At 49.8% G+C, this 69,006-nt stretch overlaps 3 protein-coding genes and 1 long non-coding RNA gene across 10 annotated transcripts; 2 read left to right on the top strand and 2 right to left on the bottom strand.

Moving 5' to 3' along the window:
• Nucleotides 1-1,578: 1,578 nt before the first annotated feature.
• HPX (hemopexin) lies at nucleotides 1,579-10,443 on the top strand. Its single transcript, XM_007172843.3, has 10 exons — nucleotides 1,579-1,693; nucleotides 1,842-1,906; nucleotides 2,005-2,076; nucleotides 2,255-2,376; nucleotides 3,992-4,142; nucleotides 4,842-5,054; nucleotides 5,318-5,425; nucleotides 9,588-9,718; nucleotides 9,799-9,961; nucleotides 10,098-10,443. Exons 1-10 carry the CDS (start codon nucleotides 1,611-1,613, stop codon nucleotides 10,373-10,375), a joined length of 1,386 nt encoding a protein of 461 aa, XP_007172905.2. The 5' UTR covers nucleotides 1,579-1,610; the 3' UTR covers nucleotides 10,376-10,443.
• Nucleotides 10,444-13,955: 3,512 nt separating this feature from the next.
• Nucleotides 13,956-18,389, bottom strand: LOC103020468 (uncharacterized). Its single transcript, XR_450206.2, has 3 exons — nucleotides 18,268-18,389; nucleotides 14,467-14,616; nucleotides 13,956-14,241 (listed from the first exon to the last, which is right to left on the bottom strand). It is a non-coding gene; the product is annotated as an uncharacterized LOC103020468 (long non-coding RNA).
• A 77-nt stretch (nucleotides 18,390-18,466) lies between these two features.
• APBB1 (amyloid beta precursor protein binding family B member 1) lies at nucleotides 18,467-41,574 on the top strand. Of its 6 annotated transcripts, none has more exons than XM_057552748.1 (14): nucleotides 18,467-18,583; nucleotides 25,967-26,698; nucleotides 32,379-32,554; nucleotides 32,651-32,707; nucleotides 32,791-32,876; nucleotides 32,991-33,054; nucleotides 33,504-33,653; nucleotides 34,029-34,156; nucleotides 34,556-34,670; nucleotides 34,819-34,903; nucleotides 35,179-35,262; nucleotides 40,486-40,601; nucleotides 40,745-40,921; nucleotides 41,006-41,574. In XM_057552748.1, the coding sequence occupies exons 2-14, from the start codon at nucleotides 25,981-25,983 to the stop codon at nucleotides 41,171-41,173; spliced, it is 2,124 nt and encodes a 707-aa protein (XP_057408731.1). In that variant the 5' UTR covers nucleotides 18,467-18,583; nucleotides 25,967-25,980; the 3' UTR covers nucleotides 41,174-41,574. The 6 variants fall into 6 exon arrangements, with proteins under 6 accessions (XP_057408731.1, XP_057408730.1, XP_057408733.1 ...); XM_057552747.1 differs by having other exon boundaries at nucleotides 18,499-18,633; XM_057552746.1 differs by lacking the exon at nucleotides 18,467-18,583 and adding an exon at nucleotides 18,882-19,038.
• Nucleotides 41,575-41,706: 132 nt separating this feature from the next.
• Nucleotides 41,707-46,344, bottom strand: SMPD1 (sphingomyelin phosphodiesterase 1). 2 transcript variants are annotated; one of them, XM_007172852.3, is made up of 6 exons: nucleotides 45,842-46,338; nucleotides 44,135-44,907; nucleotides 43,398-43,569; nucleotides 43,014-43,090; nucleotides 42,663-42,808; nucleotides 41,707-42,475 (listed from the first exon to the last, which is right to left on the bottom strand). In XM_007172852.3, the coding sequence occupies exons 1-6, from the start codon at nucleotides 46,139-46,141 to the stop codon at nucleotides 42,066-42,068; spliced, it is 1,878 nt and encodes a 625-aa protein (XP_007172914.3). In that variant the 5' UTR covers nucleotides 46,142-46,338; the 3' UTR covers nucleotides 41,707-42,065. The 2 variants fall into 2 exon arrangements, with proteins under 2 accessions (XP_007172914.3, XP_007172915.2); XM_007172853.3 differs by having other exon boundaries at nucleotides 42,306-42,495; nucleotides 45,842-46,344.
• Between the last annotated feature and the right edge of the window lie 22,662 nt (nucleotides 46,345-69,006).

Raw genomic sequence — 69,006 nt, forward strand, 5'->3', positions numbered from 1 at the left:
TGCGGTGGGCGTGCTTCTCATTGTGGTGGCTTCTCTTGTTGCGGAGCACGGGCTCTAGGCATGTGGGCTTCAGTAGTTGTGGCACGAGGGCTCAGTAGTTGTGGCTCGCAGGCTCTGGAGTGCAGGCTCAGTAGTTGTGGCTCGCAGGCTCTAGAGCGCAGGCTCAGTAGTTGTGGTGCATGGGCTTAGTTACTCCACGGCATGTGGGATCTTCCCAGAGCAGAGATTGAACCCGTGTCTCCTGCATTGGCAAGCAGATTCTTAACCACTGCGCCACCAGGGACGTCCCATGTAAACAAAACTTTTATATGCACTGGGAAACCAAAACATTTGTGTGACTCACTTTATTGCAATATTCACTTTATTGCAAGGGTCTGGAACAAACTTGTGATATCTCTGAGGTATGCCTGTACATGCCAGGTACTAGGTGGAGAAGATGTAATGGTACAGGGCCTGCCCTGGTGGTCCAGTGGTTAAGACTCTGCCCTTCTGATGCAAGTGGCAGAGGTTCGATCCCTGGTTGGGGAACTAAGATCCCACATGCTGCGTGGTGTGGCAAAAAACCAAAAACATTTTAAAAAAATGTAATGGTACATAAAACAGGCAAATCAAAACAAGCAAAGAAACAAAGCACAAGCATGCAGAAGCAGAAGCAAAAGCGTAAGCAGACAGACAAAATAATTTCAAGTTTTGTTAAGTAACAAAGGAAACAAGTGAGAGTCTGAAATAGCTAGATGGGGTGGTCAAGAAAGGCTTCATTGAGAGGATAACATTTAAGCAAGAATCAGCTGTAAATATTGTGAAACCCCAGTACAGTTCTATTTATTCTGTGATAGGTAAACAAAACACTTTCCCCTTAAGGTGGAAACTATGGAGAAAGTCTAATTACTAGTAGGTCTCTCTGGAAGAGAGACACCTCTTCCTGCACCATTACTGTCAGCCCTTCTCTCCCAGGTGATTTTTGCAAAGCTCTTTGTCAATGGGGGTGGGGGCTAGGGTGGAACTTGGACTTTTGGCAACAGTGAAATATTATTGACCCATCAAGGGCAAAGCTAAAGAGGCTTGGGAATGCCCCCAAAAGGCCCCTGATGGAGCTTGGAAGAAGCTGTTCTCTGAGTAGTTCTAAGTGTGTTTGCATATGTGTGTGGTTACTAAGTATATGTAAGTGTCAGTGTCGTTAGGGGTCTCAGAGCTGGGCGTGGCACAGTACACAAAAATGTTACTTTCCTCTTCTCACCTCCTGCATTGCTGAGGTAAATCCAACCACAGAAAGGTGGTCCTCAATCAATCTACCCCCTTCCCCGACCTTACGGGCACTCAGACCCATCACCAAGGTGAAGAGAGTCACAGTTGAACATCAGTGGGCTGGGCTAGTAACTGCTCAAAAGTCACTGAAGGGGGATGGGCCCTCCTGCTGGGAAGAGTTAGTCTTGGACTCAGATTTCTGTCCAGACCCTGACCTTATTTGCACTGATGTAATCACCCAATATTGGCATAGCCCTGAGAGATCTCATTCCCAGCAGGCTTGGAGGTGGGGTGGTGCTGCTGCCATGCCTATATAGGGGTTCAGCCAGGTGCCCAGAGCTGTCCTGTGGCCTCTGCAGCTCATCATGGCTCGGGCACTGGGAACACCAGTTGTACTGTGGTTGTTGGGCTTGTGCTGGTCTCTGGCTAACGCCCATCCTCTTTCTCTGTGAGTGAAGCCGGGGCTGGAGGAGGGCCGGGCTCCAGATTAGAGTGGGCTAGGGCCAGTTTTTAGGTCTGGGGCAAGTCTGGGGTCAGGAGCTAAAGGAGAGGGATTGGACCCTGTGGAGCCAGACGTCTCCGTGTCTTCTCTCTAGGGCTAATGCCCCTAGGCATGAAGCTGAAGGTGGGAATGCAACCAAGTTGGACCCAGATGTGATGGGTGAGACCCTGACTTCCTGAGTCTATCTGTCTAGCTGTGTCTCTGCACTGTATCATCTGACTGGTCTTTTATTTGCTATCTCCCCACCTCCTTCCCAGAACGCTGCTCGGATGGCTGGGGCTTTGATGCTACCACCCTGGATGAGCATGGGACTATGCTGTTTTTTAAAGGTATGAGGGGCTGGGATTGGGGCATTTGGGACCTCAGACTTGGTCCCCTTCACCGAGGGTGTATCCATCTGCGGGAGATCGTAGGAATTATCTGAGAGTATCACCCATAGCTTCTTTGTAACTAGCTCGGTAGGCCAAAAATTTGTTCCGGGTCCCTCAGTGAGTGTGCGTTTTGCAGGGGAGTTCGTGTGGAAGGGTCACAATTGGACTCAGGAGTTAATCTCAGAGAGGTGGAAGGATGTCCGCGGCCCCGTGGATGCTGCATTCCGCCATGGTCATGACAGAGTCTTTCTGATCAAGGTACGGCTGGACCAAGGTCAGGGCCAGGCCAGGAAGTGCTGGAATCAGCACTAGAGACCCTTCCCCAAGTGGCCCTGGCATGGAGCCCTTACCAATACGCTCCAGGTTTCCTCCCCCTGTGCCTTCCTTTTCTGAGAAAGCTCAGGCTAGGGGAGTTTGTGTGCATGCGGGCCTAGGAGGCACAACATCCAGTGGCTCTTCTTCAGTCCTAATCTGCGTCCACACCTCTCTGCTACTCCTCAATCTGTCGACCATCCTTTCCTTCCGGGAAATTTCTTCCCTTGCTTCCATGACCCTGCATCAAGTCTTCTTCCTATGGTTGCCAGGTTGTTCACGACACAATGGTACCTGGCCGAGGGGCAAGTGGAGGATGAAATCCAGCCTACTGTGCTCGTCAAGTCCCATGCCTTGGCCCAGCCTGTGTCTGCTCCTTCTGGCACCTTCTCTTGACTCGCACAAAGATGCTGTGTGGTCGGAGCGGCCCTCACTGCCGGCTTTGTTTTCCCTCCTGCCTCTTTTCCTGCTCTTCTCAGGCTTCTCATCCTGGGCCACTCTTTGAATGTTTCTTGGCGATCCTTCCCAGCCCTTGCATACACCCTGCCTGGGTGATCTCAACCACTGCCACGGCTCTGAGTTCTCTCCACGTTGTGGACCCCAGATCTGGATCTCTCCCCGGAGCTCCAGACATCTCTTTCCGATTTCCAGGCTGACATCTTCAACTTAGGTGTTCCGTAGGCACCTCAGATTCAGCATCCTCCAAACGGAGCTCAATATCTTCTGCACAGATCCACCCTCCGCCTGAGTTCCCTGTTTCAGCAAATGGCACCACCACGTGCTGATTCCTGCAAGCCAGGTGCACATGGGTCTTGAGACCTGGACTTCGGTTATCTTTGCAGGTTTATCTCCTCCTCCACCACATTCACTGTGTGCCAGCCACATGAGCATGCTGTGTACACGCTACTCCCTCTGCTGATAACGCCCAGTCCACACTTGTCTACCTGGAATATTCCTGCTCAGTTTTTAACTCTTGGCCCAAATGCCTCCTCCTCTGTGCAGCCTTCCAGGAATTCTCTAGGTTGACTTAGGTATTCCCCCTGTATTCCCAGTGCACTTCACATGCCTCCACCTTGGGGCTCACGTGGCTAGGACTGTAGGATCCTTTCTGCTTTTGTACAGTGAATTCCTTGAAGGCAGAGACAGAGTCTTGTCACCCCTTTATCCCCAGTGTCTCTCACAATACCTGGCATATGGTAAGTCATTCAGCAACTGTTTCTTGAGGGAATAAATGAACAAATGAATGTAGGAATGGATGGATGATTGCACGATGACTATTTGTGGATGTGTTTGCCAAAACCAGTGGTATTGCAGATAATTGTGCCATGGGAGTATCTGGTTGTACATAGACAGTTGTGTGTGGTATAGTAACAGTGATGGGATTTGCACAAACTGAAGTTGTGCAAGGGGACAGCACATTGTTGTCCACAGATGGATTGAGAGTGTGTGGGACTGCAGAAGGATATTATGTAAGTGCAATAGATCAAAGATGTTGTGTGGGATGGCAGAGTGGCAGTAGTATCTGGCGTGCATGCTAAAAATAACATGTTTTTGCATGCAGGGGGACAAAGTCTGGGAATACCCTCCTGAGAAGGAGAGCAAATATCCAAAGTTGCTCCAAGAGGAGTTTCCTGGAATCCCATCCCCAGTGGATGCAGCTGTGGAATGTCACCATGAAGAATGCCTACATGAGGGTGTCCTCTTCTTCCAAGGTCAGTCCAGGCTGGAATAAGGGAGCCTGGGGTAGTGGTAGATTGGTGGTGATAGAGGTAGTGGTAGGGATGGTGGTGGTGGTGGAACCACTATATGGTTTCCTGAGGAAGGGAAGGAGTAGAGAAGCCAATTATGGTCTAGAGGTCGAGTAGGGGAAGGAGGGGAAGTCATCCTGGAGAAGGTAACTGGGTGTAATTCTGCTAAAAGTCCCTCATTGTCCCCCATGACCCTTAGGACAAATCTATGTTCCTTAGTTTTACATACAAGGTTCTCCATGACCAAGTCCCTATTGACCCTCCAGCCTTGAGTCTCATCAAACCCTTACCTTGAATATGAAGCCCCAGAAACTCTATGCTGTTCCCTATACACCCAAGTTGCTTCATGCTTTAGACTTTTGTTTCTGGAGTTACATCTCCCCCTCTTGTCTGCCTTGTAACTCCTCCTTCAGATTTTAGTTTAAGTATCACCTTCTCTGGTGACTCGTCCCACCACCTGACTCGTCCCACCGCCCTTGCTGAGCTGATCATGTGTATTTTGCTGCTCCATTTTATTGTATGATTACTTTCCTCAACTGTTTCCCTGCTGGGCTGTGAGCTCCACGTGATGGGGACCATATCTGGTCCATCCTGGGGCCAGTACAAGCACAAGGGAAGGCACAGCCTGGCCTCACTGAATGCTTGTTGGTTGATTGGACAAAGGCAACCACATGAGGTTCTGGGACTTCACTACAAAAACCGTAAAGAAACGTTCCTGGCAGGCTGTTGGCAACTGCTCTTCTGCCATGCGATGGCTCAGCCACTACTACTGCTTCTGGGGTAACCAATTCCTGCGCTTCAACCCTGTCACGGGAGATATGTATCCTAACTACCCTCTGGATGTCCGAGACTACTTTATGCCCTGCCCTGGCAGAGGTGAGAAAGCCCAAGCCCTGGGACCTCCTGGAATTTGTCCACCTTCCCTGGGTTCGTGGACCCCATATAACCCAGCTCCTACCTTCACCCTGTGGAATGACACCTTGGCCCTTGCCCTAGCTCCACTTCCATTCTGGCTCTTCCCAGCTGTCCTCATATGGGGAAAACCTGCACCCCCAATAACCCCAGCCACCTCTTCCACCTCGGAACTCATTCTGACCTCTTGCCTTCCTGTGTTCCCCCTCACCTATTTCTCCCCCAAGGCCATGCACACAGGAAAGTGACCCACCATAGGGATAAACGCTGTAGCCCAGATCTAGTCTTGTCTGCACTGCTGTCTGACAAACATGGTGCCACCTATGCCTTCAGTGGTAAGAGATGCCCTCCAACTCCCCCATCTCTGCCCTCCATACCTCCCGTCTCTTTCGTGTGTGTCTCTCATCTCTGGCACATTTCCTCCATTTTCATCACTGTGCCCCATATTTTGTCCCATCGGCCCCCATCCTTACACCCTATCATGCCCCTTTTCACACCTCATTTCGTCCGATGCATATGGTTCAACCTGTCTCTCATTGCTGAGGCCTCTAACTTCACCTGTCTGCCTCCCAGTACCATCCATTCCCAGATCTGTGCCTTCTCTGGACCTCTGGGCCCCTGTAACTCCTCATATTCTCTTTGCTTTTGCATGTCTTGCAGGGTCCTCTGGCCCTCCCCACCTTGAGCTTATCATCAGGAGCTCCATCTTGTTCCGGGTGCCTGGTTCCTATGTCCAGGCCTCTGGGCACAGCATTACCTGGGGATGAGACGCTCCCATTGTTGGGAACCAGCCAAGAGGTGTTCAGTCCCTTAGACCTTCAGGCAATAGTCTCACCAGCCTGAAGAGATTTCTCCTCTGAGTGACCAGGAGAAACCCCTCTCCCCAGACCTGTGCCATTAAAAAGCCATCTGATGATACCTAAGGATGTTCTAGGGCTCGTCAGACAGGTAGTGATAAGTCTTGATCTATACTTGAGGACAGCTCCAAGAGAAGGAGTGACCTACCACATTACACTCAGCCTAAGATATATGTATGATCAGACACAAATGTAAAATAGTGGTGAGAATACAGAAGAGTGAAAATCCTTTCTTGCTCCTAATCCCTGAATAAATCTGATCAGATATGACTACGAAGTTGTAATGAAAAATACACAGCCGCAAGGAGAGCATATCCCCACAGCAGGAATGCATGCTGTAATGAGAACATGCATCCGTGATGAAACACACACCTGTAGTGAAAAGGTAGACCTATGCTGAGAATATATGCCAGAGTAAGAACACATAAATATCAGGAGAACATGCAGCTATGGTGAGAGCAAGGCACCATGGGGAGGACACATACACAAAGTGAAATAGCAATGGTTATAGAGATAGAGAGATAAATAGAGATAGAGAGATATGGAGATAGAGACACTAAGAAAGTAGGGCCACAGGGACCACACAGAGATGTAGAGAGAACACCCAGCCATGGAGAGATCATGGAACCTCAAGACCATGTGTCCATAAATAGAATGCAGCTGAATTCCTAAATCAAGAGTATTAGAGATGTTCTATAGCTGTTGAGAGAATATTGTTATGTTAAAAATACCCAGCTGAGGTGGGAACTCACTATCTTGGTGAAAACACCAGTGTGACCCAGCCACTCAGCACAGGGCTGGTCCTCTCCTCTCCCTTATTGATAAATCTCTTGGCTCTACCTCATAGCTGCTAATCCATTCTTTCTGTTTTGTCACTACTTCGGCTTGCACAGGGACCATCATGCCCTCTCTACTTTCTCTCTAGTCAGGATCTTTTAGCCTCAGATCTGACTGATAACTGCCTCGGCTCTCTTTATCCTACTTGGATTTCCAGAGAGAGAATGGGACTGGCTCAGCCCATATTTTTATTCCAGACCACATTAAAGTGGCTGGTGGTCAGCCTCTGCATCAGCTTCTAATGGATTGGGGGCTCAGCACTTACTTCCTCTGCACAAAATGCAGCACAGCTCTGATTCTCAAAATAGGGGCCACGAGCAGGAGGAGAAGGTGGATATGTAGTTACTGTGACTTGCCCAGTTTATACCCATAAAGAGAACTTGTGGCTGCATTGGGAATACCAGCTATTTTTCGAGCACCAAAAAATATCGAGCACCTGATAGGCACTGGGCATTTTTCTAGGCACTGAGATACAGTCGTGAACATGGCAGATGAGACACTTGCCCTCAGAGAGCCTGCTAGCGGGAGAGAGGACAGTAAAAAAGAGAAAATGAAAGAGAATACTTTCAGGCAGTGTTAATAGCTGTGATGTGTTCTGGGAACATCAGAATGCTTCTTATTCTCAAATACCATTTGAAGCTAGAATAAATGAATTTATGAGTCGTTGATGTTTTAAAATATAAAATAAAAAATGTGAAGTGTCCCCAAAAAGCTGTGAAGAAAATAAGACAGGATAATGGGATAGAGGTGAAGAGAATTAGGGGCCCCTTCTCTGAAGAGATGATTTTTGAGCTGAGATTTCAGTGATCAAAAGGAATTAGCCACATAAAGCACTGGAGGAGAAGCATTTTAGGGAGGGTAGAGAGCAAATACGTTGAGGGGTCAAGAAAGGAGGCCAGTGTGGCTGATAGGTTGAGAAGGAGCAGGTAAGTGGCTTGAAAAGAGGGAGGCAGGGGCCAGATTACATGGGCCTGGTAAGGATTTTCAACTGTAAAAGGAAGCCAGGAAGGGTTCTTGATCAGGGCTGTGATATGTTCTGGTTTATTTTTTTAAGCATCTGTCTTTTTTTCTTTTTTAATTAATTAATTATTTATTTGATTTATTTATGGCTGCGTTGGGTGTTCATTGCTGCGCGCTGGCTTTCTCTAGTTGCGGCAAGTGGGGGCTACTCTTCGTTGTGGTGCGCGGGCTTCTCATTGCAGTGGCTTCTCTGTTGCAGAGCACGGGCTCTAGGCATGTGGGCTTCAGTAGTTGCGGCACGCTGGCTTCAGTAGTTGTGGCTCGTGGGCTCTAGAGCGCAGGCTCAGTAGTTGTGGCGCACGGGCTTAGTTGCTCCGTGGCATGTGGGATCTTCCCGGACCAGGGCTCGAACCCGTGTCCCCTGAATTGGCAGGCGGATTCTTAACCACTGTGCCTCCAGGGAAGCCCATGGCTTATTTTTTTTAAAAGATCATCCTGGCTTCTTGTGGAATATAAGTCACAGAGGTACAATTGTGTAAGCAGGGAATCCAGCGAGGAGTTCTTGCAGCTGTCTGGATTGGAGGTGATGACAGCTTGGACTGGGATAACAGCAGCAGAGGTGGTGAGGAGTCATCATGATGTATTCTGGAAGTCGGGCCCATGGCACTTAACCAATTCCTTGGATATTGATCAGAGTGGGGAAGGGAAAAGAGAGGTTTCAAGAATGACTTGGCTTTTGGGGACTGGGAAACTAGGTGACTGGTGGTTCCTTTTTCTAAAATTGGGAAAGACTAGGGAAGGAGGTGTGTGTGTGTGTGTGTGTGTGTGTGTGTGTGTGTGTGTGTGTGTTTGGTGGGGGCAGAAATAAGTTTGGACACATTAGGGTTTTGGTGTCTAATGGTCCCAAATGGACAGGTCAGGTAGGCAACTGAGTTTGAGCCTGACACTCGAAGAAGCAGTCCATCAGATCCAAAGAGAACAGATCAAAAGTCATCCGTATATAGATGGTGTTTAAAGCCCTGGACTAGGTGTAATCACCAAGAGAGTGAGTGTAGATAGAGCAGAGGTCCAAACTGGGGAATTCCAATAATAGATATCAGGCTGAAGAGGAGTCAAAAAGATAAGAAGAACACTGGAAGAGTCTGGAATCACAGAGCCAAGATCCAAAAAAGATATTTAAAGAAGGGAGCTGTGAGCAGTCAAATGCCACTGAGAGGTAGAGTAAGATGAAGACATTAGATTTGGCAAGTTGGAGGATACTGGTGACCTTGAAAAGAGAAATCTCAATGGAAGAGGGAAACAGGAATGTAAGTGAAATGGGCTGAGGAAGAAAAGGTAAATGAGAGTTTAGACAATTCCTTTAATAAGTTATTATGAAAAGGGGAGAGGAAAATTAGGGCGCTGGTCTGGCTACTCCCTCCGTCTCCTACCATCTCAAGGGATTAGAGAACACAGCCAGCGTGAGAACGCCCAGTGGAAGCTTGCTGCGGTGCTTCCCTTTTAACTTCTGGCCACTGTCTCATTGTAGCATCTCTGCACACAGACATCTGAGATGCATAAGGAGACCCCACTGAACCCCATGACGCTGGCCTTGCCTAGCAACTTGGCCACTGTTCTGCAAGCTCGCCCTTCCGTCAGGCCCCTACTGACTCCAATTCCAATTAGGTCATAATGCCCAACTTTGCCAACCAAGTCTTGCTCAACTCCTCACATGGCCTCTTCCCTCTTGGCCTCTGGATGCATTCTTTCCTCCCTCTCGAGACTCACCCCTGCCTCTGTCACTTGCCTCTTCACTGCCTGGCCTTTTACCACCAGTACTAGAGGTACCTCTGCTACCCCACAGGATCCCACTACTGGCGTCTGGACACCAGCCGGGACGGGTGGCATAGCTGGCCCATCGAGCATCTGTGGCCCCATGGTCCTTCAACAGTGGATACTGCCTTTTCCTGGGATGATAAGCTCTATCTGATCCAGGTGTGTGTTGGGAGAGACGCTTGGGGTGGAGACAGGGAAAATACCCAGCTCTGTGCTGATTAATGTCCTTTGTCCTCCAGGGCACCGAGGTATATATCTTCCTGACAAAGGGAGGCTATACCCTAGTAGATGGTTATCCAAAGCGGCTGGAGAAGGAATTCGGGAGCCCTCATGGGATCAACCTTGATACTGTGGATGCAGCCTTTACCTGTCCTGGGTCTTCTCTGCTCCACGTCATGGCAGGTGAGGGGCGTCGGGTGCTGAGGCGTGGCTTGTTCTGCTACTTCTCCCTGGCACAGAACCCCGTCAGGGCGTGAGAAGAGCCAGGTCAGGATCCCCATGACGTGGAAGCCATGTTATGTCCGGTGTTTCTTCCCAGGACGGCAGCTGTGGTGGCTGGACCTGAAGTTAGGAGCTCAAGCCACGTGGACAGAGCTTCCTTGGCCCCATGAAAAGGTTGACGCGGCCCTGTGTACGGAAAAGTCTCTGGGCCCCAACTCGTGTTCCGCCAATGGTCTCGGCTTGTACCTCGTCCAAGGCCCCAATTTGTACTGCTACAGAGACGTGGAGAAATTGAATGTGACCGAGGCCCTTCCCCAGCCCCAGAAAGTAAACAGCCTCCTGGGCTGCCCTCACTTGACAGCACTGCTGATGTGAGTCTGGCCCAGCTCCTTCTCCTGGTTTTCCTTACAATAAAGCCAGAGTGCTTCCTCGCTTGAATCAAAGGGCCCTGGTTGTGGAACAATCTCACTTCTTTCTTTGAGTTGAGAAGCTCGTAACCTCTCTTTTGAGGCTCTTAAAGAGGCTGCGAGAGACAAGGGAGGGGAGGGCTCAGGGACAGACCTCATTTCTGCACAGGTGATTCCTGAACCCCGGTCATAAACTGACTTCTTCCAGACTACTGACACAGAGAGGGAAACAGAGGAACAAAAGTAGAGAAAGGAACCCCTGTGTCTACCCAGCACGTAAGAGGCAGAGCAGGGACTCTGCCCCCGCCTGCTAATAACTGACCACAGCTTGGCCCCAGGACATTGGGAAAATAGGGCTGGAGGCAGCTATGTTTGTGCAAAGTGGATTGGCTCGGTGCTGCCACGGAGGGCCGCGGGGGCCCTCAAATTGTAGGTCCAGGGGGTTCAGGGAGCATCACTCCAGAAGACAAGTCTTTGGTTGCTATGAGTTAGGCATAACAAGTGGAATGAAAACAGTGTTTTCACTCACCTGAGGCAAGCTGGGGAAAGGGGAGAAGGCCTGATTCGGGGAGCGGGCACCATGAAACACATTTGCAGAACGTCACACAGCCCTTGGGGGGTCCTGCTGGCTAAGTCCCCTGGGTATCTGCACCATCTAGGCCAGCGAATGTTGTCTGGGTGGAGGTTGCAGTGGTTTGTTCTTTTCAGGTCATAAGCTGACCAAGGCTTTAGGCTCCAAACTTACTGACAGCCATTTGACTGGGGATTGGCCTGGACTATAGGCAACTGGGTCTCAGGTGAGACCCTTTTCCTCCTCTATGTTTCCAACCCACCTGACCTTGAAAGTTTGTTTGTTTTAGGCTCAAAAAAAAATAGCCTCAGACTCTAGCAGGGGGCCCTCATTCTGAGCTTCCATATCTTAGCCTCAGTGACTTCTTCCATAAAATGGTTATAATACTAGACACTTCCCAGTGACAATGAGTATGGACTCAACCCATCTCTTGGATTCACTCTGGAAGGGGCCCGAAAGGATACCCACACTCTGGCCCATGGCCTCTCCTGGTTTAGGGTCACCCCCCTGACCTGGTGGCCCCTTGCTCTGTGGGGCTTTCATGGGTAGAAGAGTAGATGGACAAGCTTTGCACTGCGAAGTCAGGCCATAGAGTGGCTCCCAATAGGCACCAGGCCCCTGCGGCTCAGTTGAACTGTCTCAGGTTCCTTCCCCAGCCTCAACGGCTAGGAAGGGAAGCAGGGGATGAACCTGGGACCCTTAGATCAGGGTCCACCCAGCACTTGAGGTTGGCTGGGGCTGGGAACTAGGGTAGGGGCCAGGCACCAGGGCTGTGGGGTCCACTTCCAAGGAGTGCCTTGAGCTTTCTCTTCCAACCCGGAAGATGTCTGGATGGTTCTCCTCATGGGATTGGCTACTCCTCCTTCAGTCTGAGGGGTGAGGACAAGGCCAGAGTCTCAGTTCTGGGCCTTATTCAGTCCATGTGTCACCTATGGGGCCATCACTGCATCATGTCAGGGAGGCTAGGGGTGTCTAAACAGTTATCCAGCACTCTGCTGGATACTCAAGGTTAACTTCCTCCTCTCTATTGAGAAAGGAGAATTTAAGTCTCCTCTTTCTTCTCTTCTCCCACCTGCACTGTTGCAGGGAAGCCTCTAGCTTGTGTCCAAGGACTCCCAGAAAAGGTCCAACTCATGCTTCTTCCATCCATGCATTTAGTACCTCCTATGTTCTGGGCAGTGTGTCAGGCAATGGATCAAAAGATGAATCGGACAGTCCCTGCCCCCAAGGCCTGCTACTTTACACAGTCAGGAGGGGGATGCAGACAAGGCATCAGATAAATGCAGTAGAGTGAGACAGACATTAAGATGGAAGACGATATATGCAAATGAAAGTGGAGCCAGCAATACCTGGATGGAGAGGGGGTTAGGAAAGGCTTCATCTATGACATTACACTTGAGCTGAATTTTAAAAGATGAATAGAAGGTACGTGATCCTTTAGTAAATATATATTCCCTGTTACGCACTACCATGCGCAGTGCATTACAGACAGAGGAGGCAACACAAGCAAAGAGCCAGGAGTGGAGACCGCAACTACTCAGCAGGGCTGAATACAGGGGATGAGTGACAGGCTGGTGGGAGATGAGGCTGGAGAAGGAGCCAGGGGCTTCTCATCTCATGTGGACTTGCGTGTCAGGCTCGGAAGCTTGGATTTTGTCTATCTTTAGGGCAATGGAGACCTACCGAGGGATTTTAGACAGAGGAGTGAGGTGATGAGATCTACATTTTAGAAAGATTACTCTGACTGTTGCAGAGTGGGTACTGGGTGAGACAAGACCGCTGTGGATTTGAGAAGGCCACTGAGGAGGTTGGTGCTGTGGTCCAGGTGGTAAATCATGGAGGCTTGGACACTGGTGCCAAGGAGATGAAGAGAAGTAGGCAGATTAAAAATCATTTAGCACACAGTCTATACGACTTGCTGACAGATTGGATGGGAGGGTGAGGGAGAGTGAAGAATCTCACCTCCAAGCTGCTCCATGGCCCCTTTTCCCTGTTCATCATTGTGCCTCTTCTTCCTGTACTTTCCATGGTGCCCTCTCTAATGCACTCTTCACGGTCAATAAGCTTCTCTATATTCTTTACACACTCCACAGTTAATATGCTTCTCTATCTCTTTACCTGCAGCTTTAATTGAGACCAGGCTCTGCCCCAGGGCTCTCTTCCTTTCCCTGTAGCTATCCCAGTGGATGGGAAGCATCTCAGCATTGGCATGACTCCCACACACGTCTACGCCATTTCTCTTCTTTCTATGCAGATTAAATTCCTCTTCCTTTGGCGTCAAGCAAGCGAGCTGTAGTATTCTTATGGTCTTCATCTACCAACCTCCTGACTATGTCTTTACTTGCTGAAGTCCCCACTTCAATCACCCAAACTCAGACCCTAGTCCTCATTCACAATTGCTCCACCTGTGAAGAAATTCCTTACATTCCAACATCAGCCTTGTGACCGCAGCCTCTTACCCTCATCCTTCTGCCTCCCTCACAACTTCATTCTCACTCTCCTGCTCTTTGACTTTATAGAGATTTTGATCCCTTTATTATCTCCCCATCTTCCATGCCCTGAAGGCTATTCTTTTTCCTACCCAAATTGAACATCAAGGTTGATCATCTGAACAACTTTCTTAACAATGCCTTTATTTCTCTGTCCCCTTTAACTTCTATTTAATCTAACTATGAAAAAGAAAAGAACAACAAAAGCGAACTTTAGGTCAGAGAAAGAGTTGAGAACTTTAGAGTCAGACATGTCTGAACTGCAGTCCCAGCTAGGCCACTTACTAACTGTAGATTTGAGAAACTCAGCCTCTCTGAGCCTTGTGTGTGGTGTGTGTGTGTGTACACGCACTTGTATATGCAAAGTAGGAAAATGTGTATTGTATCACTGTTCCGTAAGGATACAGAGGCACTCTAGATATTCCAAGTAGAGAAGGATTTAATGCAAATAATTTGTTACAAAGTTGTGGGGGAGATATGTAGAAGCATAAGAGGGAAAGAAGCATTACCCAGAGACCAGGAAACCACCACTAATCTTGGCTTAGAGGAGCAAAAGGGAGAAAAGGCATTGCCCAAAGATCAAGGAGGTAGAACCCACACATCTGCACTGGCTGCTGATGCAGCTGGAGTTTGTATTGTTGATGCTGCTGGAACAGCCTCCACGTTTGCTAGGTTGGAACCACTGCTGCTGCGGTCGCCAGAGACACTGCCAAAAGCAGAGCGACTTTTACCTTCCTCCCACCTTCCTCAAGCGAGGGTTCCCATTGGCAGAACCTAACCGGAACGAAGCGACAAAGGAATCTGAGAAATGTGGTTTTCAGATTTCCAGTTTTGTTGGTACAGGGGAGATTACAGAAGACTGGATGTGGGGCTGAGTACCAACAGGCAATATTGGCCTCATGTATTTGTCATAACTCTTGGTTGCAAGTAATAAAACCCAACTCAAACTGGTGTAAGCAAAAAAAAAAAAAAAAACCAACAACAAAAAAAACAACTTACGTGGCTTCAGGAAAGGGTAAATATAGGCGTTAAATTGATGTTATCAGGCATCTGTCTCTCTCCAGCCTTTAGCTCTGCTTTCTTTGAGTTGGCTTCATTCTCAAGCAGGCTCACCCCTCCTGGTGGCAAGATAGGCCCAGCTCCTCTTGCCTAAAAGTTGCAGGAAAATTCCCGGAACTGAGTTTCACTGGCTCAGATTTAGTCATGTGCCTATATCTGAATTGATCACTTTGACTTGATCCTGGGTTAGGACCCCAACACTGAAGTGGGTTGTGGAGTGGAAGGAGTCCCATCTAAACTACATAGACTAAGAGTGGGGAGGAGATGGGTCTTCAAAGAAAATTGATGTGTTGCTACCAATTAGAGGGGGAAAAGATGCTGCATTGATAAAAACAAAGGCAACAACAACATGTTCGTGACAGGATAATATTTATCTTGTAAGGTTTTCCTTGTTCTCCATCCAACCCTTCTTCCCTTCCTCAGCTAAAGACTTTGAATATATTGATATCACTAGGCATGAAATACCTTAACTTCTTGCCTGTTCCCACCTTATTAATTACCTTACCTACCCCCTACCCTCACCCCTATCCCTTCAGCCTCTAAAGTGCGGGCGTCCAATTCTACATGAGCCCTTGATCCCACCTCCTCTCATCACCTCCAGGATCTCAATCCATCTTTCATCTTTTTTCTTTACTTTCAAATTTATCTTCTCTCTTGGTATCTTTTTGTAGTTTATACCCATGGCCAAGTCTCCATCATCTTAAAAAAAAAGACAAAACCAAAGTCTTTAACTTTATATCACTTTTCAGCTACTGTCTATCCTTTCTCCCAACTTTCTCAAAAGGGGGATCTGCACTTACTTATCTTACTTCCTCATTTTCATTTGGTCAATTCATTGCATTGTGGCTTCTGCCTCCATTTTCTGCTGATTTAGATCATATCATGGGGATACATGACCTCCATGTTGCCAAACTCAAAGGATACATTTTTGCCTTGACCTTGTTGGAAATCTTTGTTGCATTTGATGCTGTGGACCATGTCTTCCTCCTTGAGTCTTTCCTCCCTTGGATTTCCTCTATGACATTACTCTCTCCTGATCGTCTCTTACTCTCTGTTTCTTCTCATCTTTCCTCTTCGCCTTCTTTTCCTCTGCTGGCTTGCCAAATGCTGGCATTCCCAGAGTTCAATCCTCCCTCCTTTTCTTTTCTCATCCTATATGCTCTGCCTGGGAATGTATTAGAACAATCCTGTTGAAGAAGGGTGTTGAGGAAATCCTTGCCAGGACTAGCAACTGATTTATGAATTCCATTGCAATATAATATGTAGGAAGATTCTACTCCTTATGGACTTCCCAAATGATAACAACCACCCTGAAGAAAGAGGGTTTATTGGATCAACTACAATAAAAATTACAATATCAAAGCAATATTTACGTGTAGTGGTAGAAAAGGCTGTCTTTGCTCCAAAAGTGCCTTTGCTGCTAATTGAGTTGTAAGCTCTATTCTTCCCTACAGGTGATTTGGGTGCCAACTGCCTGGTAAAGCAGTTGTCCACCAGGCTGATCTATCAAACCAAATAGCATAAAGCCAGTACTCTTGGTAAATGACTCTGGATGGATCTGCTTTTAATTCAAGTTTTTCCTGATAGGTCCAAGGTAATAATTTTAAAAGTTTGCTGCCTCAGAGGGACCCACATTGGTCAAAACCACACATAGCATCTGAGGTGGCTCATAGGCTATTGGTTGCTCTAGAAAGCATCAGAAGGGGGATGTGATACAATAGAGAAGGGATGGGTGAAGGGTACAGGTTGACTCCCCACTGATCAGGAGGCTTTGCAGACCTAGGAGATCAGGGATTCAGGAAGATGGTGTGTGGGTCAAACTGCACTGTGTGTGAACTGTACACTTTACTTTTTTCATCTTAGCTAATTAGACTCCTCTCCCCATCCTTACCACCCTATCTGTGAACCTCTGATTACCTGAAGAGACTTCCCTGGATATTGAACCCATTCTGTTCAATGGGATTGGCAAGACAAGTATTCTGGTGGGCTGTTTGTAAATGAGTGATATTTCTGGATTCTTTTCATTTGCTCAAGCAGAAATCTGGAAGTCATCCTTTCCTTTATACCACCATAGCCAGTCAATCAATTGATCACCAGTTTTTGTGAATTCTGCCTCCTGAACATTTATTAAACCTATGCAATTTTTTCCATCCCTACACCCACCACTATAGTCATCTCCTACCTAGACTATATCAATTGCTTTCTAACTGGTCTCCACCTTGCCAGTTTTGCTCTCCTCCTATCTATCCTCCACTTAGCAGCCAGAAGTGATCTAAAATGCAAGGGTGAACATGCCCCTCCCCTGCCTCAAACTCTGTGTTGATTTTCCATTGCCCTTAAAATGAAGTCCAAAACCCGAAGCCTAACATACAAGGCCCTCCTTGATTTGGCACCTGTCCACCTTTCCACCTCACCTTATGCCATTCTTCTCCACACCCATACTGGCCACCCATTATTGTACTTCCCCTTTGACTTGGAATCATTTTCTCTTCTTTTGGATAACCTCTATCTCCTTCACCCCTTCCCTTCACATAAGTGCCCTTCCATATGAAAGCCTTCCCAAACCTTCCCAGACCAAATTTAGTCCATTCACATAGCATCATGTACATCTTCAAAATACTCATCACATTTCTAATCATATGTTTAATATCTCTTTCCCCTGTTATTCAAGCTCCCTGAGGGCAAGGACTCAATCTTGTTTCTTTACAAGTTCCTAGCACCAAGGACAGTGCCTCCCACATGATAATGATTTGTTGAGAGAGAATGATCAAATGAATGAGGACACCTTTCTTCTTCTGGGTAACTCCTACTCATCTTTCAAGGTAAAAGGTCATATGTTATACCCTCCAGGTTGGGTGACAGTCAAATCTGATTCATCTTTGGGTCCCTAGGACTTAGCTTGGGACTTGGCACATGGTTCATATATCATAGAAGTTTGTCAGTTCATGATAAATTCTTGTCCAGGAGTTGATAATTTTTGAAGCTGAATGATGGGTATATGAGGGTTCATTATACTGTTCTGTCTCCTTCTGTTATATATATTTGAAATTTTCCATAACAAAAAGTTAAAACATTTATATTCACCTCAAATCAAGTGAAAGTGTAGTCAAAGATGATCTTGAGGCTTCTGGCTTAGGCAAGCAGTAGATGGTGGTGCCACTCACTGGGATGGATAAAGTGGAGCTGCATCCAGTCGTGTGTGTGTGTGTGTGTGTGTGTGTGTGTGAGTGTGTGTGTGTGTGTGTTCGTGTTCGTACACACATGCACTGGGGAGGGTCCTTTTTCACCCCAGTGAAACTTCTTAGAAGGCCAATAAAGGGGATGAAACAATGAATTTAGATTTGGACATTTTTAGTTTTAGGTACCTTGAGGGCATCTTGAGTCAGTTGCTCAGTAGTTAGTAGTTACAATAAATTAAAACGTCTGCCTTAGAGGAATGAGCCAGGAGAGGGTTTCTAGATGGTAATATTCCCCCTCACTATCTTTGACAGCCTCTGTGCCGCTGACCTGACCACTGGGAACTATCTCACTCTCCAGGGAGTCTATGCAATATTGGGCCCCATCATTCCTTCCTTCACACTTTTCATCCACATTCCCCCTTCTTCCTTCCCTCCTGTGAATTTCCACCAGGGAGCGATTCATTCTTCACATCTGCAAGGCCTTGGTGTCCCAGTTTCATGTTCAGCAGCAGTGGTAGGGTGTTAAGAAACATCTGGGTTCCAGTTTGTTTCCCTCACTTACCTGTGACTGCAGGCAAGTCGCTTTGCCTTTCTGAACCTCAGCATCTGCCTCTGAAAACTGAGGATGATCATAGTGGCGACTTCACAGGGCTGATGTGAGGACGAATGCATATAACGGGTTTAACACAGAGCCTGGCACCGTGTAAGCGGCCACTAAATAAGAGCTATTATTATCACCAACGCTGTGCCCTCATCGCTCCTCCACCAGGACGTCACGGAGTGTTGCCGCAAGAGCGGAGCAGGCTGCCTCCGCGGAGCCCCTCCCCGCGCGGCCGCGGCCCTGGCACTGCCACAGCCGCTCCCGCTCCAACCCCTCGGTGAGTCGCCCCGCCGGGGTGCGGGGCCAGGGCCCAGTGGGCCGCGCAGGGTGAGTCCAAGGCCTCGTGGTGGAGGGCGGTGCCGGGCCGGGCGGGGGTCGGCGGAGGTTGGGGCAGCGCTCTGGAACCCTGGGACCCGGGCGTAGGGATGGCGGCCGGCGAGGGGCTTTGGGCCTCTGGACTCATCGAGGCCCGAGGGTCCCGTAGGGAGGGGCTCTCCGCTCGGCTGCAACCAGTAACGCCCCCGAGGGGCTCCCGCTCCCCGACCCGCGCCCGGCCCAAGATGGCGCCCCTCCCCCACCCCCTGCCCCGCGCGCGCCTCCGCTGCTCCGGGCGCGGCCCCGCGGCCCGCGCGCTCCTGGGCGGGGGATGTTGTGATGGAGAAGCCGCCGCGGAGCCCGAGCCCTGCAGCCTGAGCCACCTCCGCCACCTGGGCCTGGGGCCTCCCCGCGCAGGTAGGAGCTGCCCCTGCCGGGACCCAGCCCGGGCGGTCGGATCCCGGCCCCCAGTGGCCGGCGGACCCCGCAGCCCGAACTCCGCGGCGGCCCGCGTCCTCCCGCCAGGCCCCATCCCCGCGCGCGGCCCTCCCACCGCGTATTCCGACTACCCTCCTGTTCTCCCCCTTACAAGGTCGGACTCTAGTTCGGTCCTCACACCGTCCCCTCCCCGACCTTTACGTCCTGCCCCTCTGGGATGAATAGGGAGCGAGAAGAGGGGAAGGGAAGCGAGGGGCGGTGGGGGGATGGGGGATGGGGACTAGGGGATGGGGGAGGGGAGGTCAAGGACTGGGAAGAGGACGTGTGGTGAGGTAAGCTCAGAGGCTGCACGGATTCCTGCAGGGTCCCAGGCCTGGAATCTGTCAAGCCGCATTCTGTTGCCCTCGGCGACCGAGGGGTGTGCCCTGGGGCCGGCTGTGTCCCCCCTCGGCCAGGAGGCCTAGCATTGGCAGGAACACCCATTAGGAGCAGTTTTCCCACTGCCAATTCAGAGGATATTTCGAACCTATTGAATCTGCCTGTGCGTTTCTTGCTTTCCCAGTACCTCAGAGTCCCAGCTCTCTCCACTCCTTAAAGCCAGAACCTCGTCTACACTTGATGTCTTATTTCCTCACTTCCCATTCATTCACTTCACTCGGTCTTCTGTCTCTGGCACCCACGGAAACTGCTCAAGCCAAGGTCACTGGAGACATCCATGTGGCCAACTCCAATGGACACTTTCCTATTATCCCCTTTCCATTTTCTAGTATTGGTGGTGTGTGTCAACTCTCCTTGAAACATTTTCCTGCAGCATTGTCTGCTCCCTCTCAATCTCATTTGCTACCTCCTTCCCCTCTCTTTAGATGCTGGTGAGGCTCTTGGTTCTTTCCTGGGCTATCTTCTCTCATTCTGCACTTTCTCCTCGGGTCCTTTATTCACTCTCAAGGCTTCAAATTTCATATATATATATGATTGTATATATATATATATATATATATATATATATATATATATATATGATTCTAGGATTTATACATCTTGCTCAGATCTCTTTCCTGAACTCCAGACGCAATATCCAACTGGCCTCATGACATCCCCTTGGAAATCCAGCAGGAATTCCAGACTTACTGATCCCAAGCTGTATTATCTTTCCTATGTTCCCTCTCTATCCCTTCTTTCAAATCTGTTCCTCCTTCAACTCTCAGAAATGGATACTTTCCAATCAGCTACCCAAGCTGGAATCCTGGGCAACATTCTAGATTAATCTCTCTCTCTCTCACTCTGTACATTTTAAGTCACCAAGTTCTGTTACATCCACTACCTAAGTATTTTACAAATCCATTCATTTCACTCCATCTCACCCACTGCTGCCAAACTTAATCTAGGCCCCACACCCCCTTTTTTCCTTGATTGCTCTGATAACATACCCTCTTGTCTACCTCCTCTTAATACTCTAACATAGTGTTTTCCTTAAAAAACAAAACAAAACTATCTGATCATTTATTCATTCAACAAGTATGCTTTGAGCACCTAATACATACCAGGTACTGTCAGGCACTGAATATATAATTACGAGCAAAATAGACTGTGTCCTTGTCCCCATGGAGCTGACAGTCTAAGGGGAAAATCAGATAAGAATAAAATTACGAATGTAATAAATACCATGAAGGGAAAGGTGAATGGTGCCTTGAGAACACACAAGAGCACCAACTAAACTGGACTAGGAGGTGGGGAGAGAGGGTCAAGGAAGGTGTCTCTGAGAACATGACATTTGACCTAAGAGGCAAAGGAATTAGACTGAGAGGGTAGGGGAAGGAGGGTCCAGGCAGAGGGGGAATCACGTGAAGACACCTTATGGAAAGAGAGAGCATGATGTCTTTGAGGAATCAAAAGAAGGCCAGTGATGCTGGACAGCAGAGCGCCAAAGCTGGAGAGGAAGGCTGAGCCGGACAATGTAGGGCATGTTAAGAATTTTGATCTTAAAGTCTTTGCCCTTGGTGTGGACTGTTGACGGTAGTGGATGCAGAGAGTCGACAAGTCCAAAAGTCTTTCTTGGATAGAAAATCGTCAGTACTTGGGGATGGATTGAATGTGGGGAGTGAGGGAGAAGGTGGTGTCAAGAATGGTATTGCTACTTCTGGTTTACAGAAAAGAACTGCTGGTCATGTCATTCCATGAGCCAAGATCCTGAAAGGACCAGTTAGGGTGTGGGAGAGAGAAACATGAGTGGATATGTTGGTTTGAGAGGCCTTTGCGACATCCAAGTGGAGATGTTGAGTAGAAAGTTGAATGTGTGTGTCTGGAGCTCAGATGAGAGGTCTGAAATGAAGGTGTACTTTTGGAAAGCATCAATTTGTAGGGGGCAACTGAAGCTATGGGCATGAATGAATACCTGTGTCGAATATCGGGTGAGAAAGAGAAAAGGGCATAAGAACAAGCTGTGAGAAACTCCAGTGTGTAACGGCTGGCAGAGGATGAAGAGCCAGCAAAGGAGTGTAAGAAACCACCAGGCAGTAACTAGAGTGTAGGAAGAAAACCATGTAGTGTGAGATGTAGTGTGTGGAAGCCATGGATGAAAGCTGGATGAGAGGCCCATGGTGTCAGATGCTGCTGAGAGGACAACCAGGATGAGGACTCCAAGTGTCTGTTGGATTAAATGACACAGGGGTCATGTTGACCTTGGTAGGAGCTGTTACTGAGGCATGTTGAGAGTGAAAGCAGGACTGGGAAGAGTTGAAGAGTGAGACCCAGGTGCGGATATGGCAACCATGAGTAAAGACAGCTCTTTCAAGAAGTTTGCAGGTGTGGGGGAGAAAAGACAGTAGCAAGTGGCGCTGGAAGAATGTCAGGTCAAGAAAGATTCTGTGTTTAAGTTGGGAGACAGTGGATCCCACTGAGGAGCGGTTGATTAGGTAAAAGAAAAAAATGGATTAACAGTGGCATACAATTCCTGGAAAGGCACGAAAGGAAGGATTTAAATGACAGGTGAAGCAACTGGTTTTAGGAAAAAGGAGAGAAAAGGGTAGGTGCTGAGTCAGTAAGTTTGTAGGTTTGAGAATGTTCTCTGGCTGATGGCTGCCATTTCCTCCATGAACTGAGAGGGCGTTGGGGGTTGGGGGTCATCCTCTGAGAGGGAGGGATGGTGAAGGGAGTGGTCCAAGGAGAATTGTATTCTTGTCTCAGGCAGGTCTTCGCCAATGTCTCAGTCAAAGTAAGCCTAGGGCTCCTATAGTGCCCTGTTCTTTCCCCATCAAAATAGTCAGTCACTTATTCAACAAATAGGGAGGGCTTAGAGTGCTAGATACTGCCATTACACTGCATTGTAACGAGTTGTTCAGTGACTGTTTCCCTGCTAGACTGTGAGCTCCTTCGGGGAAGAGTCATTTCTTTATTATTCATCACTCTCCCCCCGTGCCCAGCACAGTGCCTGGCATATAGTAAGTGGTCAGGTTAGAAGACCATTGACCTTGAGCAGGTCTCACCTGTCTACCCGTGTGGTCTCCTATCAGCCCCTTCAGGCTTAGTGGCCACTCTTTTAGCTCCTCCCCTGAGGGCTCTGCCCAGCTCCCTGCCTTGAGTCAGAATCCATTTGGCTCTTTCCATCCTTTGAGAGGCTCCAGGTATGGGTAGCACCAGTGAGAGGGGAGAGGTTAGGTTGTGCCCCTTCTTGAAGGTATTGGGCAGCTGGTCATCCTTTGACCTTAGAAAGTGAGGTGAAGGAGACCGCACTGCTTTGGGCTAGGCGCTCAGGCTTTAGCACTCTTCACACAGCAGAACTTCCCCCTTCCCTCCCCCGGTGCTTTCTGCCCCCGTGACCAGATGGGCAGGCCTGCCCTGAAGTCACCCTGCTTCTTCACTGTCCCAGCCTCACGGGGCATGTGCCCTTCCCAGACCACACTTCCAAATGCGAAGGAGGTTGGTCCTGGCCTGAGCACTGAGAAACCTGGCTCCGTACACTCCTGCTTCAGAGAAGGGCCCGGCATCCCTACGATGCTCTGAGCGTGACAGAGTCATGGGGTCTTCCATCTCCTGAAACTCATGGAGCTGCCACTCAAAGGAACAGCCTTTGAGCTAGGATATCGGTTTAAGCTAGCTCCCTCCCTCCCTTTTTTCCTAGATCTCAGGCCTCACCTGTCCAGGACCCCAGCCTACTTCCTTCTCAGGGACCCTGCATCATTCTCCAGCACCCTCCCTGACACTCCCGTCCGCAGCCCATGAGGCCACACGAGCCTGTCTCAGTGTCTGTTCCCAATTAGTTCTGAGCTTGCTAGTTCCTGTTCCTCTCACCCCTCCATCCCGACCAGGGGCCCACTCTGTGCAGACGCACAGCACACTCTCTTTGGTAATGGGGTGCGAAGTTGAATGAGACAGGGTCTCAGATGTTCGGACAGAATGCAGTACTGGTATGGTGAGCCAAGGAGGGAATGGGCACGTGAGGATGGGGATAGGGGACTGAACAGAAAAGACTTACTGCTTAGGAGCTTTGACCGCTGAGCCAAGTAGTGAAACATGAGCAGAGGTCCTCATAAGGGGAGACAGCATTCCAAGCCGAGAGATCAGTGTAAACAAAGAGCCAGGGCCGTGTGAGTGTGACATGTTCTAGAATCCACCATACTTCCTGTGGCTGGAGTGTAAGGTGGGAAGGAGACAGGATGGGGAGGGGGCCCGAGAGGTCATAGGGATTGGCTCAAGGAGGCTCTTGGTGATCTGCTAACGAGTACAGACATTATCCTAAAGGCAGTCTTGAGCCATCTAATGTTTTGAGCTGGAGAGTGACACAATCTGGTTTCCATTTCTGGAAGATTACTGTGGTTCTGGGTAGAAACAGAGCCGTCTGTCTTTCTCATTTATGCCGGTGGCCATGAGCTTTCTCATTGCCGAGGTGGAGCCATACCGAGCAGATCAGCAGGTAGTTACATGTGAGGCAGACACGTGGACGGGGACCATCTCACATTTATTTCACAGATGTGTGCATAGCATTGTGCTAGGGTCTGGGGGGCTAGGAGTGATGGAAAGGCGAGCTACGGCTCCTGCCCCAGGACCCGGCACTGCACTCGAGAGACAGCAGAGCCTTGCGGGACAGCCTAAACACGTCCGTGCAGTCTGTGCTCAGGGCTGAGAGCCGCGCTGTGGAGACAGAGAGCACTGGGGCCGTGGGTTCAAGGAGAGAAAGAACTCAGGGCGCACAGGCAGGTGGAGAGCGCTCAGGTAAGAAACTGAGGAGAAAGGACTGTGCAGCGGGAGTCTGAGGGGAAGGTGTGCCTGGGGGGCGGTCCGTAGGGGAGAGTTGCATGTTGAGGGGAGGTCAAGTAGGAAGACAGAGCTCTGAGTGAGGGTATCAGGGAGGGGAGGATAGTGTCTAAGAGGGTCAGGCGGAGAGACAGTCGGATAATGGTTGGTCAGGGAAAATAAACTGTGAGGGGGTGGCCAGGGAGGGTCCAGGGAGTGAGCACATTATAGTGGGGGTCAGGGAAGGAGAGAAGCCTAGCAGCGGAAGGTCAGGGAGATGCGGAGGGTGGAATGGGGCTTTGAGGGTGAGATCAATCATTAGGGTGATGGGCTTGGCTGATAGGAGGAGAAGGTGATCCACAAAGCGCTTCTGAGGATGCAGGAGGGGGTCCGAGGGGATAGGACTGGTGGGCTTTCACTGTGGGACAGGAGAACCCCTTACCTGAAGGGCAGGTGGGGTTTGGTTGGGGCATCATGAGCAATGGTTGAGACATAGTAACATGACCAGAGTATGTTTTCTGAAACTGGCAGAGGAGATGCTAAATGGGGCCTGGGGCAGATGGGAGGGTAGATTCATACATTGATTCAACAAATATTTATTGAGTTCTTGCTCTGTGTCAGCGCTGTGCTAAGCCCTAGGCATACTACATTGAAGAAAAAAAAACAAGAAAGACAAAATCCTCACCACCATGGAACTGAAATTAGAGTCATGAGCAGACAATCATTAAACAAAGTAAATAATAAATTAGCTTGTCAGATGGTGTTGGGTGCTGGGGAGAGTTTGGGGATTGCTGGGAGGGGGCACGGTGGCCTACAGATTTACAAAGGGTATTCAGGGAAGGCCTCACTGAAAAGGTGACATTTGGGCAAAGACCTGAAGGGCTGGAGGGTCCAGATCAAAGGCTCCTGCAGTGACCCAGGCATGGGGCATTATAGGGGCTGGCAGAGGAATTGGTACCCGAGGTGAGATACTTTATAGAAACAGTCACCAAAATGTTGCTTCAACTGGTCAAAGGAACCACAAATTGGAGCTGAAGGCCCTTCCTTTATGTCCTGCCTTCCCAGGACCTTGCCCTTGAGGGCTTGGTCTATGCTCATTCTCTCTTGTCCTCATGGTCCCTAGGATGGGGTGGGCTTGGGGGCTGACTGGACCCAGCGATTTATGATGATAGGAGCAGAGCGTGGGGAGCTCACAGTGGTGGGGCTGTGCATAGCGGTGTGGCAGGAGGAAGGGGGCAGGCAGTGTCCAGTGTCCAGAACACACGAGCCAGTCCCTCACCAGCTGTGCCCCTGGCACAGCAAGCCCCAGTTGGGTGAGCTGGGGGTGGGGATGCACAGAGAGCCATTGTGTGGCGTCTCTGCAGTTGGGAGTGAGGGCAAAGCAGGGGCTGGCTCTGCTATCCCAGCAAGCTCAGGGCTGGGGATTTGGGGATGGGGTGGACTGCGGGCCTGGGCCCGGTCAGTGGGGGTGGGGTTTGAGCCGGTGGTGGTGGTGATGGCGGACAGAAGTCGAGCCCATTTATTTCTCCTGGGAAAATAGCTCAGCGGACACAGCAGTGTGTGCTGGCCTGCTGAGCGTAGGGAGATGAGGAGGTGCAGGGCACAGGCCTGGGACAGAAGCAGGGGTGCTGCTATCCTGACCTGGAGGCTCAACGTGGTCTCCCCTCCCCGCCCGCAGGATCTGCCAAGGCCATGTCTGTTCCATCATCCCTGAGCCAGTCGGCCATTAATGCCAACAGCCACGGAGGCCCCGCGCTGAGCCTGCCCCTGCCCCTGCACGCTGCCCACAACCAGCTGCTCAACGCCAAGCTGCAGGCCACGGCCGTGGGACCCAAGGACCTGCGCAGCGCCATGGGGGAGGGGGGTGGGCCCGAGCCAGGCCCCGCCAACGCCAAGTGGCTAAAGGAGGGCCAGAACCAGCTCCGGCGGGCCGCCACAGCCCACCGTGACCAGAATCGCAACGTGACCTTGACCCTGGCCGAGGAAGCCAGCCAGGAGCCCGAGATGGCACCCTTGGGCCCCAAAGGCCTGATGCACCTGTACTCTGAGCTGGAGCTCTCCGCCCATAACGCGGCCAACAGAGGGCTCCGAGGACCCGGCCTGATCATCAGCACCCGAGAGCAGGGCCCAGATGAGGGAGAGGAGAAGGCGGCAGGGGAGGCCGAGGAGGATGACGAGGAAGAGGAGGAAGAGGAGGAGGAGGACTTGTCTTCTCCCCCAGGGCTGCCGGAGCCCCTGGAGAGTGCGGAGATGCCCCCCGGGCCCCAGGCCCTTGCAGACGGCCCCCGAGAGCATAGCAAGAGTGCCAGCCTCCTGTTTGGCATGCGGAACAGCGCAGCCAGTGACGAGGACTCGAGCTGGGCCACCTTATCCCAGGGCAGCCCCTCCTATGGCTCCCCGGAGGACACAGGTACCTTGTGGAGCTTGATATGGGGAATGTGGGAGGGCAAGAGGGCAGAGGGTGGGTCCTTCCATTACAGAGGGTCAGCCTGGGCGTGAGTCCCAGAGCCTGTGTCCTCAGTCCTCAGCAGGCCATGCCCAGGTTTTCCTGAAGGAAATGGTCCCTGCATTCAGAGAGTGCTTGAACAAGTTGATAGACCCATCCATCCCACACTCCCGATGGATGACGGACTAGGGGTCTGTTTATGAGGCACTTACCAGGTACTGGCTCTGTGCTCAGCATTATCGTATGGAATCCTCACTATAATGTGAGGTAGATACCGTAATTATGCCCATACTACAGGTGACAAAAAAGAGGCCTGGAGAGGTTTAGTCCTTTCCCAGGGTCACAGACAGTCTGAGATCACAGGAGAACTGAGATCTAAACCAAGTGCAAGTGCAGACCCGAGCTCTTGGCCCGTATGCTGTCACCGATGCCTACAGCACGATGAGCCCAGAGATCTAAACCAAGTGCAAGTGCAGACCCGAGCTCTTGGCCCGTATGCTGTCACGGATGCCTACAGCACGATGAGCCCAGGTGCACTCCGGGCTGTTTCTAAGAGGCAGCTCCTCCCCACAGAGGTCTATTTGGAAAGACTGGGGTATTGTGTGCAGAGCACCGCACTGGATGTCGCAAGAGTACTGTTTAGTCAGGAATAAGATATTGACTAAAAGTTAGGAAACAAAGGAAGAATAAACATATGCTCTGTTGGGGTGGGGGGGATAGATATTAGGACTCCAAGGATTGACCATTAAATGTGTCCCATTTAAATAAGTTGAGTCTCTGCATTTGCTAGTGTCACATAGAGATGCAGACAGAGCTGAGGAGCAAAGGGCAGAGATAATGGGCTGCGGCCACAAGCCTGGGCTGGATATTAGTGTAAGGAAAGACTCCTCCCACACCTGGCAGCAGGCACCTTACCCAGACCCTAAACTGGGGGACCTTTGCAGGGAGCATGCAGTTCAGATGAGCCCAGGGCAGCATGTCATCCCCTTTCAAAGAACTTACTATGGACATTTTCAGACATATACAAAAATAATAGAACAATGAGCCTGATTTACCCATGACCCAGTTTCAACAATTATCAACACGTGGCTGACCTTGCTGCATCTATACCCCCACCTACTCCTGGGCCCCAGCCTAGGTTATTTTGAAGCAAATATCCGTAAATGTTTACTCATGTTTTTTTTTTGGCTGCACCATGAGGCACGCGAGATCTTAGTTCCCCAACCAGGGATCGAACCCACGCCCCCTGCAGTGGAAGCTCGGAGTCTTAACTGCTGGACCACCAGGGAAGTCCTCACTCATTCATGCCTTTCTGAAAGATAAAACTCTTTTGAAAAAAAATCCACAATATCAATATCATGCCTACGGAAATTTAGCAATAATTCCTTAATATCATCGAATATCCAGTCAATGTTTACCTTTCCCAGTTGTCTGATAAATGTCCTCCCCACTCTTTTTAAAAAGTTTTGATTCATTGCATCAATATCCAAATAGGAACAGACCTTTTGAGAGTCGATATGTCAAGGTTTCTTTTGATCTATGCATTATTCCTCCATCTCTCTATCTTTGCTCGCAGTTTTGTTGTTGTTGTTGTTTTAATTGAAGCCACTGTGTTGTTTGCCCTGGGCTTTCCGTGGTCTGGATTTGCAGACCCTCCCTGTGTGGTGTTGAACATGTTCCTCTTCCCCTGGATTTCCTGTAAATTGGCAGTGAATTCTAGAGCCTTGATCAGATTCAGATTCGAGGTTGTTTTGTGTTTTGTTTTTGTAAGAACACTTCACAGGTGGTATTGAGTAATTCTACCAAAGACAAAGTCTGATTGCCTGTCTTTAGGGGGATGTTAGCAGCTGTCAGTGGTCATCGCCTGGATCCCTTTTGCAGGGAACAGCTACTACTCCACTCCAGCTGGTTATTTATAGGGTTAGGTGGGGGGAAATGTAGTCTCAATGGAGCCAGTTCATGTAACTTTTCAAGGGAAACTGAAAACTAGATATCGATGTGAAACATCCCAATTTCTAAACGTTAGCGACCAAGTCTGTTTTTTAAAAAAGCACCATGCAGGCCAAACAAAATCTATCAGGTTTACATCAGACTGCAGTTTGCTTATTTGCAACCTCTGCCTTAGGGGGTGTGAATCTGGGGCCAAATAATGGAGAGCCTGGCTGCTCTGGGGCCCCTGAATGGTCACTGTAGTGGCCGCTCCTATGAGCTTTCTGGGAGCGGGAGGGCAGAACTGCTGAAGAGCTGGGAAGGGTATGCTGGGTGCGGGCAGTGACCTCAGCAAGGGAGCTGGTGTGGCGAGAGGATGGGCAAGGATCAAGCTCTGCTGGAGGCTGTGTTAATTGAGGGTAGCAGAAGGGGCTGCGTCACTGCCTCTTTTGTAACTGTGTTGCTATGACCAGGAAGGCCACAGAGGAGGTCTGGGCTCCTGTAGGAATGTGGTAGAATTGAGCAAACATTATTTTCTCCTTCCCACCCTAGGATCTCCACAAAGTTGTTGATTGCATGCATAAGTATATGAATGAATGAATGACGACCAAATGATGAATGAATGAACTTTCCTACCTGTGTTGGGTTCATACTGGGAACCCACTGTGTTGGGTTCATACTCAGTGCCAGGCCTTGTCCTAAATGCTAAGAATACATACTGCGGGGGACAGATGTTTCTGCCCTCAGGGCGCTCACAGTCTAGGGTGGAGACAGAAGTAAGCAGGTAGTTTGGGCCCTGGGGTGGGGGAGGTGCAGGAGGGATATCACACACCCGCCTGTGTGCAGGGTCGGGGAGAGGGGGTGGGTCAGTTTTGAGAAGCGACCTTTACACTGATGCTGGAAGGAGGAGTGGCTGGTACCAGGTGAAGATTGAGGGGAGGGACACTGGGCTCAGGGAGGATAAGGGGCGTGTCCCAGGCAGGGAGAGAGAGACCAGAGGCATGGAGGGTGGTCAGAGGTAAGGCTGAGAGGCAGGCGATTAGGGGCTCATAACAGCAAACAAACCTTGTAGAGGAATTTGGGTTCTATCCTGAGGTCAAGGAGAAAACAATTAGAGTATTCAACTGGAGAGAAGGTTAGCATTTTGGAACAATCATTTGGGATGTAGCATGAAGCTCAGATTGGAGGAGACTAAACAGGAGGAGGGAGACCGTTCATGAGGCTGCTGCATTGACCCAGGTAGAAGATACTAGTAGTCTGGACCACGGGTGTGCGTGGGGGTGGGGAAAGGAGAGCATTCCTGACTCCTGAGCAAATGACTACGTCTGGCTTAGCCTGGGAGGCAGGCGTGGGTAAATGAATGATACATGAACCTCTGAGTGCGTGGAGGAGCGCCTGAATGAATTGGTGCAGGAGTGAAAGTGTACGTTCCTGAATAAATGCGTGCTTGTGGAAGCAAAGGCCGGGGTGGGGCTGTGCTTGGAGGGAGACGCGCCAAGCTCCAGAAGGGCCTCCCAGATGGTCAAGGGGGGAGAGCGGCCCCTCCAGGACAGATCGGAAGGATGAAGCTCTTTGAAGCAGGAAGGTGCAGGCTGACAGGGACGGCAGATGGATTGGTGTGTGTGACTCAGTCAGAAGATGGTGAACTGGTCCGCAGATTCAAGGGGTCTGTGACCCTTCAGGAAGAAAGGTGTGGCTCTAGGGGGCACGACTGCCCTGGGTGTGGGGTTCCTGGAAGGTTTGGCGGGAGAGCCCTGAAGACGATGGAGGGTCTCTGGGGAAAAGCGGGCATTCTAATTCCCTAGGGCCTGAGGGGAGGGGAGGGTAAGGGGGAAAGAGGCAGTAATGGGTACCTAGAGGCTGGATGGGCAAGAAGAGCCCGTCCTCTGTGGGCCCACCTCATCTGGAAGCTGAGGGCAGCGAGGCACCTCGCCCCAATGACTCTCACATCAGGTATGCATCCACCTTGGTGTAACCACGCCCACGCCCAGCCCTCCGTGCCTGTTTGCCCAGCAGCCTGGGTCTGGGGACTGCCTGTCCCTCAGTGCTGCCTCTTGGACCAGTCAGGATTTCTGGTTTCCCTGGTAACGGGAAGCACGTCAGCAGTCTGGGCGCTCCCAGCCGGTCCTGGTGCTGCGGTTGCCGAGGAGATGCTGCAGCCTAGCTGGGCCCTGGCAGGTGAGGGGGGTTGGTGCTGGGAAGCCCCAAGCCCGGCCTCACGCTTGCTGGGGCCCAGCTCCTGAAGCCCACTCTCCGCTCGAACTGCTGGGCAGGTTCTGGGCAGGGGAGGGATCCCTGGGAACCTTGAAGCCACACCCTGTTTGTACTGAGAGCTCTAGGCTTTGCAGGGCCCCAGGTAGCTGGGGTATTCCCGAAGGGCTGAGCCTCCTGGTGTCCCTAAGACTGGGCTTGACTGTGGCACTGAGGTGACCGCTTTGGGGTGGGATGGAGATTCAGGATTGGGGGAGGGGACGCAGGACTAGAAAGAAGAGATGTGAGCAGGGAAGGCTGGGGTCTCATGAGCCCTACCCCACATCCCCACCCCAATGGGGTCCCCTTCCCTGGTGGTCCTGGCCCCTCCCTAGTGAGCTCCAGGCGGGGGAGGATCTTGCCTGGCAGGCGCTCTGCCCTGGTGAGAAGGGGGCGGGATGAGCTTTTCTCTGCAGCCCAGCACCAGGCTGTGAGCCCAGCTGGCTGGGCTGGAGGGGCTGTGAGGAGGGAGGGTGGAGGCAGGAGGGGCTGGGAACAAGCGCCATGTTCTCCCAGGACTTCTTCCTGGCCATCGTCCTGCAGGACAGCAGCCCAGGTGAGGGGCAGCACGGGCCCGGGCATGATGTGGGGCGGGGCTGGCAGGGAGCACAGAAGTGGTGGAGGCCTCAGCTGGGCTGCAGGGCTGGAGTGGCGTGGCTCTGGCGGGGGAGGAGGGGCCGTGTCACAGGTGCGTGGTGTGTGTGCATGTGCATGAAATGTTTGCCTGCATTCGTGTGTGGCAAGGGTTAGGTTGTGGGTGTCTGCGGTATCTGCACACATGTGGCAGAGGTTGACATATGTTGTGTGTCTGAATGTGCATTCACTGTCTGTGTGGTACCCACACATGTTTTGGGGGTCGTTGTGGGTGTGGTCTCTGCACACACGTGTGGCAGGGGCTGGACTCTATCGCTGTATGTGCGCACTCCTCCGTGTATGGTGGCCGCATTAGTGGATGGCTGGAGTTGGTGTGTGTGTGTCCGCCCCGGCACTTGCGCGTGCACCTGTATGCAGTACCTGCTGTCTGTGCAGGTGTCTCCTGTGTGTGCACACCCTTGGGGTTGTGGTGGCTGCACAGGTGTGTAGTAGGGCTTGTATATGTTTTATGTCTGTGCGCACCTGTGTGTGCAGGAGCTGCTAAGTGTGTGCACCTGGGATCCGGATATGTATGACAGGAGGTCATTTGGGGTCACTCAACCTCCCTCCCTTCTCTCTGCCTCCCTCCTTCCCTCTGTGTGGCCATATTAGCCAGGCGCAGAGCCCAGGAGGAGACCTGAGTCACGTCTCATGCTGGGGGCCCCCCATGCTGTGAGTCCAGACTTCAGGCTCTAGGAGGAAGCAGGAACCTTGTGCTGGAGCCCTTCCCCCGCCCTTCCTCCACCGTGGGGTCTTGGGAGGGGACTGGCCACAGCACCCACGATTTGTTTGTTGGGTGGGCAGACCCTCACCAAGACCCCCCACCTGGCAGATTCCTTTTGGAACCCGAACGCCTTCGAGACGGATTCCGACCTGCCAGCTGGATGGATGAGGGTCCAGGACACCTCAGGGACCTACTACTGGCACATCCCAACAGGGACCACTCAGTGGGAGCCCCCGGGCCAGGCCTCCCCGTCACAGGGGAGCAGCCCCCGAGAGGAGTCCCAGGTGAGGCTCGCGGGCCTGATGGTTTTGACCGGGGGGGGGAGGGTGGCGCTGCTGTTGCTAGATGAGCCACCCACCCCTGGCTCCCACCCCTCCTAGCTCACCTGGACCGGCTTCGCGCATGGAGAAGGCTTCGAGGATGGAGAATTTTGGAAGGTGAGTGAGGGGACCTCCTTCACAGTGGAGGAGCTGGAGAAGGGGCATCATTTCGGTCCTGACTCCTCTCTCCCCTTCCCAAGGATGAGCCCAGCGAGGAGGCCCCGATGGATTTGGGACTGAAGGACCCTGAGGAGGGGACGTTGCCTTTCCCAGCTCAGAGCCTCAGGTAAGTGGGAAGGCATGACACAGTGGGCTGACAGTGGGCTGGGTCTGTCTGGAAGGGACCTTGGGACAGCTCCCCATTTGGGGGCCTGTACCAAGTGTTACCATCTGCCTCCAGCCCAGAGCCATTGCCCCAAGAGGAGGAGAAGCTGCCCCCACGGAATGCCAACCCAGGCATCAAGGTTTGTTCAGGACCAATGGCCGTTCCCACGTTGGGCACCCCCCCCCCCCCCCCCGTGTACAGGAATGCCCCTTGTGTCATGTTCTGCGGGCCTCTCTGGTCTCAGTACAGCTTCCCAGGTCCTGAGCTCTCGAAGTCTCAGCACAGACCCCTGTGTCTGAGCGGAAGGCACTTCAGTTTTTAACTCAACCAGTCCCGTGGCCTGGCAGGGGGCCGTTCCAGGCTTGGCTCAGATGCTTCCTTGACTGGCAGGGGTCTCCTCTGAGACCAGCACCCCTCCTGCAACTATATCCTGTTTGTAGAGCCTCTTAGTCTTATACCCTCCCACCCGCCATGTTCTGAGTCAGGAACTCCTCTGGTCTCAGCAAACCTCCTTGCGTCCTGGGCTGGGGGCCCTTCCGATTTTAGCTCAGAGCCTCTATCTCCCACCCCCTGTTTTGTGTCTGGCAGTGTTTCGCCGTGCGCTCCCTTGGCTGGGTGGAGATGACGGAGGAGGAGCTGGCCCCTGGCCGCAGCAGCGTGGCAGTCAACAATTGCATCCGTCAGCTCTCCTACCACAAAAACAATCTGCACGACCCCATGTCTGGGGGCTGGGGGGAGGTGAGGGCCTGAGCTGGCAGGGTGGCCGGGCAACGGAGAAGTGAAGGGAACTGTGAGAGCTGGGAGAGCCCAGCTGCCGCCACAAGGGCTGGGGAGGGAGGTGAACACCCACCAGGTGACAGCCCGTGAGATGGACTTGTGACTCCACGTTGGGACCTTGGGAGATGGTTGTCCAACGGCGATGGGGATGATAAAAGGAGTCTCCTTAGAGATGACGGGTGTGACCTTTACTAGAGCGAGGCTGCAGGGTGGCTGGTCCGACACCAAAGCAAGGGCCCTCGGGCTGTGGCTCGCCCTCCCTCAAGCTGGAAGTGGCAAAGATCAGCCACCTTCCCAGCTGGGGCACCGCTGAGCGTCTGCTTCCTGGGCCTGCAGGGAAAGGATCTGCTGCTACAGCTGGAGGATGAGACGCTAAAGCTGGTGGAGCCGCACAGTCAGGCCCTGCTGCACGCCCAGCCCATCGTCAGCATTCGCGTGTGGGGCGTCGGGCGGGACAGCGGAAGGTGGGAGCAGGGCCAGGGATCCTGGGGGGGGGCAGTCAGAGTGGGGCCCTCCTCCCTAACTCTGCTCTTTGCCTCTCTTGTGCTGCCGGACCCAGAGAGAGGTACTATGCCTAATTTGCCTTGACCGTTCCTCTTCCCACACCTGGACCAGATGCCATGAAGCACCCAAGTTCCCCTATTCTGCCCTGCCCCTTCCTGCCCGCTGTGCTCGCCCATTCTCCTCGACCTCGGCATGCTTGCCTGTCTACCCTCCGGCCAGAAGGCAGCGCCCGCAGGACCCCATCCCGAGGGCAGAGGCCTGGAGGAGCTGCGATGGATGGGGAGGGCGTGGGTGGGGTGGGAACGAGGCTCAGCACTGGAAGGCACTGGGAGCCGCTGAGGTGCCCCTCCCCCCAACAGGGACTTTGCCTACGTGGCTCGCGATAAGCTGACCCAGATGCTCAAGTGCCACGTGTTTCGCTGTGAGGCACCTGCCAAGAACATCGCCACCAGCCTGCATGAGATCTGCTCTAAGGCACGGCCCCCTTCGCACCCTGGACTAGCTGCCACCTTTGCTCTACAAGGATGTGGGTGGGGTCACTGAGTCGGGGTGGGGGGCTCCGGGGCTGTGAAGCCTAACACACCCTCCCTCGCTCTTCCCCTCCCCCTTTCCCCTTCCGCAGATCATGGCCGAACGGCGCAATGCCCGCTGCTTGGTAAATGGACTCTCTCTGGACCACTCTAAACTTGTGGATGTCCCTTTCCAAGGTCAGTGTCACAACCCTGCCAGGTCTGTCTCAGCTTTGTTGGCAAAGGTGGGGTGACCCAAGAAGAGGCACGAGCTACTGGACAGAGTGATAGAAAAATGGAGACTCAATTCTTTGGGTCAAATAAGTGGAGGGACTTTGGTTAAAGGGAGGCAGGGGGAGGGGGTGGAGGTAGGGCCTTGGCTGGGTGAATGTCCAGCTTATACCCTGGTCGTGGGGACTGGGAGTGAGCAAGATCTGCCACTATGATTGATCCTCTTCTTTTTTCCCCCGCAGTGGAATTCCCAGCGCCTAAGAATGAGTTGGTACAAAAGTTCCAAGTCTATTACCTGGGGAATGTGCCTGTTGCTAAACCTGTTGGTATGTGTGTCCTTTTTCTCGCAGGGACCACCTCCTTGATCCCAAAACTCTGCTCCCACCCTCTGCCTCCCAGTGCCCCTTCTACCAGACCTTCCTCATGCTGATGTCTCCCTGCCCTTCAAAGTGCATCCCACCTCCTGGACTTCTGTCCCAGCTGCACTCCGTACCCTGCCTTCACTCACTGTGAACCAGTGAACCAGGCATATAGGGAGATCCACTCCTGAATCCCACAGAAAAGCTTTGGTTAGGTTGGGAGGCAGGTCTTCGATGACTGGAAACGCTGGAGCAGCTGGGAGCTGGGTTTGGTATGGGCTGTGAGCATCTAGAGAGGAAGCAGTGAGCATATTTGTCAATGTGCTTTATTGTTTGTAAAGTACTCCCTTATATGTCATTTAATTCTTGAGGATCCTGTGAGGTTGGGATTATGATGATACCCATTTTATAGATAAAGAAACCGAGGGTAGAGACTATTAGGTCCACTCTTATATTTCTGGTGCTTTTACAGTACCTGTTATTCACTTGTTCATTCACTTAGCAAATACCTATGAAGCCTACCATGTACCAGGTCCTGGGAGAACAATGGCCACAGCCCTGCTTTCATGGAGGTTACAGGAGATTACAGTAGAAAAAAAGAGGAATAAATCAAATAATCACACAGATAAATGTAAAATTACAAGTTGAGTCATTCGCTGAAAGAAAGTAGCAAGACGCTATGAAACTGTGTAACAGAGGAGCCTCATTTAGTGTAGGGAGTCCGAAAGGACTTGAGAAAGTGACATTTGAACTGAGGTTTAAAAAATGAGTAGGATCTAATGTGGCCAAGTGGAATGGAGACAGGAATAAAGTGGGAAAGATCACTCCAGGCAGAGTGCACAGTGTGAGGACCCCTCATGGGAGGCACCTTGGTACTTCAAAGGCATTGAGAGAAGGCCAGCGGTGCCAGATGAGGCTGGGAGCTCGGCGGCAGTCAGACCCTGTGGGACCTCATAGGCCACGTTAGTGATCTGTTCTTCAACCTAAGAGCGGCAGGGAGTTATAAGAGGATTTTTCTGGAGCGCACTAGGCGTAATCATTTGAGTTTTGTAACGCTCACCTTGGCTATACCAGTGGAGAAGGCTGCTCAGCAGGTGGAGGGGGACGTGGGGAACCCAGGAGGATCTTGCAGTAGTTGTGGCCAGTAATGAGAACATCTTGGACTGTGCTGGGGCTGAAGAGGAGTGTGTGGATTCAAGAGATGATTAGACAAGTAAAGTCAGCAGGCCTTGGTGATTGGTTGGATGCGGGGTGAGGGACAGAGGCACTAACGCTGACCCCTGGCTTCCTGGCGTTTGGAGCTAACCGGATAGTGGTGCCCTTCTCTAAAGGTAGTAAGCATTGGAAGAGGCCAATTTTGGTTTGGAGATTTGAGTTCAATTTTCAGGCATGCTGAGTTTGATATGCCTTCAGGAAGGTGAGCGGCAAACTCAAATTGGCATCTGGATTCACGGAGGAGGGGTCTGGGCTGGAGATACAAATGTGGGCATCACTGGGTTAGAGAGGTAATCAAAGCCACGAGTGTGAAGAAGATCGAGCCTGGAAAGTGGGTGGCCACTGCGAGAAGGCAGACGAGCCTAGGCCTGGCGGTGAGCCCCTCCAACATTTAATGGACAGTGGAGGAGCGAGGTCAGAGGGAAAAAAAAGAGACGGCTTTAAGAAATGGTTGGGTGTCATGTCAAAAGACGCTTAGGAAGAACTCGACAGTGTTGGGTAAATGGATAAACAAACACACAAATGAAAGAATGCCTCAGATGACATAGCCCAGGAGATGGCAGACCAAGGACATTACTAACCCTGGTCATCTTCAGTTCTCTGCTCTTCCCCTCAAACCATGCTGACTAATGACCAGCACCTTACATTCAGTGAGGGAACCTTCTTAGAGAGGGTGGGGATTTAGCTGGGGTTTGAAGGAAGGCCTGCGTTTGCAGAGAGGAGTGGATTGGATTCCGTGGCACTGCCGCAGATGTGAAGCTGCAGGCGAGAAAATCTTGCTGGGGGAGCAGGAAGGAGGCGTGGCTGAGCCCTTCCCCTTTGCGCTAGTTTCCTCCTCCCACTCACCCTCAACTTCACGCCTCTTCCAGTTACTACCCTACTCCCCTATCCACCTGCCACTCACATAAGTTCTCACCACATTAAAGCAACTGTCTGTAGCCCTTGATGGCCCCTCTGCTGTCCATCAGCTCAGTGGGTCTGCTCTGTTGAAGCCACGGCTTTCACACTGTAGTCCCTAAACTCACTTCATGCTTTATTTTTGTTTTTTTTATAAATTTATTTATTTTTTTAAATTTATTTTTGGCTGCATTGGGTCTTCGTTGCTGCGCGCGGGCTTTCTCTAGCTGCGGAGAGCGGGGTCTACTCTTCGTTGCGGAGCACGGGCTCTAGGCGTGCGGGCTTCAGTAGTTGTGGTGCGTGGGCTCAGTAGTTGTGGCTCGCGGGCTCTAGAGTGCAGGCTCAGTAGTTGTGGTGCACGGGCTTAGTTGCTCCGCGGCATGTGGGATCTTCCCGGACCAGGGATCGAACTGTGTCCCCTGCATTGGCGGGCAGATTCTTAACCACTGCACCACCAGGGAAGTCCCACTTCATGCTTTATTTATGCTCCCTTTTTAACCTCCATGAGTTTAACATTGGTCCCTCCTGAAGCTGCAATATTCACTCATTAATCACTCATTCATTAACAAATGACTATTGGTGCCTGATTTGTGCCAGGCACTACTCTAGGTTCTTGGTATATGTTAATGAGCAAAACTGACCAAGATTCCTACCTTCAAGTAGCTGCCATTCTATTCAGGATAGATAAAATAAGTAAATTATATAGTATGTTAGAAGGCTACAACTGAGATGGAAAAGAAATAAGGATAAAGGGGATTGGGAGCTTGGGGCTGGGGTCAGGGTGTAGGTTTCAGTCCTGAGCTGTTACCAAATAGACTTTTTCCAGGCCACCTAGTTCCACTGCTTTCCGCACCTGCATGCTGCTTCTCCCCATCCTGGGGCCAGGTGCCACCTCCACAGCTCCATCTGCTTATTAAGCAGTTTGACTTTGATGTCTGGTCTACACTCATGATCTTTGAGCTTTTCCATTGACTGGCATCAGTGTCATTCACATCTGAGCCCTCTGCAGGCTGCCCTGGCCCACCCACTCCTGCCTGTGTTGTCACCCTTCGGTGGCTCCTGGGTTGCTTGGTTATACCAGTTTGGGTGCATTTGCCCACGTTGCCTTGAGGGTGACTTGCTCAAGCATCTGGGATTCCTTCAGTAGATAAGCCCTGTGCTAGGACTGGGGACACAGACATGAATTAAACTTGGCTTCTGTCCTTGAGATGGCCACAGCCCAGTGTGGAGAAAGGTTTCCCAGCAGTTACAAGGTGTGCTGAAAGTTGTCTCAGCAACACCCTCTCTGCCCTGCAGCAGGGAAGGCCTCCCAGGTGGGCCCTGGGTGAACTCTGAAGCGTGAGAATTGGGAGTTTCGCAGACAGTCAAGAGGGGAAGGGCCCCCTAGACAGAGGCTTCTCCCTCAGTTACAGTCTGTCTCTCAAGGGCATCCTCTTCTCTTACTTTGTATTCCCCATCTGCCTAGCTGGGCATTCGCCAAGATTAGATGTTAATAATGCTACATAAATCGTTTGAAGCTCAGGGAGCAGTAAAATATGAAGCTTGACAGATCGGATGAGGCCAGTTTTTGGAGGACCTCATGCTTAGGAGAGGAGTTTGGCTTTGATCCAGCCAGAGGTAAGACTAGCAAGGCCAAGATGAGGGAGAACTTTCGAGGAAGATCTGTTTTCTGCCCTCATAGGGTCCATGTGTTCTGCTCCTAGTGGGAGCCCAGAGGCACTGAAAGGGGCAAGAGGGCCCAAGAGCAGACCACAGAGGTGTGTGCTTTTGCATTGGCATCGGTCACTCTAACTTCTTTTTTTTTTTTTTTTTAAAACGTTTCTTTTTTAATTAATTAATTTATTTTATATTTATTTTTGGCTGTGTTGGGTCTTCGTTTCTGTGCGAGGGCTTTCTCCAGTTGCGGAGAGCGGGGGCCACTCTTCATTGTGGTGTGCAGGACTCTCACTGTCGTGGCCTCTCCCGTTGCGGAGCACGGGCTCCAGACGCGCAGGCTCAGTAGTTGTGGCTCACGGGCTTAGTTGCTCCGCGGCATGTGGGATCTTCCCAGACCAGGGCTCGAACCCATGTCCCCTGCATTGGCAGGTGGATTCTTAACCACTGCGCCACCAGGGAAGCCCACTCTAACTTCTTCACTGCGATGGTACCCAGATGACACAGCCAGCTCACGAGCAGTGCAGGGAACAGAACCCGTGCCCCACCATGCCAGTGTGCTCCTGCCTTGGTTCTCTGCTGAGTACAAGCAAAAATGGGATGCATGGGTGGAGATGTTTAACAGCAGTTTGAAGTAGAGGAGATATTGTTACAAGGGAAAGTTGATTGATCTAAAAGCCAGGAACCTTGGGTTCCTCGGCTTTTGAGCAAGTCACAGAAATTACTGAGTACAACTAAGATTTTGACAGCACTCTGGTTCTGAAACTAGGACTATAGGCAAGGGGCAGGGGAAAGGCCTGGTTAAGAACCCAGGCTCTGGAATCAGACTGCTTGCCTTCAGATCCCCATTTCTTAGTGTGACCTGAGGTTTATTACCTGGTTTCTCTCAGCTTCAGTTTCCTTATCTATAAAATGGAGATAAAGGGATCTATTGTGAGATTGTAAATGACGTAGTGCACTGTAATGACTTAGCACGGTATGACACAAGAGTAAACATTCCTCAAATGGAAATCTTTAAAACAAAAATGAAGGTTGGGTCTTGTGGATTGGATAGGGCTGGCCTACAGGGGCTGATATGGAAGTGCTTGTGGTGTGAAGCACTGGAATGTCTGAATGTGGAGAGCAAGGTATGGAGAGGACAGAGCTTTGGGGGGTCAGTCTGCTTAGGAGGCTGGAGAAAGAGAGTCAGTGAAGCAAACCAAGCTTAGGATTCAAGGTGGAAGAGGCGAGAAAAGTGCCAGTCACTGAAGCCAAGGAGGAGAGGACCAAGGAAGGGATACAGCATCACCCAGGGCTGTAGGCTAGTGAAGTGGGGATGGAGCAAAGGCCCTGGGCTTGACTGGGCAGAGCTGGAAAGTCTAGTGTAGAGCGGGGGTATCCTCTCTCCACCACCGGCAGTGCCATGTTCATGTCCTTATCTTTCAGGGGTAGATGTGATAAATGGGGCCCTGGAATCGGTCCTGTCCTCCAGTAGCCGTGAGCAGTGGACCCCAAGTCACGTCAGTGTGGCCCCTGCCACCCTCACCATCTTGCACCAGCAGGTAAAGACCTGGGTGGAGAAGGTATGGAGGGGCCTTGCCACGGAGGGGAGACCGGGAATGAGGGGAAGGGCCGTCAGTAGGATGGACGCACCCAGTGTAAGAGGGGCGGGCTATTCCTTTCCAACTGGCTCCCCTCCCCGCAGACGGAGGCAGTGCTGGGGGAGTGCCGCGTGCGCTTCCTGTCTTTCCTGGCCGTGGGCAGAGATGTCCACACGTTTGCATTCATCATGGCTGCCGGCCCAGCCTCCTTCTGCTGCCACATGTTCTGGTGCGAGCCCAATGCTGCCAGCCTCTCAGAGGCCGTGCAGGCTGCGTGCATGGTAAGCGGGTAGGGTGGTGGAGCGGTGGCACCCAGCCCACACGGGGCAGGCTGGAGCGTGACCGCCCCTCCCGCCTCTCTGCAGCTCCGCTACCAGAAGTGTCTGGATGCCCGCTCCCAGGCCTCCACCTCCTGCCTCCCGGCACCCCCAGCTGAGTCTGTCGCCCGGCGCGTAGGGTGGACCGTCCGCAGGGGCGTTCAGTCGCTGTGGGGCTCCCTTAAGCCCAAACGGCTGGGGGCCCACACCCCCTGAAGCCCTCAGTGCTCCCTCCACCTGCTTGCGTTGGGCCCCAGGGAACTCAAGGGCATGGGGCAGGAAGGGGCCCTACAGGTTATTCTTAGACTTCAGGCCCCCCCCAGAGCTGCCCCTCCCCAGTAGCTGGGGTTCCCTGCCTAGGGGCTGGGGAGGGAGATCTAATCCTGCAAGGAAGTGACAATACAGGGTTGATGAGAAGAGGAGCAGGAAGCAAGGCCAGCCCCAGGCTCTCCATCGCCACGTTTCAGGTGGAGCAGGAGGAACTGGTCTAGGCCAGGCCCCATCTTCGTAGGGTCCTGCCGGGGCAGGAGGGGACTGGTCCCGGCATGGGTCCCCTTCCCTTTGCTCCATGGGCACCTCTGCTGTACTGATATCACTAATAAAGTCTGCCCTGCTGAGCCGTGTGCCTTCCTGTGCCTGTACCACTCCATCACTCCTGGTACCCTGATCCCTCAGTTAGGCTCTTGTTTCCAGGGCCCCCTTGCCCTTCCTGCCTCAAAAGAAGAAACTGGGACAGTCACAGCAGGGTCTGGAGTCCAAGTCCCTTGTTTTTATTTTAACAGCCTGGCAACCAGGCAGCAGCAGCAGTACAGGGTTCCTGGCCGGCCAGCACAGGCCTGGGGTGACAGCTTCTGTCTGGTCTTCCTAGGGCAGTGCCAACTTAGACCTCTGCTCCACGGCCACGGAAGGGTAGCAGCCTCAGAGCAGCCAGCCCCGCTCCCATATTTTGCTAAACCAGATCCAGGAAAGGAGGTCTTGTTTCCGAGGTGTGCTTGGGCCCAGGGATAAGCTCTTCCACCAGACATTCTTCTCACCACAGTGGCCCTCTGGGGTTTTCGCTCCTTTCCTAAGAAGACAAGCACTTTCCCACCTCTGGGCCCTGTGGGTGTTAGCATAATGGTGGCCTTGGTCGCAGGCTCTGGACAGGAGGGAGGTTTGCGTCCGGCGCCAGGTGGCGACACAGAGCAGGGCTGTCTGACCGGGCGGAGAGCTGGGCGCACAGAGTAGCGAGGCGGCAGGGTGTGCCACAGGGCTCTGAGGGCGGGTGGCCCTTATGGTAGAGAAACCAGAAGGTCTGGAAAAGCTGCGTGTCGCTCCGCATGCGGTACACCAGGTCGTGCCAGGCGGCGGGCAGCACATTGGGCAGCCCATAGGTTTCCCGAGCCCTGTAGAGGAGCTTCCAGTGCGGTGCGGCTCCGGGCTGATTCGCCTGCGTCAGGTTCAGGATGTAGGTCTCGTGGTCCAGGACCAGGTGAGAGCTCCCGGAGTAGTTGCCATCTATTTGGTAGACACGGTACCCTGCAAGGAGGGAGGGCTGACTGGAGAGGGAAAGGGCAAAGGCAACTCCAGTGGGGAGGCAGAGCTCGCCCCTGGGCGGCCTTGGCTCCAACCCTCCTTCCTCTACCCCAACAACTTCCTCCCTCTCACCAGCTTCCTCTATCCCCAGACCTCCTTTATCCCAACAATTTGCTTCCACCTCACTCACCAGGATTGAGGCTGATGTAAGTGGTGGCACTGGGCGCCAGGAAGGCTACAGATAGCGGCCGGCTTAGGGTCTCCTCGTCATAGAAGACCTCAAACTCATCCACGTGGGTGTGGCCAAAGAACTGACCAGCCAAGGTGTTCTCATACCTGGCCAGAAGACACTAATCATATTCAGAAGTTTCAAGCGAGGGGGAGGAGGAGATCTGGGGAGGACTGGATGCTTGCTTTCTCCATCCTGTTCAAGGAAGTGGCGTCCCCACCCCAGTGGGGCAGCAGGGATGGTGAGATGCTCCAGGGAATTTCTGACCTTTAGGCTCTTCACCCGCTCACCCCCAACACACCTCCCTCCTACCTCTCCACGATTCGATAATAATTCCAGCTCCAGCTCTTCAGGCAGTGCCCTGGGGGAATGTGGCCAATTATATGCACCTGTGGGGAGAGTTAAGGAAGGTTATCAGGGCAAGAGGGGTCCAGGAAGCCCTGGCCAGGCTAGTTGGTATTCATCTTTCCTACAATGGCTGGCATTCCTGGCCAGAGAGACGGGGAGGAAATGAAAGGACTTTCTAAGGGTGACCATGAGCTGAAACCCCAAGGAACACTGTTGGGAGTGCCAGAAAATCAAGCGTCTCTGCTCACGGGTGCTCCAGCTCCAGAGAGAAGTCTGTTTGTGAAGGGCCTGCTTTTCCTCCCACCCTACAGGCACCTGCCCCACTGGGTTCCCACCACTCTCCCTCACTTTGTCTCCTCGGTCCTCAGAGGCCTGAAGCTCCCCCACCAGCCACTGGAGCTGTCCAGCAGGATCTGTGGAGTTGATCAAGAGCCAGAAGTTCTCACGGGAACAAAAATTCATATTGAGAGAGATGAGGCGGAGGCCGGGGCGTGGGGAAAGTGCATAGTACCCCCCAATTCTGAAACAAAGTGAACACGGGTCAGCACGCATTCATAATCCTAGCCCTGCGTGCCCAGTCCTGTGCAAGGAATCTGGGTGGAGGGCAGAGGCACCTAGGACATCACCCCTACCCTCAAGCCCACGTTATAGCTGAAGATCAGACAGCACTGATGATAGGGCCCGTGTGATTGAAGTGAGTGGCTCAGAGGACTAAAGGCTCTAGGAGTTCAGAGGAGACATAAAAGTGAGCTAGAAGAGGCAAAGGCCATCCAGAGGGAAGTGGACCTAGGCCTGGGAAAGATGGGAAAAGCTGGGATGTTAGAGAGGGGAAGGCATTTTAGAGAAGGCCAACATGAGCAAAGACACAGACTACCATGGAGAAGGTATGCTGCTAGCCCTTCACCCTGTGAAGGAGAGTGGCTGGAGATAAGGGTGGAAACGGAAAGTGGGGTCCGATTTGGAGGGCCAGTGGAGAGAGCTGAGGACTCAGCCTAGAGTAGCCACACATAATGCTAGGTTCCCTGCTCCCTGCACTTTCATCCATCTTTCTCCTCCCTTCCTGGGTTTCCATGGGCCTCAAATACCTGAGGGTGCGAAGGGCTTCAGCAGGCAGCCAGGGCTCCCAGGCCTTGGCCATCGCCTCATAGAGCCAGTGCGAAGACTGGTTGCCCTCTATGAAGGGGGGAGGGAAGCCATTGACGGGTGTGCTCTCGTGGTTGCCCACAGCAGGGTACACAGGCACTGGCCCCAAGAACTTCCTCACAAGGTCTGTGACGGTGGTCAGGGCCCGCAGCTGGTCCTGACGAGACTGCTGCCAGATGTTGTGGGCAGGGATATCGCCCGTCCAGTACACCATATCAAAAGGGCCGGCGGGGCCCAGGCCACGCAACAGGCTCTCCAGGGTCCGCAGGGGCAGGTCGCACTTGCTGTACTCGCCCCAGTATCCAGCACCGGGCCGGGAGGCAGGCGGTGGGCCGGAATCCTGGCGGCAACACAGCGGGTTCTCACAGTCGGGGTCTGTGCCCTCCAGGTAGTCGTGGTCCCAGTGCAGGTCGGTGAGGAAGAGGACGCGGCTGACGGGGGAGCCCGGGGCCGGGGGCACGGGCGGCTGGGGGGATGGCTTTGGCACAGCCGGCAAAGAGATGTTCCAAGATGAGAAGATGTCCCAGTGTCCACAGGAGGAGCCCAGGAGCAGACCACAGGCCTCGGACGGGCTCAGCACCGAGCGCGTCCACACCTCCACCATGTCGTCCTGAAAGAGCTGGACAGCTGACTGGCACACAGCAGGCGGTGCGATTTTCAGCAGCGTGCACATCTTGATGGCCATGGAGCCCACCCGGGCCACGCTGTCCTCGTGCTGTGGTGGGAAGAACCAGCGGTGAGAAGTCAGAAACAGAGCACAGGGACCAGGCCAACACCTGGATACGACCCGTGGGCCTGCATATCCACACTGGGGCTAGCATGGACTCAGTACCACATGGTGAAGAGATATCAGTTCACCCCTGCCTCTCACAGACACTGCCCTGACTCAGGCGTCACCAGGCCGGTACTTCCTTTTTAGCTCAGTGGCATTTCAAGCCTTTGCTTGCGCAGCTGGCTTTCTCAGGCAGTCTGCTGAGTGCTCTGAAATTTGGGCTGGGCGGAATGACAGACTGACCAGGGTTTGGGGACACACACGAGGAGAGGGCCCTGATTCCCCAAGGAGCCCCACAAAGCACACCTACCAACCAGCGCTCCTCATCACCCCATCAGGGTCGGTCAAGGCAGCCCAGCCCCAACTAGTCCCACACCTCTGGATATTCCTTAATTCAGGTCCCCTTTGAGTGAGTAGCTGGTCCCAGGCACGGGGCTCGGGGCTGGAGGTGCTAGGTGTAAGGCGGAGGGGATTCGGTCAGGCACGCCTGGGTGGGAGTCCAGCCCACCCCCCAGCAGCCGGCCCCTCCTACAAGTGACTTCAGCTCCGGGGCTTCTATTCATTTGTAAAACGGAGATAACCACAGTAATGAAACCACCCTGCAGGCTAGATTTAGCCTGTATAAAAGGGTTGGCACGGTGCCCAGCATGTAACTTGCACTCTTTCCTTACTTCAATAGGTCACAGTGGAGGTAGCGCTGGTGGTGGTGTGCAGCCGCGGGGGGCCCCAAAGGGGGGCAAATTCAGTAAAGGCTTGTGGATGACAGCCTCTCCATCAGGGATGCTCTTGGGGACCCCGGAGCGCCGGCCTTAGCCCCAGCCGCCACCGCCAGCCCTCCCTTCTGGCCTGCACCTCCCGCAGCCCCTTTAGCGCTCACCCGCAGCCTGATGTCGATGGCGGTGAACAGTCCTTTGCAGGCGGGGCAGGTAAGGTTCCACCAGCTAAAGGCTTCCCGGAGCTGGGGCGCTAGGCGAATGAACTTGGCGGGATGGCCTTGGGCGGGAAGAGGGTGGGCCCCGGCAGGGGTCCAGAGAACCTGGGAGTCGGGCAGGGCCAGCGCCAGCGCCAAGCCCATCCACAGGAGCCTCAGGCTGGGGGCCCCCAAGGACCTGTCCGGTGTCTGCTCCCGGCCCGACCTGGGGCGGCCCTGGCCGGAAGACACTCCGTGGCGGGGCATCGCCCGGCTTCCTAGGCCAGGCAGGTTCGCCCGCCCGGCCCCGGATGGCGTAGGCCCTGGTTGGCTCTCAGGATCCCTGGCGGTGCCAGGGACACCGATTAGTCCCCCGCTGCAGTCGGCTGACTGCTCGGAGACAAGCCACAAAGCAGCTCCGCCCCTTCCTCTTCCTCGGTTCCGCCGCAGCTGATCGCGTTGGCTGGCAGCCCGGGGCAAGGCTAGGGAGGCGGAGGTGCAGGGGGAGTGGGCCGGGCGCGCCTGGGACCCGCCCAGGATCCCGCTTGCGATTCCGCCCAGGCTCTGACAGCTGTGCGAGGCCGCTGTAGCCGCCCAGCTCTTGCTGGAGCCGGTCATGTGTGGCTGGTGAGAGGCCCCTCCTCTCTCCAAACCTGCACTCAAATTCCTGGAATAGCTAACTGCCAGGCCCACCGGGCTTTAAACTGGGGAAGTGGAGAGGACATGGGGGGTGTTGGTGGCCAGGAGCACAGCGGGGAGGGGATTCTCACACTGTCACCTCTCCGGCCCAGAGGGCTCCGACCCTCAATTTCTTATGTTCTGCCACTGCTATCCACACCCTTGAGTCGCCCTGACTGATAATCTTTTTGACGCAGACCTCTCCAGTTGGAAGGGGCCCTGGGCTCATGCGGGGACACCCATACCTTCATTATATGGATGATGAAACAGACTCAAAAATGGTGAAGTGGCCAAGAAAGGGTAAAGACCATACAGACAGGAACATGGATTAGAACTTGGGTCTCCCACCTTCCTGTAACCATGATGGTGAAAGCTATCATTTACTGAGCTCTATAGGATGCCCCAGGCACTGAAACAGGCACTTTATAATGACTAATCCTCAGTTCTAACAATAACCCTAAGAAGTAAGTATAATACTATTATTACCTCCATTTTACAGATGGGGAAACTGAAGCACAGGAAAGTTAAGTGGCAGAATAGCAATTAAAACCTAAACTGTGTAACTCAGTGCTTCTCCAGGATCCACAGATCTACCAAGTCCTGTCAGTTCTTGCCTTTGAGAACTTTTTTCAAGTGACTCCCCGCCCTTCCCGCCCCACATCATATCAGATAGAGTAATTATGGTATAATAGAAAATATATTTGGTCTTATCTCCAGTTTCTGGCACTAAGCTCCTAAAACCTTTTGAATTTCCTGAGTGATAAGAGTGTCTTTTGTTACGTATACAAGCCCCTTTCAATCACACCTGAATTTATGCTAATAAGGTGAGTTAAGGTGGGACCCCTAAATAGCCTCAGGATGGGGCTGGTCACCAGAAAGAACTGATCAGAGAGTGAGATGTTTCAGTCTCACCCCCAATCTTCTGGTTGGGGAAGGGGGTTGGAGACTGAGCTCTATAAAAACTCTCGCAGAGGGCTTCCCTGGTGGCGCAGTGGTTGAGAATCTGCCTGACAATGCAGAGGACGCGGGTTCGAGCCCTGGTCTGGGAAGATCCCACATGCCACGGAGCAACTAGGCCCGTGAGCCGCAATTACTGAGCCTGCGCGTCTGGAGCCTGTGCTCCGCAACAAGAGAGGCCGCGATAGTGAGAGGCCCGCGCACCGCGATGAAGAGTGGCCCCCACTTGCCGCAACTAGAGAAAGCCCCAGCACAGAAACGAAGACCCAACACAGCCATAAATAAATAAATAAATGAAATAAATAAACCCAAAGTTAAAAAACAAACAAACAAACAAACCAAACAAAAAACTCTCGCAGAGCTTCTGGGTTGGTGCACATATCAAGGTGTTGGGAGGGGAGTATACCTGCAGAGGGTGTGGAAGTTCTGTGACATTCCCCCACGCATGCCTTGCCCTATGCGTCTCTTTCATCTGGCTATTCCTGAGTTGTACCCTTTGTATTAATCAGGACATGTAAGTAAGGTGTTTTCCTGAGTTCTGTGAGCTGTTCTAAGCAAATTATCAAACCTGAGTAGAGGGTCATAGAACCCTAGAATTTACAGCTGGTTGGTCAGAAGTATAGGTGGCAACCTGGGACATTTTGTAAGCAGATAGGGTAGGGTGTCTCCAGAGGAAAAGAATCAGATATAGCTTTTTGACATAAGAGAAGCCATTTTAGGCCTAAGCCATTTTGTGATCTAAGCCTGGCAAAATGCCTGCCCTTCAAGAGGTCTCAGTAATAAAGATCTTAGGGGAAAAAAAGAACAAGACTGTTATCAGGCAAGAGAGGTAACCATAGCAAAGAGACAATAAATCAGTTGTAAAGACTCCCAGTTCTGTTTCAATGGTAAAGATCAGCCTGAAGCACTTTCTTGAGCTGTTTTTCAGAATTTAAACCCCTCTTCTGAGTGAACACCCAAGAGCCACTGGAACCTAAGGGATGATAATGTTGACCTTTTCTGACTTCAATCAACTAAAGCTGGGACTCTATCGACCTTTGCCTCAATTCTATGCAGAATTCCCCTGCTCAGGCTCCTTCTTGAATATGTATGAGCCCTTTGCTTAAAACTTCCCCAATCTTGCTGTTCAGGGAGATGCTGCTTTGGGAAAGATTCCTGGTGTTCACCTTACTTGCTACAAGTAATAAACTCTTCCTTCTCCTAACCTCTGGCTCATTTGTGTCTTTTGGCTTGACACCCACTGAGAGGTGAACCCAGTTTTCCGGTAACATTGTGACTGGCCTCTGGAGTGGGGACAATCTTGTGGGACTGAACCCTTTAATTTGTGGAATCTGATGCTAACTCCAGGTAGATAGTATCAGAATTTAATTGAATTGTTGTAAAATTTGTTGGTGTTGGAGAATTGGTTGGTGTCAAAGAAAGCACCCCCAGAACGGGTGTCAGAAGTAGGATTTGCTAGCTTGGCCCTAGCTCATGGAAACAAGTGGTTTGGGAAGAGATAGGATGAAAGGGCAGAGGACAAGGAACCTTTGATTCCTGGGTGACCTCATAGGCACCCATGGTATGAAGCAACAGATGTGCTGTAATCAATTACCAGAGGTAAATTTTACCAGTGGAATTTAGAGATAGATCCAATTCCTGGGGCATTGGTTCACTAGGTACTTGAGGAAATGGAAACTAATAAGAAAAAAGCAAACTGTATAATCTCTTGGTTATTGATATCTGTAGTAGCCAAAATGAAAGTAAGAGAGAGTGCTGGCTTGGACCTTGATTGGTCTGAGCTTCAGCTACTAGCCTCAGAACCACCTGCACAGGGAAAAAATTATGTGGGGACGACAGCGGGTACCTCTAAGACTCTGGTCACCAAGAAGGTAGTACATGTTGGGAGAAGACAAAACCAAGAAAACTACTAAAACCAGGGGATATAATGTGAAAGAGTTGTTTTATTTTGTAGATTAGTATCATCAACTTCCTAAATAATCTTCACTGAAATGGATTGTGAGAATGATTAATTTGGGGGCAGTATCTTTGCTTTTAAATGCTACAGAATGGAAGAGCATGTTTGGGTTGATACAAGACCCATAGCTTACTATGGAAAAATTACAGATGGTTATGTGATCCAGACACACAGCAGGTTGTTCCTGAGGAAATGGCCAGGCTGTTGGATTGGATAAAAGCCACTGTAAAGTCTGTTTACCCCGATAAGGGTAATTATTCAGCAACCCTCATAAATGTCAAGTGGAACACCTCAGATAAAGCAGCTGATCTGCTTCATATGCAGGCCATGTGGAACTGGCTTTATGATGACCTGGATATTCACCCACTGACTATACCCATTACCCAGGACATGGTAAATGCTATGGTTAAGCAGGATCCTTTTGCATGGGCATCACTTTTGCATTGACACCTCATGTAACTTTACTACTACATAATGCAGCACCAGTCCAAGAAGTCATATTGAATTTGTTATTTTCCCGTCATGGGTCTTACAGATGCTAATAAAAACATTATATTAATTAACAAGAGAATGGGGAGACATGGATGGGAGAATCAAGGGACTCATCCCAACAGGGTGGATATCTTTAGATGGTTATTAAGAAAGGGATTTCAAGTAGCCCCATTTCTCCTCAACTGCTACTGCTCTGCGTCTCTGTCCTTCCTCATGTAGGACACTGATGACCCTCAGGGCCCACATTCTATCTGTTCTCCAAGACCTTATCTTCCAAAGTCTCATAAACAAAAAATGTTGCGTATCACTCCAGTTCTACAAGGCTCAAGCACTGCAGTTGCCTAGATAGTTAAGATGCATGTTTAAAGAATAACTTCAGGGACTTCCGTGGTGGTCCATTTTGTTGACTCTGCACTCCCAGTGCAGGGGGCATGGCCCTGATCCCTGGTCAGGGAACTAAGATCCCATGTGCCGCATGGCATGGCTAAAAAAAAAAAAAAAACTTCAATGAACCAAGATTCTTGCATCTTCCCATACATGGAAAAGAACTAAAATAATTAACTTGAGATGCCTGTTCTTTGTGATTAGCAGCAATCTTTTGATGTTCAACTATATGTTTGTTTGTTTTCCCAGCAAAAACCTCATATATATCCTGGCTTCTCCCTTACTTCTTTGGAGCAATTCCTCAGAGCTATCCTAGAGGCTGTCTCCTGGGCTATAGTCCCGCAGTAAGGTCTTAACTCACAAATTTACATTGCGCGTTTTTCTTTCAGTCGACAGTCTTATCCTTCACTCGTATCCCATCTCCTTAATAACACCATTCTTTTTTTTTTTAAATTAATTAGTTAATTAATTTATTTTTTGTCTGCGTTGGGTCTTCGTTGCTGTGCGCAGGCTTTCTCTAGTTGCAGCGAGTGGGGGCTACTCTTCGTTGCAGTGCGTGGGCCTCTCATTGCAGTGGCTTCTCTTGTTGCAGAGCACAGGCTCTAGGCACGTGGGTTTCAGTAATTGTGGTGCAGGGGCTTAGTTGCTCTGCGGCATGTGGGGTCTTCCTGGACCAGGGCTTGAACCTGTGTCCCCTGCATTGGCAGGTGGATTCTTAACCACTGTGCCATCAGGGAAGCTCCAATAACACCATTCTTGATCACTCCCTCCTTTTTCATTTGCCCAGTCCTCTTTTTCACAGTGTTTTCACATATATTGTTGCTTTTGATGGAACCATCACTTGCTGCATATCAAGCATCCTTATTCTTATGGATAAGTGATCAAAGGCCCCTCTTCCTCTGACATGGATGACATTGTTCTCCAGAAATCAGATTGAGAAAGAGATTAACATTCAAAAGGTTTGGGAATTCCGTAGTGGTCCAGTGGTTAAGACTCTGCGCTTTCACTGCTGTGGGCCCGGGTTTGATACCTGGTCGGGGAACTAAGAGGCACGGCCAAAAAAACAAAAAGAAAAAGCAAGAGATTTATTAGGAGGTACTCTTGGAATCTACAGCTGTGGGAGGAAAGAGAAGGCAGCAGGGTTGAGCAGAGGGACCAGTGGAGCTGCGATGCTGTCTCCGCAGAGGACCCAGTGGATTTTATGGGCGTGTTGAAGCTGAGATGACCCTTCAGGGTTGTCCTGAAATAGGGTGAGGGGCAGCTTCATTTGGGGAAGTCCCAGTAGCTGATCTCAGGACAGCAACTGATACCTATCGTTTTCCTCTTCTAAACCTTTTAGATTTCCTTCACTCTTAGTTAGCACTCCTGCTGATTTCAGTGGCTCACCTGATGATGCGACCCAGACTTTTCCCTTCAGGGGTCTGAGCCGTGGCATCCATGCTCTCCTCAAGTCATAGCAGCTGCACTTGTCATTACTGTCAAAAAGCAGAGCAAGGGGGTATCAAGAGGCTCCCAAGTGGACCAGCTGGTGCCAAACACGTTCCCTTACATCTCCTTTGTGTAACAGCCATCCTGCCTCCCCTTATTTATTTATTTATTTATTTATTGGGTTGGCAAAAAGTTCGTTCCGGTGTTTTGTAACATGAAAAACCCAAATGAACTTTTTGGCTAACCTAATATTTATTTATTTATGGCTGTGCTGCACGGCTTGCAGGATCTTAGCTTCCGGACTAGGGATTGAGCCCTCACCCTGGGCAGTGAAAGCGCGGAGTCCTAACCACTGGACCACCAGGGAATTCCCCCCATCCTGCCTCCCCTTGTCCTTGTGATCAGGATTTACTTTGTAGTCCACATGGCGATGCCTCTTCTTGCCTGCTGGTCCCTTCACACAAGGAGCCCAGAGTTCTTATACAGCAGCCATACTCTCTCTCCTGTTGGACACGTTTTCTGTTTGGGAGCCAGAAACTCTAAACATGAGATCCTAGAGTTGTAGGGGCAGGAAATACAAATTGCCCAAGTGGATCACAGGAGTGATGGTAAGCACGCCATTCCTGTTTCCCTCTCCCCTTGTTTCTAGACTCATGTGTTCTATCTGTTGGGCACAGAGCTCCATATAATGGTTGTTGTATTAAAGTAGACACTGCATGCTGGAAGATGGCACTTGTTTTTGCTGCTAGCAGCTTAGGCACTGTCAGTGGCAAAAGCTGTGTCAGTCTTGGTAAGTGGGAGCCCTTGCTATTGGGCCTATGCTAGTGGGGGCTTCTGTTGGTTATATGCTGCCACCTAGCCTCTTTTTTGGGGGGAAAGTACTATCATTTCCATCGCTATCAGTGCGCCCAGCTCAGTAGCGGCATTTCCTACCATTGGTCTTGGCCTATACAGGAGAGCCATGACGGAGATTCTTAGTGATGCTGGTGCCCTTCTCATCACACATTCCTTATTGCTTTCATAAATTGTGTATCCTCCAGGCTGCCCCAAGGAACATAATTATTTAGTGGGTTTTCCAGCCTGATATATCCATTCTCAATGCCCACTTTCTGAGCCTTTTATTTATTTTTATTTTTTGAAGACATTTATTTAATTTATTTATTTTTGGCTGCATTGGGTCTTTGTTGCTGCATGTGGGCTTTCTCTAGGTGTGGTGAGTGGGGGCTGCTCTTCGTTGCAGTGCGCGGGCTTCTCATTGCGGTGGCTTCTCTCGTTGCGGAGCATGGGCTCTAGGTGCACGGGCTTCAGTAGTTGCGGCACATGGGCTCAGTAGTTGTGGCACATGGGCTTAGTTGCTCCGCAGCATGTGGGATCTTCCCGGACCAGGGATCGAACCTGTGTCCCCTGCATTGGCAGGTGGATTCTTAACCACTACACCACCAGGGAAGTCTCTTTTCTGAGCCTTTTAAATCCTCCCTGTCAGTTATGGCATTTCTTCCTCACTTGGTATGGGCCATCACTTTTTTTGATGTGATTTATTTATTTATTTTTAATTTTTATTGAAGTATAGTTGATTTACAATGTTGTGTTAATTTCAGGTGTACAACAAAGTGAATCAGTTATACATATACATATATCCACTCTCTCTCTCTCTTTTTTTTTTAGATTCTTTTCCCAAATAGGCCATTACAGAGTATTAAGTAGAGTTAGTTCCCTGTGCTATACAGCAGGTTTTTATTAGTTATCTATTTTATATATAGTAGTGTGTATATGTCAATCCCAAACATTTTTGATGCTTTTAACTGCTGATTATTTTCAACTTTCCATTATCTTTTCCAGAGTATTGATCAAGCTTAGCTATAGTCACTCAATTCTGTTATCTTTTTAAAAATTTTTATTTTTATTTAGGTACAGTTGATTTACGATTTTGTGTTAGTTTCAGGTATACAAAAAAGTGATTCAGTTTTATATACATATATATAAAAGAATATATATAATATATATGTAAAAGAATCTTTTTCAGATTCTTTTCCCTTATAGGTTATTACAAAGCATTGAGTATATTCCCTGTGCTATACAGTAAGACCTTGCTGTTTATCTATTTTATACATAGTAGTATGTATATGTTAATCCCAAACTCCTAATTTATCCCTCCCCCTCCTTCCTCTTTGGTAACCATAAGTTTGTTTTTTATGTCTGTGGGTCTATTTCTGTTTTGTAGATAAGTTTATTTGTACTTTTTTTTTTTTTAGATTCCACATATAAGTGGTATCATATGATATTTGTCTTTGTCTGGTTTACTTCACTTAGTATGATAATCTCTAGGTCCATCCATGTTGCTGCAAATGGCATTATTTCATTCTTTTTTTAAAAAATTTATTTATTTTTGGCTGCGTTGGGTCTTTGTTGCTGTATGTGGGCTTTCTCTAGTTGTGGTGAGCAGGGGCTGCTCTTTGTTGCGGTGCGTGGGCTTATCATTGCAGTGGCTTCTCTTGTTGCGGAGCATGGGCTCTAGGCGCACGGGCTTCAGTAGTTGTGGCACGTGGGCTCAGTAGTTGTGGCACATGGGCTTAGTTGCTCCGCAGCATGTGGGATCTTCCTGGACCAGGGATCGAACCCGTGTCCCCTGCATTGGCAGGCGGATTCTTAACCACTGTACCACCAGGGAAGCCCTCATTCTTTGTTAAGACTGAGCAATTCCCTTATCCTTATAGTTACTATTTCCCTCATGTTTCTCAAAAGCCTGATGCATTTCTTGCCACCAGTAGACCATCCCAGTTCAGTAGGGTCTCTCCAAGCTCCACCTGACCAGTGACAGGGTCCTCACTGTCAGCTGGGTGGTGAGTGATCCAGCTCCCAAATCCCATCCCAGCATGTGCTTTTTCAGAGACCCCTGGTACCAACTGTTACGGGTTGAGTTACCCAAGAATCAGACCCTAGGATGGAGATGAACTTGCAGCAGGTGTATTAGGGAGTGGTCTCAGGATCACCACCTGTGGCAGAAAGGAAGAAAGTAGGACTGGGCAGAGAGAGAGGACTAGCTTTGATGCATTCCCTACAGAGGCCGCAGCTGACCCTACAGTGAACTCTGAAGCTGAGATGACCCTTCAGGATTGTTCCAAGCTGAGGCAAGGGGATTGGACCTTTTTTCTCTGCCAAAACAGATCAGTCATAGGATGAGGGCTGCCCCAGAAAGCGGGTATAGCCTTGGGCGAGGTGGTTGTCCTAGGTGGAGGCTCCTATAGTGCCTCATCCTTGAGGGCCATGTTCCAGCAGCACCCCAGCAGCTGGAGGAGTGAGTCCTTCATACCTGAAGGGGAACCTGGGGGCATAACACCACGCCCACCACACTCTTATTCCCAATGTCTGTCTTAGGATAGGGCACAGATACAACTTGGATATCCTGTGGCCTAAGAGTAATTATGAGTGGGGCGCTGCAGGGCTGGTAGTGAGAGTGGTCAAGGACAACTTTATTCTTGATTTTCTCCAGCCTTTAGAACCACTGAAACCTATTTTTGAGGCTCCCAGCCTCCTGGACAATGGGGAGAACTTGGGGAAGGGAAGGGGAGCCCAGTGTTTAAAGATCTAAGGCTCACACAGCCCCTGCTGCCATCGCAAATTGGGTTCCAGTCTAGGAGAGTGATTGGCAGAGGGATAATATGGGCTGCCTAGTTGGGACCGTGAACTTCCTAGTTAATTTGGGCTAATTTGACCCCGCTTAGGGTACCTAATGTTCCATTTTGTCAGGAAACCTGTTCAAATTCTATACAGGTAACCAGTCGATTCTTGGGCTGCTTGCGAAACTGCAAATTAAATCTAATTCATCAGCAGCCAAGAACTGATGGGGAAAGGTTTCCCTCTTGTGGAATTTTTAGGGAGTACCAGAGACCCTGAAGAATTGGTTTCTTCTGACAGGCAGTTCCAACGCAGTGTGTACAGAACTCGCTGTGGCAGGGCAGTGACTAAGGGTCTGGGCTTTAGAATCAGGCTCTTAGGTTAGAATCCTGGCTCTGCCACTCGCTGGTTGTGTGACCCTGCAAAGCATGTCACTTTCTGAACTTCAGTTTCTTCCTGTGTGACGTGGAGATAATAGTACAGGGTTGTGGTGAAGATTCAGTGAGCTAAAGAGTTCTTAGAGCAATACACAGCAATACAGCATCTGCATCTGCCATCTGTATTGACGATCATTGATTTAATTTAATGAGGTCCAACTCCCAGCCCTCCCCGGCTTCCCATCCCCCATTCACGGGGTCCACTGTCAGGGGAGAGGAACTCTGGCTGCAGTGAGGTGAAGGCCAAAGGAAAGAATGTGGGTAACTTTGAAACCCACCCACCTCCCCCCCACCCCCACCCCGCCCCGCTCCACCTAAGATGTAGGGAACATTTATTTAACAGACAGTAACCGCTCCTTTTATAGCCAGGAAGTCATGCATTCATTCACTCAAAACACATACACACACAGACACACACACATACACACATACACACTAATTTGTCAAAACAAAACCCTCATTGAATTCAGTCTCCCTAAAAAAGCCCTACTGTATAGTCACCTATTGTTATTCATGCGGCCTTCCGGGGCCTCAATCTCCCCATCCCTAAACTTCTCATCAAAGGATTCACTCAATACAAACAATTCTCCTCTGAAAGGAGAGGGAAGAATTCTGCATCTAAGAAAAATATAATTAGAAATTTCTCTATATTGTTATACAGTTGACCGTCGGTATCCGTGGGGGATTGGTTCCGGGAGCTCGGGAGATACCAAAATCCACTGGATGCTCAAATCCCTTGTATAAAATGGCATCGTACAATGAGTACAGTCGGCCCTCCATATCCGCGTGTTTGGCACCCGTGGAGTTAAGCAACCACTCAGATGGTTGAATCCGTGAATGCCAAACTCGTGGATACCGAGGACCAATCGTGCTAGTAACTGAGCAATTCTAATCAGTCGGATGAGTGCTTCACCGGTTTAAGTGAGAGGAGTCCTGGGAGCAGAGAGGAGGAGCGTCCCCTGCAACTGAGGGCCCTCGCGGAGGTTTCCAGAGGAAGAGATTTGTGTGCATAGATGTGGGAGGACTGATGCTCCGGCACAGGGAACCTCTTGCACCGTCCTCTGGCGGGGGAGGGCTGGGCAGGTTCGGGAACTGGGAGAGAAGACGGGAGCCCTGAGAGGGAGTCGGACTGGGAAAGGGCCAAGAGCTGAGGCTGGAGAGGCTGGCACGGGCTGAACTAGGAGGATCGCGTTAAAGAGTTTAGTCTTAATCCTCAAAGGAATGGGTGTATTTATTATTAGTTTTCTTCCTTCCTTCATCTGGCCAGCTGGCCATTCAGGTGACAAACACTTTGGGGAGTCTACTCTGTGCCCCGCGTTGTGCCAGGGAGCACGAGACACAGAGATGACTGAGACGAATGGATAAAGAAGATGGGACACACGTGTACAATGGAGTATCACTCAGCCATAAACAGAAATGAAACTGAGTTATTTGTAGCGAGGTGGATGGACCTAGAGTCTGTCATACAGAGTGAAGTAAGTCAGAAAGAGAAAAACAAATACGGTATGCTAACACATATATATGGAATCTAAAAAACAAACAAAAAATGGTCATGAAGAACCTAGGTGCAGGACAGGAATAAAGACGCAGACCTACTAGAGAATGGACGTGAAGATACGGGGAGGGGGAAGGGTAAGCTGGGACGAAGTGAGAGAGTGGCACGGACATATATACACTACCTAATGTAAAATAGATAGCTAGTGGGAAGCAGCCGCATAGCACAGGGAGATCAGCTCGGTGCTTTGTGACCACCTAGAGGGGTGGAATAGGGAGGGAGGGAGGGAGACGCAAGAGGGAGGAGATATGGGGATATGTATATGTATAGCTGATTCACTTTGTTATACAGCAGAAACTAACACACCATTGTAAAGCAGTTATACTCCAATAAAGATGTTAAAAAAATAAAAAAAGACAGCAGCAGCTCCCTCAGACAGCTCTGTGGACCCGTGGGAAGATACAGATAAGAAAGCACAGACCTACAATAAAGGTCTCTCAGTGGGAACTTCCCTGGTGGCGCAGTGGTTAAGAATCCGCCTGCCAATGTAGAGGACAGGGGATTGAGCCCTGGGCCGGGAAGATCCCACATGCCGATCAACTAAGCCCGAGAGCCACAACTACTGAGCCCGTGCTCCGCAGCAAGAAAAGCCACCGCAATGAGAAGCTCGCACAACGAAGAGTAGCCCCCGCTCGCCGCAACTAGAGAAAGCCCGCGTGCAGCAACGAAGACCCAGTGCAGCCAAAAATAAATAAATAAATAAATTTATTAGAAAAAAAGAGTGGTTGCTTAAATAAATTAGACGTGAGAGTATAAGTAAAGGACCAAAGGCATGAAATATTATGCAACAAGGGGAAATTTTTGAAAGTTTAGATGAAGGGTACTTTTGAGAGGAGATGCAAGAGAGGTGGGTGGCCAGGGACCAGATCTTGAAGAGTTTAGCTACAATCTGGACAAGTGAGTCACTAAAGGATCCTTTAATCAGGGGTCTGTCCCCATAAGCTATGGAGTTGCAATGAGGAAGGGCCAGAAGATCAGCTGGTAAAGAATGGTGATAGGTCAAGTTAGAGATGATGAATTTTGAAAAGTGGCATTGAAGAGGGGCTTTCTGCAGGGCGTACAGATAGAAGAGATATTTGACAGCGGCCTCAAAAGAACCAACTGGACACTGTGGGGAGGGAACTCTTGATACCTTCCAAGCAGCTACATCAGATCCATAGGTAAATAAGTGAAAAAAGTGAATACTCGGGTTAAAGACGGCAGGGTTTCTGGCTTGGGAGATAGGCAGATGGAGCACACGTGTAAGTGTTGGACCGGGACAAGAAAAGAGATACAGCTTCCCCGAGGCTGAAGGTGCTGTATTTCAGCCTTGTGTAGGGGGAGGAAGAAGACAGAAAGTGAAGGGATTTCAAAGTCCCTGTGGCCTCCAGCGGGTAGGAGTTTGAGGCGGCACGGGCCCTGGTGTGTACTGCCTTCTCCCTCATCTAACATCTTATCCTTCAGGTCTCAGCTCAGCCACTCGGGCACGCACAGGGTGCGTCTCCACACAGCACGCACGTCAGGCGCCCAGCCTGAGACACTTACCCAGTTACTGGATGTCTGCGAGGGCACAGCTTCAGTGTCACTGCTCTGTCCCCACTTCCTGGAACGGTGCTCACTGTTTATTTGTTTCTGAGAAAGGAGTGAGGCTGAGGCGGGGGTCTGGAGGAGAATGTTGACAGTACAGAGGTAGCAGAAGGACAAAGAATTTAAGGAGAAACAACCAACCTTATTGACAAGTATGCCTGGAAATCCAGGTCAAAAGGTACAAACTTCCAATCATAATATAAACAAGTACTGGGGATGTCATGTACAACATGATGAGTGTAGTTAACCCTGCTATATGGTATATTTGGAAGTAGTTAAGAGAGTAGATGCTGAGAGTTCTCATTGCAAGGGGGAAAAATGCATTTTTTTCTTTTTCTTTTTTGGTATCTACATGAGATGGTGGATGTTAACTAAACTTATTGTGGTCATCATTTCACAATATATGTAAGTCAAGTCATTATGCTGTACACCTTAAACTTACACAGAGATATATGTCAAATGTATCTCAATAAAACTGAAAAAAAAAAAAAAGACTGGGAATCCAGATATTAGAAACAGGAAAAAAAAATGATCCAAAACTTGAGAAAAGATGAACTCTTATGCTATTGCCCAGATGGTCAAGTTGAACCACTTGGATAGACTAAATGGAAAAGAACCTTGTTGTTTGATCTGATTGATCTGATTAACAGTCCCTTTTAGAAAGTTAGAATTTAACCCTCTCAGTTGCGCATTAGTCTTGTGGTGAGCCTAATGATCTTTAACCAAACATATTTTTCTTGCATCTTAGCTAATAATTTTATCTACATACTCCTTTTTCCTCCAAAGAAAAAATTGTTTTCAACTGGGTTTCTTGGAAGCCTAGATCCCTTGAGGGATAGCTTAAAATAAAACTTTAACCCTTGATTAAATCAACTTGATTGAGAAGTTGCTTTAACAAGGTCATTGCTTGGCTTTGTGTAATACCACCCACACTTTTCTGTTACACCAGTGTAGGCACCATACCCCAGTAAGGTGTTTCAGAGACCATCTTGGAGATGGGAGAATGAACAGGGAGTATTTCAATGTTTTTAACAGCCAGTTTTCTTAAAATTGAAAAAGTAATATATACACATGTTAAAAATTGTTTTTAAGTACTTTAATGGGTATACTTTAAATAGAGGATGCCTTCTTCCTACCCCAAACTCCTGAGCCTTTCTCTGGAGAGAACCATGACTACTTCTCTGTGTGTTTGTAGAATGTTCCTGCCATAATGTGTGTGTGTGTGTGTGTGTGTGTGTGTGTGTACGTGTGTGTAACAGAATGTTGAATGGGACTCTTTTTTTTAATAAATTAATTTTATTATTTACTTTTATTTATTTATTTATATTATTTATTTGGCTGCGTTGGGTCTTCGTTGCTGCCCCCGGGCTTTTCTCTGGTTGTGGCGAGTGGGGTCTACTCTTTGTTGCGGTGCGCGGGTTTCTCATTGTGGTGGCTTCTCTTATTGCGGAGCATGGGCTCTAGGCATGCGGGCTCAGTAGTTGTGGCACACAGGCTTAGTTGCTCTGCGGCATGTGGGGTCTTCCCGGACCAGGGCTTGAACCTGTGTCCCCTGCATTGGCAGGCGGATTCTTAACCACTGCGCCACCAGGGAAGCCTGAATGAGACTTCTGATATCTAAATATTTTGACAAATGCTCTAGCCTTAGGCAATACACATACCTAAAGGATTACTTAAAAGTTGGCTGAATAGATCCTTTGACCTTCACCCTAGCATCCACCTTCAGTCTATATAAGTCTGAAATTCTATGAAAGTTAAAGCATAAGGGGCAAGTGCTATGGTTTTCTAAGTATGTTTGTGTGTGTGTGTGTGTCAGATGGGGAGAGGGGCGCGGTGTTCCAAGGAAACCACTCAGAGTGATTGGGAACCTGGTAACTTTCTTGGAGAGAAAGTCTTGGGAGAGTTGCAGAAACATATACCCAGTGCAATCTCAACGACGCCACCAGGGCAAAGTGTGGTGAGAGAGTTCTTGGAAGAGCTGAAATGTGACACAGAGTTTGCTGCCTTCTTTCCAGCTATGTCTTTCAAGTAAACTCTTGTGCAAATATGCTCTGGGGACTCTGGAGGAGCCAACTGTGGGAGGTGAAGGAGGTGGACGGAGAATGAAAGAGCTATTCACATCTTCTTTCATCACTACAAGTCCCCAGGCCACAGAACTGGCCTGAGCTGGAAGTGCAAGGTTAATGGGGGAAATTCTGAATTGGAAACGTCTTGAATTTTGATTTAGGCAGAACAGAATCATTTCAATACCTCGAACTGAGTTTAGTTTTATTTGATTTATTTTATTTTATTTATTATTTTGGCCACACTGTGTGACCTGTGGGATCTTAGTTCCCTGACCAGGGATGGAACCTGTGTCCCCTGCAGAGGAAGCATGGAGTCTTAACCACTGGACCACCAGGGAAATCCTGAGTTTAGTTTTAATTATGAATGTGAGACTCTTTCCATCTGAAAGTGACCAGAAATCTATGAGATCTACTTGAGACATCATGGGAAGGGTGGTGTGAAAAGGCATTCAATGCAGCCTGGGTGAAGGCTGTGGTAGGAAAGAAAGCTGAGACATGATTGTACTTCACTGAGTTCAGTTCATTCAATATTCCATTGCATGTGTATTTATAGGCAACAATACAAAATACACAAAGGAAAAAAGGTACATTGTTTCTTTCACTTAGCAAAGTATCTTTTCATGTCAACATACAGAGAGCTAACTTTGGGGTGGTTCCAGGGAGCCAGTTAATCACACTGGGTCCTCACTGGATTCTGAATGGAGGGTAAATGCCCAGAGGCAGATGGGGATGGAGGGGCACCATCTGCTTTAACCTGGTACTGTGCTGGAGGAGGATGCTGAGGCCGGAGGCCAGCGTGAGACTTCCTATGAATCTTCTCCTGAAGCCACCCTTCAGCAAGATTCAGACTTTGGGACAATCTGTGGGGAAAATTCAGGCTATAGAACAGTTCTTTACTCAGCTAGAAGCATAGAGGATCACACCCTGGCCCCTAGCCCATCTACTGGGAGAGAGCAACACACTTTTTTACTTGCAAATTCTTATGAATAAATGATTTTTGAGTACTCATTCTCATATATTCATTCATTTACAAATCACTACATATAAATTTACTGTTGCATTATTTTTTTTAAAAAAATTATTAAAATATAAATTTAAGAGAATGAAATAAAAATAAAAATAAATGCCTCTTCTCATAGCCTAATATTTTATTCTCGCATCTCAGTGGATTGACTGGTGCACTGCCTGGGCTGTGTATACTCTGCTGCTCTAGAAGGAGGGGAGCGAGAGTGGAGGAAGCGTGTGCTCCGTGTGGGCCTGCAAGCCCCATGTGAGAGCAAGAGCCAGAAGACGGGGCCGTGGTTTAGCAGCCACTTGCCTCATTTCACCAACTGAGTCACGAGTTTGGCGAGAGGAGAAAGAGACCTGAAGTATTCTTTCAACAGAGTTCTCTTCTGGAGAATGTGTTACCCAAAAACTGGATTCACCTCTGGGTGTGTGTCGAGCTAAAAGACACAACCAAGGCAAAGATTGGGAGAAGGAAGGATTTATTACCTGCAGCAAGTAAGGAGAACCAGGGATCTTTGGGAAAGACTAGGGATCTTTCCCAAAGCAGTGTCTGCATGAACAACAAAATCAGGGAAGTTTCAAGTTGAGGGTACATGCATATCCATGATGGGGCTTGGGTGACTGCAGATTCCAAGCTTTAGTTGAGAGAAGTCACGAGGGTCAGAAAAGGTCAACATTTCATCCCTTAGGTTCCAGTTGGTCTGGTGGTTGAGCACCTGAGGAGGGTTTAAATTCTGCAAAACAGCTCAAGACAATGCTTTAGGGTAGTCTTTGAAACAGAACTGGGGGCCTTTACAGCTGATTTGTTATCTTTGCTATTGCTACTTCTCTTGCCTGATAACAGTTTATTTCTGCATTCTTTTGTTCCCTTAAGATCATTCATTACTGAGACCTGTTCAAGGGCTAGCTTTGTGGCCAGGCTTAGATCACAAAGTGGTTTAGGTCAAAAATGGCTTCTCTTATGTCAAGAAAGCCACTCCTGGTTTTCTTTCCCTGGAGACCCCCTACCTTATCTGCTCACAAATGTAGCAGAAGTACTTCTCCTCCATGAAAACTTGAAGAATGCTGTAATAAGCACCTTCTACTCTAAAATTTAAAAGCAGTTTAGTATTCCACTATAAATAATCATGAGATATCTTGGAATATTTTTCTTTATGTGTGTCGGTGTGTTTCCTTTCTGCATATTCTTTCTCTAGACAGAGAGTGGGTAAACTACTGTCTATGGGCCAAATCTGGCCCATTGTTGTTTTTCTGGGACAGTCTATAAGCTAAGAATGGTTTTTACACTTTTCAATAGTTAAAGAGGGGACTTCCCTGGTGGCACAGTGGTTAAGAATCTGCCTGCCAATGCAGGGGGCATGGGTTCGCTCCCTGGTCTGGGAAGATCCCACATGCTGCGGAGCAACTAAGCCCATGTGCCACAACTACTAAGCCTGCTCTCTAGAGCTTGCGAGCCACAACTACTGAGCCCATGCACTGCAACTACTGAGCCCACGTACTGCAACTACTGAAGCCCATGCGCCTGGAGCCCATGCTCCGCAACAAGAGAAGCCACCGCAATAAGCCTGCGCACTGCAACGAAGAGTAGCTCCCGCTCGCTGCAATAGAGAAAGCCCATGCGCAGCAACGAAGACCCAACGCAACCCAAAAAAAAAAAAAGTTAAAAAAAATCAAAAGAAGAATAATACGTTGTGGCATACAAAAGTTACAGGAAATTCAAATTTCAATGCCTATAAATAAAGTTTTATTGGAACACAGACACCCTCCCTAGTTTATGATTGTCTATGGCTGCTTTTACACCAGTATGGCAGAGCTGAGTAGTTGCAACAGAGGTTCTATGACCCTGGAACCTAAAGTGTTTCCTATCTGGCCCTTTACAGGAAATATTTGCTGCCCAGGGCTCTAGACAGTGGGAAATACATACTACCTCAAGGAAATTTAGGATTATGCTAGTAGGAGGAATGCAAATAGAAGCAAAGGGCTAATGTTTAGAGTAGAGTAGTGTGTGTGTGTGTGTGTGTGTGTGTGTGTGTGTGTGTGTGTGTATCTGGGCGTAGTGTTTATTTTCAAACAAGCTTTGGGGAATAAAAAGGGAAGGGGATCAAGGCACGGAGTTTATGCCATTACAATAGATAGGGAACAGAACAGGGATAGGCAGGTAATTCAAATCCCACATCCTTGCCCTGGAGAAACTAGATAAGGGTCATGGGGACTTCTGATAGCAAGGAGATGGTAGTGATAGGTAGGCTGGGAGTCTGGACCGGGAGTGACTCTTATTCCGGAGTCAGCACCAAGATGCCTGAGCCCGTACCACCTCCATCAGCCAGAATCAGGAAGCTGGGCAGAAGCTATGCCCTGTGGACTGCCTGTCAACAGTCACATGACCACCCCATGTCACCAGTGTTGGCTGATGATCTCCCAGTCATCTTTGGGAGGAGGTTCCCCATCCACTATGCGTACACGTTACTAATGATGAAGGTTACCTGTGTGCGTCCTGAGACAGTGCTGCACCCCAACTATACTGCCCCATGTGGACACCCCACTTTCAATGACTCAGGATATTTTGAGCTCCACTGAAGCAGGTGATCAGGTCTTTGACACCATGGGTGGAGTGAAATGCCGGAGGGACCATCCTGTACTGGGGTGGGGCTGAACGGGGGTGGAATCCAGTCCACAACCTATGGATCATTTACATTTATTAGCATCTCGACTATCCATAGAAGTTAAGCCATGGTGGCACTTTTCAGCCAGAAAACAGGAATTTAATTAGAAAACCAATATGTATAGTTGTGCGGACATGTGCACCTGAGTGGTGGGCCTGGATGCGCTCCCCACTCCTCACTACTGCAATAGCTCTCTGACTTTATCAATACCTTCAATCTGTCATTATTTTTTCCCCTCTTTTATCCACCCCTCCTGGCTTCATGTTCTTTCTAGATCATATTCTATAATCTAACATTATAATGATTCTCCACAGACACCTGCAGCCCCCTTGCTCCTCTTCCCTCTGTCCTTTTCATCTGGCTTTTCTACTACTGAATCCTAGGGGCTGAAATTGTTATAGAAAATTCTATAGGGGAGAAGATTGATATGATGATACATTCATAATCCACAGCTTCACATGGCCCATCAGTGCTGCTTGGCAGTTTTTCTGCTTTTCTCTAGTCAGCTTGCCCTAATTTTTTCTATAGCTTGTTCCATAACTTTGTAAATCTTTTTTAAAAAATTGAAGTATAGTTGATTTACAATGTTGTGCTAGATTCTGGTGTACAGCAAAGTGATTCAGTTATATATACATATATATATTCTTTTTCATTATAGGTTATTACAAGATATTGAATATAGTTCCCTATGCTATATAGTAGGACCTTATTGTTTATCTATTTTATATATAGTAGTTTGTATCTGCTAATCCCAAAGTCTTAATTCATCCTCCCCTTCCACCCATCCCTGCAGCCTTTCCCCTTTGGTAACAATAAGTTTGGTTTCTATGTCTATGAGTCTGTTTCTTTCTTGTAAATAAGTCCATTTGAATCATATTTTAGATTCTACATATAAGTGATATCATATGACATTTGTCCTTTTCTGTCTGGCTTACTTCACTTAGTATGATAATCTCTAGGTTCATCCATGTTGTTGCAAATGGTATTATTTCATTCTTTTTTATGGCTGAGTAGTATTCCATTGTATATATGTACCACATCTTCTTTATCCATTCATCTGTTGATGGACATTTAGGTTGTTTCCATGTCTTGGCTATCATAAACAGTGCTGCTATGAACATTGGGGTGCCTGTATCTTTTCAAATTAGAGTTTTCTCCAGACATATGCCCAGGAGTGGGATTTCTGGATCATACGGTAACTCTATTTTTAGTTTTTTAAGGAACTTCCATACTTTTTTCCATAGTGGCTGCACCAACTTACATTCCCACCAACCGTGTAGGAGGGCTCCCTTTTATCCACATCCTCTCCATTTATTGTTTGTAGACTTTGTAAATCTTTTTATATTTCTGATTCATCTGCTCCCACACCATGAAGTTGCATTTAAGGATTTTGTCTTCTATTTCACAGATAATTTAGGAGGAACCACAAAGAAACATCCTTGTTTTTGCTATAACAAATTAAAAGTCTACTCACATCTATAGCTATCCTCTCCCTTTCCCTTCCGTTGTGTCCTAACAGCCACAGCAAACATTTATATAGCACTGTGCTGTGTGTGTATCTACTCTTACGCTATTTTACAGATGATGAAACGCGGGTGCAGAAAGGTTAAGGAACTTGCCTAAGATCACACAAGGTGTAGAGCTCAGTTCTGAAGAGAGGAAGTGTTCCTCTTCCTACCAAAGGCCAATACTTCTTTTATTGTCCTCTGTTTCATCCCATTCACAGATTGAACCACCACAGAACAGGGGAGAGTGGCTACTGGAGAACAATAACTGTCTCAGCCACAGTCTCCCGCTCTTCCGGTTGCCGACCCCAAGTGCATGTTCCCAACGAAGAGTGAGGCCAAACGAACTGAAACGTTGGAGTTTGGAGCAGAGAAAGGTTCATTGCAAGGGCCGTGCAGGGAGAACGGGACGTTCGTGCTCAGAAGGCCCAAACTCCCTGATGGGTTTCAGGGAAGTTTTTATAGGCAAATTTGGGGAAAGGGTTGCAGGGTGTGTAACCCTCCTTTGATTGGTTGGTGGTAACTTAACTGCGTGGTGTTCCAGAAAACTCAGTCATCACCCTTCTGGCTCCATCTGGCCGGGGATCCATGTGTTTGAACTCAGCCTCAAGTTACCATCCTCCCCCTGGGCCTTAGTTCCTGTAGAAGAACTCAGAGATACGTGTCAGATTGCTCTGCACCTCCCCCGCAGAGGAACCAGGCCCAGGCCTCATTTCACTACTGTTTTTTTTCTTCATTCCTTTATTCTCCTAATTAGTAACTGTTTGAACCTGTCCTTTGGAAGGTCTAGGAGGCTGAAAGTCTATTTCCTACAAACAAGAAACGGGGAATATGGAAAGGCTTTTATGCCCAGGAGGTCCCCAAAGTGTCCACCTCGGTATCAATCCCCCTTTTCCTTTGATTTTCCTCAGTCTTGAGGGGAACAGGTGTTGGACAAGAAAGGGAATAATATTTTGGGTAGAGAGGTTAATAAAAAACTGAGCAGAGGAGCTCGGTTTTAGAGGGACTCAGTTTCCTTCCTTCTCTGACATCTTCAACCTCTTCTACTCAACCCCAAAACCCAATTGACACTCCATCTTTAAAAATTAAAATAATGCAGGGCTTCCCAGGTGGTGCAGTGGTTAAGAATCTGCCTGCCAATGCAGGGGACACGGGTTTGAGCCCTGGTCTGGGAAGATCCCACATGCCGCGGAGCAACTAAGCCTGTGTGCCACAACTACTGAGTCTTCACTCTAGAGCCCGCGAGCCACAACTGCTGAAACCTGCGCGCCTAGAGCCCATGCTCCGCAACAAGAGAAGCCACCACAATGAGAAGCCCGTGCACCGCAATGAAGAGTTGCCCCTGCTCGCTGCAACTAGAGGAAGCCCATGCACAGCAACGAAGACCCAACGCAGCCAAAAATAAATAAATTTATAAAAAAAAAAAATTAAAATGATGCAAACCAAGACAAAACAAACTTGGTCTTCTCTCTGGACCTAACCTGATCTCCAACCATCCTTATTCTTCTCTCTTAAGTAGGGAGCATCTCAAGAGAGCTTTCCATACATGCTGTCTCCACTTCCTCACTTATTTGTTCTTCAAAACACTCCAGTCTTGTTTTGACCCCACCAATCTACCAAAAAAGCTAAGGCACCTATGACCTCTACATTAACAGATCTAATAGACACTTTTCAGTCTTCTGGATCTGCCGGCAGAATTGGACACTTCTTTTTTTTTTTTTTGCTGCACTGTGCCTCATGTGGGATCTTAGTTCCCCAGCCAGGGATCGAACCCGTGCCCCTTGCACTGGAAGAGCAGAGTCTTAACCACTGGACCACGAGGGAAGTCCCAGAGTTGGACACATTTGATTCCTCTGTCTTCAAGCACTATCTTCTCTCAGCTTCTCCGTCATCTCAGCTTTCACTTTCCTCCTCTTTTTCCCCCTTGTCTGATCCTTCTCAGCCCTTTGCTGTTCCTTCTCCTCTCACTCCTCTCCAGAGCCCTTATGACTTTGACTTCTGGTTCCTGCACAGGAAGCCGGGCTGAACAGGAAGTGCTACAAACACAAGGTGACAAGTGCTCTTCATCCGTATTCTGATTTTACCCAAGGGGTAAAAGGATCTTGGTTTTACAAGCTACTTGCTAACCCAGCCTAGCATCAGTGGAAGCTTCAAGGTGCAAAGAAAGTAACCTGGGCTGATAGCCAAAATCATGGTTCTGTTCCCAGCTTCAAACAGAGCCCAAAACTCCAGATCCTATTTGACACTCAGTCCTCTGTCTTATTCTCCTTTACGATGACCTTCCTGGCTTTATGCTATTTCCCCTTAGACTGTGCAACTCTGACAAAACCAACCTGCAATACAGTTGCATTTTGCCTTGCACTTCCTCTTGAGCAAGGCAGCTAATTTCAGCCTCTATCACCTAAAAATATAAGAAAGTCCACTGTCTAACGTAAGGATACATCCCATAACAGGGTCTTCTGCCTGCCTGGCTCAGAACTTTACCTCTTGGTATTTCCCTTATCTTTCTTGTCTTTCTTGAATCTAAGCCAAGAAGGTAGTATATTATTTTCTGCAAGTTTTTTTCCTTTTTATTTCTCTCTTAAAAAAAAAAAATCTCTTATCTATTCCTCCTTTTGACACTGAGAAGCTACCAGTAGCCAATAATGGACTTTCTTTTTCTTTTTACCTGCTGCAGAACTCCAGCCAAAAGCAGGCTTCCTGCTTTAACTTTCCTGTGTTAAAGCAGACACTTTAACACATGAATCACACAAAGATACTTGGGAGTCTCTGTGGCCAAAAGCCTGTAGTCCCCACCTCACTGAAGAGACGGCTGCTTTCC

Source organism: Balaenoptera acutorostrata, chromosome 9 (assembly GCF_949987535.1).
Source record: "Balaenoptera acutorostrata chromosome 9, mBalAcu1.1, whole genome shotgun sequence".
Lineage (NCBI taxonomy): Eukaryota > Metazoa > Chordata > Mammalia > Artiodactyla > Balaenopteridae > Balaenoptera > Balaenoptera acutorostrata.

Excerpts from the sequence above, each read along its gene's own strand:
- APBB1 (XM_057552748.1), top strand. The coding sequence starts at position 25,981 with ATGTCTGTTCCATCATCCCTGAGCCAGTCGGCCATTAATGCCAACAGC. Across the intron at positions 33,654-34,028 it reads TGTCTGGGGGCTGGGGGGAG|GGAAAGGATCTGCTGCTACA; the intron begins GTGAGGGCCTGA and ends CTGGGCCTGCAG. Across the intron at positions 34,904-35,178 it reads TGTGGATGTCCCTTTCCAAG|TGGAATTCCCAGCGCCTAAG; the intron begins GTCAGTGTCACA and ends TTTCCCCCGCAG.
- HPX (XM_007172843.3), top strand. The coding sequence starts at position 1,611 with ATGGCTCGGGCACTGGGAACACCAGTTGTACTGTGGTTGTTGGGCTTG. Across the intron at positions 1,694-1,841 it reads AACGCCCATCCTCTTTCTCT|GGCTAATGCCCCTAGGCATG; the intron begins GTGAGTGAAGCC and ends TCTTCTCTCTAG. Across the intron at positions 2,377-3,991 it reads ACAGAGTCTTTCTGATCAAG|GGGGACAAAGTCTGGGAATA; the intron begins GTACGGCTGGAC and ends TTTTGCATGCAG.
- SMPD1 (XM_007172852.3), bottom strand. The coding sequence starts at position 46,141 with ATGCCCCGCCACGGAGTGTCTTCCGGCCAGGGCCGCCCCAGGTCGGGC. Across the intron at positions 42,809-43,013 it reads TATTATCGAATCGTGGAGAG|GTATGAGAACACCTTGGCTG; the intron begins GTAGGAGGGAGG and ends TCTTCTGGCCAG. Across the intron at positions 42,476-42,662 it reads TTACATCAGCCTCAATCCTG|GGTACCGTGTCTACCAAATA; the intron begins GTGAGTGAGGTG and ends CCCTCCTTGCAG.